The following is a 72089-nucleotide window of genomic DNA, read 5'->3' on the forward strand; positions in this document are numbered from 1 at the left end:
TTTATTTAGATAAAGAGATTAAAAGGTAAAATCTGCAGTTATAAAGTCAATAGGTAATAAAGAGTACGACAAAGGGAGTATAGTCGAAAACAGTGTATGGTGACAAATGGTGACTACAATCGTCAGGTGAGCACTGAGTAATATATAGAATTGGTGAATCAATACAATGTTCACCTGAAACTGGTATGATATTGTATGTTACTTATACCTTAATAAAAATTTTAAAAGTACAATTATAAAACTAAAATCTAATTCAAAAATGAAGTGGATGACCATATGAAAATTTAAAACATGAACTACAAAATTAAAGAAGGAGGAGGAGAAACAAGCAGATTGCATTTAAAGGCTCATCAATTGTTTGGAATTTGTCAACCAAAAAAGCATATTCTTTCCTTTGCCATTTGATTTGTATTTATAGCCTGCAGTTTGATCAGATACGAAAAGTACGGCGACTGTGTACAAAATTTGATTGATGTCCTGTGCAATGGTCGAACTAGAGTGGCTATTGCACAGCACTGTCCAGGACTTTGGGGCTTTAAGAAATCAAAACAAGAAAATATGAATTATTGCAGTTTCCTGGGGCAAAATGCATCAGAGTACAACATAAGTAAGCCACGGTTCAGTGACTTCCACTCTACAGAAAGAGATTTAGGTTGTGATGTATACGAAATAAAGTGCCTCAGATATATCCACCTGCAAAGTCACCCATAGGGTACCATGAGAGGGAGTCAAGTCAGGGAACAATGATGATGGGCTATTTGGGGATGTTTTGATAGGTTCCTAAGTATCACAGTACAGCCTGACTACAAAAACCTGCTGTGGTTTTGCAGGGAAGGAATTTGTAAGACCAGTGTCAGTGTAATCCCTCCCGTGTGTTTCTTAAATATTTTTTTTCCTTTCCTTTCTTTTCTTCTTTCTTTTCATTTATTTTCTGATCCTGGAGTAGGTGGTATTGCCTTTCCACCATTCCTTCACTCTCTGGTTTGTGGAATGATTCATATATCCTACACTGTCTGCCTTCCCACCTTTAGTAACACAAATACACACACACACACAGACACACACACACACACACGTGACTTAATTTTGAAGCCATGGAGCTTCTGGAATCTGGCCTTTATATTAGTATATTTGTAAGGACTCCACAGAGAATTAGAGCCAACACATAGGTAATAAGTAAATATAAATACGTATGCATATATATGTAAAGAAATTTACTTCAGGAAATGACCTCATTCAATTGTAGAGGCTTAGTGAGTTCAGAATCTGATGGGGGAGGCCTTTAGGCTGTTAAATCTGTTTAGGTCCAAGTCAATCTGCTGGAGAATTCCCTCTTGCTAGGGAAGCCAGCCCTTTAGTTCTATTCAGGCCTTCAAATGATTGGAGAAGGTCACTTACATTATGGAGACTTTGCTCAAAGTTTACAGATTTAAATGTGTATCTCACCAAAGACATGCAGCGTCTGTTGACCAAACCTATTTAAGCGTTGTGCCCAGACATGTTGACAAATAGAATTAACCATCAAGTTGTTTAAAAAAAGAATTTAAAATAGTGAAAAAAGACTTTAGTGTGTGCCTGAAGACATTAGATAAAACTGGAAAGATGATACCTCAGAAAAATGGACACCTAAAAAAATAGTAATTAACCTCACAATACTAGTTATTACTCTGTCATGTGTCTTCAACAGACTTCATTTATAATAACTTTATATCATCTTTATATCCATAATATTTAACAGTGTTGATGTACAAAGCATATATGTGTGTGTATTTGCATAATCTCAATAAACTACACCACTCATCCATTCACTTAATTATTGGCTCAAAAGTATTTATTGATTATTTACTTGTGTCAGACATTCTTTTAAATGCTTGGAAAACACACAGTGAACACAATGGAAAAACTATAATCACTCGCCATATTTCTGAAGTTAGAAAACTCAAAATTTTGCAGAATTTTGAACATTTTTATCTTGAGATCCTACCCATTACATATCCCGAATCTTGAATATATCTACTTTCCTATCCTTCAACTTGTCTAACTTGCCTACATCACTGGTCCGTTGCTTTCAGTTTCTTTCCCTTGAACTCAAAAGTGCCACAGCTTGCCAACCATAGTAAATAACTCTACCAGGTACATTTTCTTCTATCTCCTTGCTGCCAAAATCAGATGAGAGCAAACAAACAAACAAAAAAAAAAAAACAAAAAACAAAAAACAAAAAGTGACACAAAACCTCAAAACCAAAAAACATTCACTTTAGGTCACATTTGATGATGACATTTACTTCACTTATGATGCCCAATCTGCAAGCTTGTCTCAACTAGGTGGAGGAAATCACTCTAGTATGCTTCTTCCTACCATTGGTTATGTACAAGAGAGTCCCATATCCACACACCAGAGAGAGTGAGGTTTTTTTTTTAATATTTTATTTATTTATTTGGCAGAGATAGAGAGAGAGAACACAAACAGGAGTGATGGGAAGAGAGAGAAAGAGAAGCAGGCTCCCTGCTGAGTGGTGAGCCCAATGTGGGGCTCAATCCCAGAACCCTGGAATCATGACCTGAGCTGAAGGCAGACCCTTAACCAACTGGGCCACCAGATGTCCCAAGAGTGAGTGTTAAAAGTCAAATTTTAATGTTTGTCACTTGCTTCCTTCAACTAAAATAATGTCTGTTTCTCAGTAGCCTGTACATAGCCTCCATGACCTGGCCCCTTGCAGCTCTCTGGCTGAACCTTATCCCACCTATTAATACAACCTTCTCCAGCCGTATGAACTTATGAATGTGCATCTTCTCTCTTAATATTCTGAATCTTTTTTTTTCAATATTCTGGATCTTAAACATGTGCTTCCAGCCCAGAGATACTGGTTCTTGATGGACAATTCATAAATATACTTCAGGTTGCTGCTTAACCATCAATTTCCTTAACTCCTGAATTATTATAGATATTATTACATGATTCCCTAACTTCACACTTCATTTCATAGCACTGCTAAGTTCATAAGCATGTAACACTTTGTGTTTCTTGGCTCTATTTCCCAAGCGGACAATACGCTTCATAAGGTATGTAACCTGGTTGGCCTTCCTTCTTCCGGTGCTTTAGCAACAAGACTTAGATACAGCCTGTGTGGAATTAATAAAGGAGTAAAAGACTATATACACGCAGACACAAGTACTTACAAAAGAATATTTTGTAATGACCTGTACATTCCCATTTATTCCCTATTCATACTCTACTGCGAATCTACTATCTATTTTATTCTCAGGTAATGCCCTATTCCCTCCATAAATTGTACGGATCAAATTGCAACTTCTCCTGATACTTTTTCTTAGCTTCCTCTGTGTATTCTTATGAGATCATCCCGAACACAATCCCTTGCTTGAGTTTGTCATAAAACCTAGTCAGTTCATGTTTGCCAAATGATTCCATAGCTAAAGCATCTTGCCTTACGTTACCAAACACTTCATTTACCTTTGATTTTCCATGTCCCAAATTTTCTATTACATTTTCCTTTTTTATTATCTAGCACTTATTACTATTTACAATTATTTAGTGTCCTCCAAACCAAAAGAGAAAGTCCTTGAAAGCAACAGTTTTTGTTACTTTATTATCCACTGATTCTGCAATTCTTAGATCAGTGTTTAACATATACTAAAAATCAATAAACAATATTGTTTCATTGATTGACTGTGTTATATGCCATTATATCTCTTTTACAAATATTTTTTGAAGACATATCCATTTAATAACAATAGAGGGGTGCCTGGGTGGCTCAGTTGGTTAGGATCCTGATTCTTGATTCCAGTACAGGTCATGACCTCAGAGTCATGAAATCAAACCCCTCATCAGGCTCTATGCTCAGCATGGAGTCTGCTTGAGATTCTCTCTCTCCCTCTACCTCTGCTCCTCCTCCTACTTTCACTCACTCACTCATTCACTCTCTCTAGAATAAATAAATAAATAAAATATTTAAAAATAACAATAGGGAGAACCTGGGTGGCTCAGTCAATGAAGCATCTGTTTTTCAGCTCAGATCATGATCCCAGGGTCCTGGGATGGAGCCCTGCATTGAGCTCCTGCTCAGCGAGGAGCCTGCTTCTCCCTCTCACTCTGCTACTCTCACTGCTTGCATGCTCTCTCTCTGTCAAATGAAAATAGTAATAATAATAATAATAATAATAATAATAATAATAGAAAGGAATGTGAATAACAATTGTTTTATTTTTTTCAATTAATAAAAAAAAAAAAAAGCTATGGGCAGCCTGGGTGGCTCAGCGGTTTGGTGCTGCCTTCAGCTCTGGATGTGATTCTGGAGACCCGGGATCGAGTCTCACGTTGGGCTCCCTGCATGGGGTCTGCTTCTCCCTCTGCTTGTGTCTTTGCCTCTCTCTTTCTGTGTGTCTCTCATAAATAAATAAAATCTTTATTTAAAAAAATAAAAAAATAAAAAAAAACTGATGATTAAGTGATAAGGTCATTTTTTATGATCTATTCACCTGGAGTTCTAAATAAGGTATTTATCATCAGATAAAATGCATTTTATTTCTGTCTGATAACAGCATGTTTAGGAAATTATAAACTCCTTAAAATAAATTTTCAAGTACACCATCACAGAAATGACCAAAATGTGCTACACTGTGAAGGACAACTGTAAAAATTAACAAAGGCTAGTGGTTCCAAAAATAGAGTGTCAAGTTTATCAGGGCAGAGTGAATGAGGTTTCATGAATGTAATGCTTTGAAGTTTCAGTGACCTCATCAATAATAGAGGGATAATAAATTCTCTCTCATCTGTAGTGATTTTGAAGATTTAAAGAAATATATATGAAAGGCTAAAGATATTTCCTGGTGTGTATTAAATAATAAATTCTACTTAATAAGGTTATGCTCATATTAGTGAATATGAATTTAGGACATCTTGTACTGAATCATTAATATTTAGATATGCAGGCTATCATATAGTTATTCTATATTTGAAGTATGGATATATTTTTAATTCAAGTGTAAAATTGTCTAAATCTTCTACTGAACTGAGAAGGATATATCTGTAGCATGTAGAATGATATTAAACACATTGTGTCAAATATATCTTACTCTCAATTCCAATTTTGAGTTACAAAATAAAGAAACTAAACAAAATACAAATTCATTAGATTACTGGCATGGTATACTGTTCTGGGGAAAAGAGGGAACTGAAACATGTGGTGAGATGGGGATTTCAAATGTCCACTTTTTCTGTTATTTAATAATCTTTATCTCCATATAGTATATATTATTAAGAAATTGATATATTTTCCTATTATCGTTCTAATCAATAATTTATCCCAGTTTAAAACACATAGTTTAACACTGAACCTTTCCAGTGGAAAATAAATTGCAACTGGTAATATAGTAAGAGATTGAGAATAACATTTACAAAAATATCAACATTTGCTCCAGGAATCTTTACCTGCTGGACAATATGCAATATTTCATGACATGCAATTTTACTCATCCCTGGAGAGTATGTGTATACAGAATGCAATGTTCAGACTTCACTGTTTTAAAAGAGACTTGATGTTTTTTCTTCTAATTTACTAAGTATGTGGCCTTGGACTGATTACTTTGGTTGAACCAACTTTGGTTTCCTCATATATCTTTTTTAAGATTTATTTATTTATTCATATGAGAGAAAGAGCATGAGAGGGAGGGTCAAAGGGAGAGGGAGAGAGAATCTCAAGCAGACTCTGGTGAGTACAGAGCCCTACATGGGGCTGGATTACACAACCCTGGGATCATGACCTGAGTCGGATGTTTAACTGACTGTGTCACTCAGGTGCCCCCGGTTTCCTTATTTTTAAGATGTAAATAACAATAGTGCCAGCTTATGTAAATGACATAAGGATTATATGAGATATAAATAAACTAGCACATTAGTAACTGTCAGATCAGTTACTATTGCTCAAATCAGTAATAAAAAAATCTTGAATTCTATTAGTAAGTGCCAAAATCTTCATTCAGTTTTACCTGTTTCATTATATAGCCATCACATTTAATTAATTAAGCAGCACATTTAATTAATTATGCAGCACATATAAATATATTTAACGAGAGACTAACATTAAATAACATCTTGTAAACTATGTTTACTGGAAAATAATAAATGTGGAACTGGAATCAATTCTAAATAATCAGTGGTTTTATTCTAAAAATCTCAAATATCTACAAATAGTACCATCTATTTGAATCAACTGTAAGATGCTGTTGGAAGTAGTCATTTCTATTTCTCTTGCTTCCTTTTTATTCCCCATTTGGCCTGTAATTACTTTAAGGTTGCTATCAGCAGAATACTTCCCACTGTGCATCCCTATGAAATAATTGCACCACACGGCATATAAAAGGTTTATATTCAGACTGTTATTTTGGGTTCTTTAGCAACACAAATGCACCTGTTCTCGACACAATTAGGATAAGCCATATTGAAGATAATCAAAACAAATAATGAAAAATGGTTTGCTTGATTTGGAAAATAAGGCATAATGCCTACTCAGGCATTGGCAAAGCTTTGATAGTGATGCTGTGCAGAATTAACATACTTAATGAAAATTGATTTTGTTTATGTACAGAGGTAATGGATATGCCTGCATAATTTCTGGGCATTGGCTCTTAGTTATTAATTATTATTTTATAATTTACCCAAGACAATTCAAGCCAAAGGTAGCATCTGTTTGGCACTGAGGTTCTACTTAGATTTAATTTTCCAGTTCAAGAGAAATAGCTACAGAGAGTCAAATAAACTATTCAAGGTCACAAAAACAGTAATCTGCCTTGATTAGAGATCTACTGCAGCTCAGATAGTCAATTATAGGAGTTTACCACCAAAATACATTCTTGTCCACGTATTATTACACAGAGAAAAGGTAGAAGAGTAGATAAAGAATCAGACAGATACCTGTTATTTTGTTAAATACAAGTACCTCTTTCCCTCCGACATTTCTAAAAAGATATTCACAATGCTGTCAGTTTTATATTTCCTCGTTATCTTTCCAACTATAGTCAGAAAACAATAAAAAGTACTTTACAATTCCCGTACCATCAAATCATAAACAATCCTTTGAATTAATACTTAGATATCTGAAAAACTTTATCCATGTGACTAAAATTGAATTTAACTTTTAAAATTTTGGTTTAAAATAACTAAGTCTCTAAGCCACTATCCAGATAGGTACACCTTCTAAAAATTAGCCAATTTATGCATCCTTGACATTTGCATAGTGCTTTTGCAGTTTAAAATTCATAGTAACATTTAATTTCATTCCAAATTAATCACAATAGAGATTTTGTTAACATTATTACTTCACAGAAGAAATCTGTAATGAAATTAGATCAAGAAATGGAGATGAAGAGAGAATATTATAAAATTCATATATTTAAGATGTGACATGAAAGGAGTTAGATCTTTAGACTATTGTATTTTAATCCAGAACCAGGTATCTAGCTCATCCACTGCTAACGCTCTAATGTTAATCTCGTTGTGAAGCTTAGAATGTGGCTCGATCAATAGTGGATGAAATAAATTGTACTGAATTCTCCTGCTCTTTCTATTGTACGCTACTTCTTCATTCAGATACATTTTTTTTAATTCAGTGTCATGATTCCAAGTATATTACATGATGAAATTTTGGAATTTATAGAAAATTCTCTTTGGCACCAAGCAGTGTTTGAGTTCCCAGTTTGGCCTGTCATCAAATGGCTCTAAAATTATAGTGCAAATACTATTTTTTAGGAGATATTTGTCTTCCTTTAGATAATTAAGTTATAGGACTAGTTAAAAATAGAATATATCAACATATTATACTACAGGAGAATCCATCTAATCACTGCTTTGTGTCTTACAGTATACCAATATACATACTTAATATACCTCCTAAGAAACCCATGGAGAATTAAAAAGGAATAATCTCTAGCATTAATAACAATTACATATTTTAGTTTGGTATTTTTAAAGTAGTTATCTCTCTCCTTATATGGCATACATTTTGATTTCTTTTAACATTAAGTTTTCAGGGCAGCCCAGTGGCTGAGTGGTTTGGCGCTGCCTTCGACCCAGGATCGAGTCCCACGTCAGGCTTCCTGCATGGATCCTGCTTCTCCCTCTGCCTGTGTCTCTGTCCCTCTCTCTCTCTCTGTGTGTGTGTGTCTCTCATGAATAAACAGAATAAAATCTTAAAAAAATACTTAAAAAGTTTTCAAACAAATTTCTCTAAAGAGTAATATATGATATACTAAATTACATAATTTTAAATATGCAACAACCAGGAAAAGGAGAAGAAAACATATTTTTCCTCCTCGTTGCTGTAGAGTTCATGAAGCAGTATGCTACGCGGCTTTTCATACCCACAGTATAGGTTCATATCACACATACTATGACTTGAGTTTAATAATTTTATCTAAGCATATGTTCTCTTTCTTTCTCTACACACACCCACATCTTCTTATTTATTCATCTTTTGATAGACACTTAGGTTGCTTCCAGATCTTGGCTATTGTAAATAATGCTGCAATAAAAACAGGGGTGCATATGCCTCTTTAAATAGGGGTTTTCTCTAATGAATAAATAAATAAATAAAATCTTTTAAAAAGGGGGGGGGCGGCCTGGGTGGCTCAGTGGTTTAGTGCCGCCTTTGGCCCAGGGTGTGCTCTGGAGACCCAGGATCGAATACCACATCAGGCTCCCTGCAGGGAGCCTGCTTCTCCCTCTGCCTGTGTCTCTGCCTCTCTCTCTCTCTCTCTCTCTCTCTCTCTCTCTCTTTTTCCTCTCTGTGTTTCTCATGAATAAATAAATAAAATCTTTAAAAATAAATAAACATAAACAAACAAACAAATAAATAAATAAGGGTTTTGTTTTCTTTGGATATTCCACCCAGAAGTGGAATTGCTTGATCTCAGTGGCATTTTTCACAGAACTAGAAAAAGGAATTGTAAAATTTTATGAAACACAGAAGATTCTGAATAACCAAAGCAATATTGAGAAGGAACAACAAAGCTGAAGCAGCGCTCAGTCCATTGAGCATATGACTTGATGTCGGTTCAGGTCATGATCTCAGAGTCATGAGATTGAGCCCTGCATTGGACTCCACACTCAGTGTGGAGTCTGCTTGAGATTCTCTCTCTCCCTTTCCTTCTGCCTCTCATCCCACCCATGCTTATTTTCTTTAGATAAATAAATAAATGAAATTAAAAAAAAAAGAACAAAGCCGGAGGTATCACACACCCTGATTTCAAACCATACTACAAAACCATAATAATCAAAACAGTATGGCACTGATAGAAAAACAGAACATAGATCAGTGGAATAAAGAACCCAGGGATAAACCCATGCATATAGGCTCAAATAATCTATGACAAAGGAGGAAAGAATATACAATGTGAAAAAGTCTCTTCAATAGATGGTGTTGAGAAAATGGACAGTTACTTGCAAAAGAGTGAAATGAACTGTTATCTTACATCATATAGAAAATTAGATCTCGGTCATTACCATATTTGTTATAATAAGTTGATCAGAATTATATGTCAGGAGTTATATAACACCATTAAATTCTTCTGAAAATAATGATACGAAGTTGAAAATTAAAGAAAAAGAAGTCATAAGAATGAACAATGCCCACAAAGTAACATTTAATGGAACCTATAACTTTTGTAGGTAAGATGGAAAAATACTGTATTTTTCGAGTAAAATACTCCGCAGTGAAAATGTTGGAGATAAGAAAATGTGGCAGAAAGATGACCAAATCAATACTTTACAATACATCATGGTTAAGCTTCACTTTCTTTTCATCAAATATCTAATTGGAAACACACTATGCAGTCACAAAACTCATCAGAATTTCATGTTCATTCTGTGAGAAATCAGATACCTAAAGATAGAGAAATTATTGAAAAACATGTTTACGCCCTGCTCCCTTATTACAGGAAGTGATTATTTGACTAACAAAGAACTGTAGCTGTAAAAAATGCCAGAATATATTCAGAGATGCAAAATAGCTTGATTACACTCTACTTCAATTGGGAGCCCAAAAACAGCTCATTCAGTGAGTGTTCATTAAAGCCAGCTTCTGGAAAATTGCTGTCAATGATTCAATTTTCTAAGGAAAGAAATTGTTGAAAGGAGATTGAAATGGGTTTAAAGTTGTCACCTTTAGGAAGCAAATAATCCCAAGTACTGAAGGCCTACTCTGGATAACATTTTAAGCAAATATTTTACTTTTCAATTTTAACACATTCTGGACTTTATAAATGGGGGGAAGAGGTAGTGTGACCTGTTTATCCTGAGCATCAAGTTTTCAACTTAACTTTATCAGGATTAAAGTACCAAATATATATATATATATATATATATATATATATATATATATATATATATATATATATAATGCGTGTCTAGAAGGAATACAAAGAAATCTGAAGTTTCTTCCAGAAGCTTTCTGTAGAACTTAAATTTTAAGTCATTTATTAAAGACCCACTCTATGGGACTTTATACATAAATAGCTTTGATAAATATAATGGATATTCTTTGAAATGATGCATTTCTTCTTAGCAACTTTTTTTTTTTTTTCCTTAGTCACTCCAATTTCAGTCCTGCAATTGAACTAATGGTTTTGAAGACTCCTGCCTGAAGCATAGGGCTGCCGGGAAACTGTGCAGTTGAGCGCACAGTGCTCTTATGTACACAATCCAAAGCTGACCATAGAACACCAGAAATTCCAAAATTGTTACATTGTTCTTTGTCTACTTATCAGGTTCCCAGTAAGGTAAAACTACTTAAAACTGGGATCCCTGGGTGGCACAGCGGTTTAGTGCCTGCCTTTGACCCAGGGCGCGATCCTGGAGACCCGGGATCGAATCCCACGTCAGGCTCCCGGTGCATGGAGCCTGCTTCTCTCTCTGCCTGTGTCTCTGCCTCTCTCTCTCTGTGTCTATCATGAATAAATAAATAAAATCTTAAAAAAAAAAAAGAAAACTACTTAAAACTACCCCTAGTAGTTGGGAGAACTTTATCTAAACCTGCTTCTCTGTTTCTTTACCATATGCTAATATGTATACATGTACATGGTTAAAATAAAAAAAAGAAAAAGAAAAAGAAGCCTTGAAAGTTCCCTGAGCAAATAAAACTAATTTAGTCATACAAACAAATTTTAGTTTAGCTTATTTTGCAAGACTAACTTGACCCAGGTCATTTCTTGTTTATGCCTCTGGAAATCATAAGCAAAACAAACTGTCCCCCAAGGTTGATAGGAGGTAACCACTGACCAATTCCCTATCATTTAAGAAAATGGTAATAGCTTAACCAATCCCTATGACAAGTAAATGGTCACGACCTTTTCACTGTATAAGCTGCTTTGTAACAATATACCCCAGAGCCTCATTTAATCTTTGGGTTTGAGTGCTCCCAGTTTCCAAACTGTCATTTTGGTGTATGCACAATAAAATTTTACTAATTACTATTTCAGCAACTCATTGGTTTTACTTCTATTTCTGAACTTTTGACAATATAAAATATGATTAGATATGTAATATTAAATATAAATGTGTATTATATAAATATATATTTAAGATTAATTCTGAAAGTTATCGAAATATTGAGATATGAGCATTAGAATTGCAGGTTTGAGTACAAAAAAAAAAGGAGATACTTTTTTGGTTGTTTGTTTTCAACATGAAACAAAGAATGTCTACAGAATATATTTGAGTAGATAATAAATCAAACTAGGAAAATATCTCTCTGTAGATTCAAAATAATTTCTCCTGGGTGGGGAGTGTGTCAGATGTACAGAGAATAACATTACACGTAATATCCAGGATTATGGTATTAGTACTGGGAACAATTCTGAATTATATATTATTACATAAATATTTCTTATATAGTAAATTTGCTTAAAAACCAAAATGTGATCTTTGAAGATATTTATACAATAATACTGCACTCAAATGTATGCACCCCTATGAAACAATGCTTTTTCGTTATCTGGAAATAAAGATGTATATCTGATCTTTTATTTTAAAATATGACTTTAGAAAAAAAAAAGAAAAAAAATATGACTTTAGAGGCACCTGAGTGATTCCATCCTTTAAGGGTCTGACTCCCAGTTTTGGCTCAGGTCCTATCTCAGGGTCCTGATATTGAGCCCCACATCAGAAGTTTGCCTGACATCCTCTTCCTCTCTCTCCCTCTGCCCCCCCCAAAAGTAAATAAATATTTTAAAAATTAAAATATGACTAACCGAGTATTTGTATATATAGTTATGTTGCAACATTGTCTTTTTTCCTCCTTAGTCTCTGCCAAATAAAAAGATGCAGTGACTGGTTTTAAATTGCTCAGATATAGAGAATTTATGACAGAAACCTTATAAACTCGGATTATGAAGTTGAGGGAAATGTTCTTATAAGGACAGTAACTGTAATTTTGAATTTTTGAAATGTTGGTTATTTCTAAAACTTCACTTTTGCCCATTCTTGCCCTTCTCAGGGAATTATTCTGTAGAAATAATGAAATTTTCAAAGCAATACACATGAGTGAAAATTCCACCTGCGCCGTCTCATGCTCTTCGATTAGGATATGCACAGGGAGGCCTAGAGCACCTGACATTTGCTTAAAGCTACTCTGAGGCACGAGTAAAAATAATAAATGATATGTAATATGCCACCAACTATTGAATTGTGAACGAGGTTCTTCGGTGGCAACAAGCAGCCCCACATGTCAGGGTGCAGGCAGGAGAAGTTTCCATTTGCTCAGGAAGAAGCCGTGTGCTGGGTTGTACTTTGTAACACGTGCACCTGATAGAGACGGACCCTCAGATGCACAATGCATCGATGCAGAGGATGCGCCGATTGCAGATTGTGAAGGCCGCGTTGCATGTAATGTGCAAAATAAGTAGCATGCCCTCAATGTGTGCGGGGTATAGATACGGGCACATACGTGAACTCACGCACATACGTAGCACCGAGTGTGTACACGTATCCGTCACACTAGCATGGACTCGATTTACACTACGCCCCGCGATCGGACGCGTCTGCCAGTGAGTGTGCGCGGACACACACACCGCGCCGCCGGCCGCCTGGTCCCCGAGCGCTCCCGGGACGGCACCTGCCGGGAGGAGCACCTGCCAGGAGGGCACTTGCCTGGAGGAGTATCTGCTAGGAGGAGCACCTGCCGGGAGGAGCACTTGTCGGGAGGAGCACCTGCCGGGAGGAGCATCTGTCGGGAGGAACACCTGCCGGGAGGAGCACCTGCTGGGAGGAGCACCTGCCAAGATGGCATTTGCCTGGAGGAGCACCTGCTGGGAGGGCACTTGCCTGGAGGGCACCTGCTGTAAGGAGTACCTGCCAGGGGGAGCACCGGCCGAGATGGCATTTGCCTGGAGGAGCACCTGCTGGGAGGGCACTTGCCTGGAGGCATTTGCCTCCCACCTGGGGACCTGCTGGGGAGGCACTTCCAGGAGGAGCACCCTATCGGAGGAGCACTTGCTGGGAGGAGCACCTCCTGGGATGGCACCTGCTGGGAGGAGCCCCTACCAGGAGGGCACCTGCTGGAAGGTGCATCTGCTGGAAGGGCACCTGCCGGGAGGAGCTCCTGCTGGGAGGAGCACCTGCTGGAAGGGCACCTGCAGCCCCCCAGTCCATCAGGAGGAGCAGGGCCGCCTCAGCCGGTGAGGGAGTCCCCTGGGGAGCACACACTGGGCGGCCGCCTGACCTGCTCCTGGGAACTTCCAGATGTTCCAGGAGCTGCCAGTTTGGTGCCTCCGCCGGACACAGCTTCGCGGCAGGGGCTACGACGCCCAGGCACAGACCTCCGTGGCCACAGCAGGCATCCAGGCGCTCAGGCCAAGGACAAGCAGCCCCCCCCCCGAGATGCCAGCCCCCCGCAGGCGGGCCCGGTGGCTGTGCCCCCCGAGTAGGGGCATGCGGGCGGCCCCCCAGCAGGTGCATGGTGGAGCCCCCAGCAGGTGCATGGCGGAGCCCCCAGAAGGTGCATGGCGGAGCCCCCCAGCAGGTGCAGGACCCAGATGCTGAGCTTCTCGGGTGAACAGCCGCTTATCTCATGATTCCAGAATGTTCGGGATCAAAAGCGGGCAGGACATCATGCTACATGAGGCTGAATCGTTTTAAGATTCGACACTTGCCTCTGACCCTGTATGTGACAGTTTGTCTTCAACGACATGTATTTTGCAGTCGTGAAAAAGCTAAAGCAAGAGCCCAGGGCATCCTCGATCAGTGCCATTGGGCCTGAGGGGGTAGGAGCGCAGCTGGCAACTCAGTGGCTCCCAGCCCCAGGGTGGAAGCAGCACATCGTGTCCCCTAGAATTAATTCATCAGGGGCGCCTGGGGGGCTCGGCAGTTGAGCATCTGCCTTCAGCCCTCGTGTGATCCCGGGGTCCTGGGATCGAGTCCCGCACCCCGCTCCCCCACAGGGAGCCTGCTTCTCCCTCTCTCTCTGTGTCTCTCATGAATAAATAAATAAAATCTATAAAAATAATAATTTATCAAGTCAAGTCACATGGTCATTTTTCAATTGATCCTACAAAATTTAACTCACCCTTTCCCCCCAAGGTCTTCCCCATCCACTCAGATCATGGAGCTGAGTCTATAATCAGCATAATGTGCATAGTCTCCACCACTGCTGAAACAGAGTGGCCTCTTCATTGTGTCTTGATGTAGCTTTTCTTAACTTGGATGCTTATAAACAAAAAAGACAAGTATCTGCCCCATTTTGATTCTAAGCTGTTCCCAGAGCCAATGGCCACGCTCGTATTACTGGAAGTACTTCCTAGGAATTGGATATCTTATTGCATCATGTCTTAAAAAAGAAAGAAAGAAAGAAAGAAAGAAAGAAAGAAAGAAAGAAAGAAAGAAAGAAAGAAAGAAAGAAAGATTTATTTCTTTATTTGAGAGAGAGAGAGATCACGTGCAAGTAAACGGGGAGGAGCAGAGGAAGAGGGAGGGGGAAAGAGAACAGCAGAGTCCTCGTGGAGAGGAGCCCAGAGTGGGGGGCTAGATCCCACAACCCTGAGATCATGACCTGAGCTGAAATCTAGAGTCAGACACTTAACTGAGTCACCCAGGTGCCCTGCGTCATGTCTTTACATCTTTTGACTTAATTTTGGATAATTTGGGTCTATGGACTCCCCTGAAAGAGCCACACTTTTAATGACTTTTCTCTGAGTCATGTTTTTCACCCGAAAGTACTGAATAGGCACCACCATAAGCAATATGGGCATTTTAGCAGTGGGTGTAAAGGTCAAGTTATGTATTTAATTCTTGCCTTATGAATCAGTTGCTCCAATAATTATTTAATTTTATATTTTACTGATTTTTTTTTTTTTTTTGGTAAGGTACTTGCTGTTTCTGGCTCTAAAATTCCTAAAATGTGTGTATACTTTCTCATCCTATTGAACTCAGCCTGCAGATGACCCAGTTATTTTGAGCACCTATCACTTTCCCGTACCACCTTGCCAAGCTCAGAAACAAGCACACACAAAAAATTTCCTGTTTTCCAGTCTTACTCTGTAAGTTTACCAAGTTTATTAAGCATTTTATCTGCTTTCCTAGTTATCACTAACAACCAAATATAAAAGCTACTGAATTATATAGGTCACCATTCTTCAAGACGTCAAAAGAATTTCTTAGCCAGCTGTTGGTATGTTGTTGTTGTTTGTTGTTGTTATTGTTGTTGTTATGGCAACACCTGACTTCTAGATGCCAATGTCTGTTTCTGTCAAGATGGGGTATGATGCATGTGGTAGCAAACCACTTCCAAAATTCAGGGAGGTAATCGGCAAAATTTATTTCTCTAGCACAGTAGTGTCCCTAACTAAGGTTGGCACCAGGGAGTTGGGCGAGGGGAGTGAGAAGAGCAAGTATCTGATCACCAAAGTCACTCTAGTAACCTAAATAAAAGATGCTTCGTCTTTGCAGTACTTCTGCTATAACATGGTAAGCCAGGCACCACCTATTCTACTTTCAGCCAAGAAGGGACACATATAATTTCTGCTCATGTTTCACTTGGCAGAGCCATTCAAATGACAATTATGAAGAGCCAAGTGCTAGAGAAATGTCGTATGGAGGAAAGCAACAGCACAGAGCATGCTTGGTGCATGATATTAATGCCTTCTATCTGTAGTCCTTTGGGCCATCTAATTTAAATCTAGTAATTTTGTGAGTAGAAAATGCAAATTTTATGAATGGAAATGACTGTATTTATAAGAAAACGCTGAACTCATCTCCAAAGATGAAAGAGAAACTCAGTTATCATATGTGCTGCAACATCCTGGTATTTGATGGTCTAAAAGGCACGGTTAAATGGCAAGATGCTATACCTAAAACCATAGTAGTCAACGTGCTCTGGTCTTTTCTATTCAGATTTTCAAAGGATGAGACATCAGCACGATTGCTCATCATAGTATATAATCTCCTTAATTCCTTTACAATGAAAATATAGTGTATTTCACTCACATTCAGCCAAATCCAAGAATGGTTAGAGGTTTCACTTTTTTTTAACCTCCATTGTCTCTGGAGATTAATCATAAATACCTAAGCTTCTTGTGGTTTATATTTGCCCTGTTTTTTATTTTTATTTTTATTTTTAATTTTAATTTTTATTTTTATTATTTTTATTTAACAGTACAGGGTCCTGTTAGGCTCTTCAACTTTAAAATCAGGGAACTTAGCAAAGGCTCAGGACTTAATCTATTTCCTTTTTTTTTTTTTTTTTCATGGACTCATGCTATAAACAAGCAATTATTGAGAGAAAGCTCTTTCCTGATGGTGAAGAGAATTGCTGATTTTTCTTCCTCTGCATAAACAAAATTATATTCACTTGGAGTGATAAGACATGATCTTTAGGCATTGGTCTCATAAAAACTCAATTTTCTGCTGGTGACAATCAAAGGTCCTTTTTAACTTCTCTATCTTCCCTCTTACCTCAGTCAAATAATTTTATATCTGACTTTCCACTTCCTTCTACAAGTGGCCTCTTTAACTTTTTGGTAGCTTAAATAAAAAATGCTTATAGTTTTTCCCCTCCTACGAAAAGGTGTGATTTTTTTTTCTCCACCTTTCAAGTTTGAATGGCCACACCGAGTTTTGGGCAATGACGAAACATGATCTGATCTTCCTTGTCCAGTGGGACATCATCTCTTGCTATGGTTAGGAAGGCCGGCCACGACCATCCTGTGAAGAGCCACGATAGAGTCTGCAAAATACTGAGAGATATGTGACAGTTCACTCCTGTCATCTCAGCCAAACACTCATAGTCAAGGACTCGGTTCCTTGCCTCTGTCTGCACAGATATAGTCAACACTTTGATCTGTGAGAAAAAAAAAAAAAAGGAATATTGAAGAAGCCAGTACCTTCTCCTTTGGCTTCTTGCTTGCATCTCTACAAGTGACTGAATAAAAAGTCTTGATTGTTCTTTTTAATTTGTCTTATTATCTTGATTGACCACCTCGAAACCTGGCAGCTCAGGGCTCTCTCTGACTCTGTCAAGCTGACATGGCCCAGGTGGTATATGCTGACAGCTTTATCCTGTATTCCTGCAAGTCATATACATTTGATAATAATGTGCAAATCCAATAATGAAAATCAGTGTGAAATCCTAGAAAACAATCCATTTTCAGAACCCTGGGATAGCCTACTTATCAAATCTCTGGTCGTTAAAAGTATAGTAGACCCCACACATATGTATTTTGACAATGTCTTTTCCGCCACCACAGTGATTGATTAATACTTTGGGGATTTAGATATGATATCAAAAATATAAGTCCTTAGTGTGCCATGAATTATTTATGTTTTTGATCAATGCTCTCTTTGTAGCTCTGTTTTGGAAAAAGTAGAATATTACTGAATTCTATCCTAAATTGTTCTTCCAGATGCATACTTCACAATCTGACAAATAGCTTGGAAAATTCTCTATAATTTATTACTTCACTTCATGGTTATTATAAATTTCCAAAAGATTGTCCCGTGTGTTCTATAGCAGGAAGGAAAATGAAAGCTGAAGGCTTGTACCTCTGTTCAGAAGTTATCTTGTGACAGGGGTAGGCATATAGAATGTAAATAAAGAGGAAAAAAGAAAAGAATGTAACTAAAGAGGTCTTCATGGAACCCAATATTTGCCAGAAGCAAACAGTAAAGGGCTAATTGGAATATGTTCTAATGATCATCTCCCAGTGATACGAAAGTAGCAGAATCAGCCCACTTCAAATAATTACATCAGAAATATAAAGCTACATCCTCAAATGTAAAGACTGAGCATTATTTCAGGATAGCTACTCTTGACAATGGGAAGTGGTTCAGACACTTGGCATAATACTAATTCAGTAGAGTGATCACTTGGGTCCTGCCTTCTAGGATGACTACATCAAATCCTCTTTCATTTTGAAGACTTGTCCTCTTGCCTCCTCACTTTAGGAATTTACTTATTTATTTATTTACCCATTCTCCTTTCTTTAAAAAAAAAATTAAGCCTAAAACAACACTCTAGGATCCTACTTTTTTAATCTATTTTAATTATATATATTTAATATATATAATTATATATAATTATATATATAATTATATAATATAATATATAATTTAATATATATAATATATATTTTAATCTATTTTAATTATATTATATATATATATTTTTTTTTTTTTTTAACAAAACCAGTAAAGTCTCCACTACCCTCATTCTCTACTTCCTCTTCTTGTGACACACAGTGGCCCAGAGAGTCTCAGAGGCCCTGGGACTCAAAGCTAGTAGAATGGAGAGGTCCCCCCTCACTCAAAAAACTGTAATAACCCCCTGGATTCTAACACAACTCAACGGCTTTGCTTGTCAAAGCTCCCTTCCCTCCCAGAATCTTCTTTAAGGAAGGCTTTTGGTGTTTTCTTTTATGAGTGAACAGCCCAGGTGAATCTCCAGAACCCACCATGGAGTGAGAAACACTGGAATGGAGTATTATCTTAGATGACAAGATTCGAATACCACCACGGCCTCCCATGAAATTTCCTGGGTGGGGCCAGAAAGTCTTGCGCCCTAGAGTCTTTCATTTTTAATTGACTTAATTACCAAGCCCCCAACTCTCTTTTCCAAGCAACTTGGAGCTTGAGAAAGTATAGTACACCCAGTTGTCGCTTGTTTGGTGAAGCAGTGCCTCAACTATGCTCTGTGTTTTGGAGGGTAGACCTGGCCTGGAGACTATTTCACTTAGTGCTCTGATACCCTGTATACACATAGTTGCGGTGTGTGCCACCTGTTGCCTTGCGACGTGTCAGGCCCCTCACCTTGTCCCATGCCAGGTGTGCCCTCCTTGCTCTCCTATTAGAGGAAGTGGGTGAAAGTGTTCCAATTCTCCTGGTTTAGTTTGGAATAGAATATTTTTATCCTGTTGGCACCGGAATCTAAATATAATTGGCTAATGCTTTTGGCATCAGCGTATCCAACGTCTGTACTTATGTGGACATTTTCTCCGCAGTTGTGTGGTAAATGTTCTAGACAGCAAACATATTGTCCTCAAAGTCAACATTCACCCCTTCACCTCTCTGGACATTTGGGTATTCTATCACAGTCACCGAGAAAGTATTTGTTTCCAAGTTACCCATGCGATTGCATTACATGTATTAAATTTGTAAGTGGTTTGAATCAAACATATTAGGAATCTGCATCATTTAGTAAAAAATAGTTAAAACAAAGAAAACAGTATAACTGTGGGAGGGGGAGCAGTTAAACAATAGGATGTGTTAAAGGATGAAAGTTAAAATAACGCAGTTGAAGGACTGAGTTTGAAGCCCTACAGTAACCTGTGAAAGTTGTGTGAATGTAGGAAAAGGATGTAGCTTCTCTCTGTCAATTTTTTCATCTGCAAAATGGGCATAACAGTAATAACCACCTTCAAGGGCTGTTGTAAGACCTAAACACAAGGCACCTGGGTAGCTCAGTGGTTGAGTGCCTGCCTTGGGCTCAGGTGGTGTGTGATCCCAGGGTCCTGGGATCGAGTCCACATCAGGCTCCCTCCATGGATCCTGCTTCTCCCTCTGCCTGTGTCTCTGTCTCTCTCTGTGTGTCTCTCATAAATAAATAAATAAATAAATAAATAAATAAATAAATAAATAAATAAATAATTTTTTAAAAAGACCTAAACAGAGGGGATTGCGTTTGGCCCATGAAGGTCTACTGCTATTTCCACTTTCTATCTCTGACTCACTATTTTCCTAGGTTTAAAATAGGAATGATAACCTCCAATTTGTATGACTCCTAGGGATGAGCTGTTTCAACATTGAAGTACTGTATAATATGGGAAAGAGAATTATGTCCTGAGGTCTTACAAATAACGTTGTCATGACCCTTGAGCTATAACAACTGCATAAATATGATTTATGTAATGATAGCAATATCGAAAACAACTTACTTTGTAGATGACTTACGTAGTATTGAAGTAATTACTACACATAGGTAATTTATCGCTAATCACTGGACAATTACTGATGTTAATGATGACACCCCTAAAATGTGCTATAACCAGTCACTCTTACATAATAGTAATTATTTCAGAAGTTATTTATTTTATCTAAGTATAAATTTTGATTGTTCACTCACATGAACAAATGTATGCACTATATTTGATCCGTCTGACCTATATCTGAAATGAAAAAAGATAAACAATAAAATAATGCAAATATAAGGGGTTGCCTGGGTGGCCCAGCTGGTTAAGGGCTTGTGTTCTGTTTAGGTCATGATCTCAGGGTCCTGGGGTTGAGCCCTGTATCGGTCTCCCTGCTAGGCAGGGAGTATGCTTCTCCTTGTCTCTCAAATAAATAAATATAATATTTAAAAAATGCAAATATAAGACAAAAAGATTTCTAAAAATAGTACAGGAAATCTTTATCTAAGAAAATGTAGGCGATCCCTGGGTGGCTCAGCGGTTGAGCACCTGCCTTTGGCCCAGGTTGTGATCCTGGAGACCCGGGATCGAGTCCCATGTCGGGCTCCCTGCATGGAGCCTGCTTCTCTCTCTGCTGTGTCTCTGCCTCTCTCTCTCTCTCCCTGTGTCTCTTATGAATAAATAAAAGAAAATCTAAATAAATAAATAAATAAAATCTAATTCAAGTCCCATTTAGAGAAGTTAGTTATCTCAAAATAAAATACGCATTTATTATGTGTCTAATATTGGTCATTATATTAGTCAAAAATCAAACATTATTACGTTTAATCTAAACACTGACTTTATGAAGTAGGAGCTAGTAACTTTTCTTTTTTCCTCCCTTCTCTTAGATAAGAAGAGATTTACATTCAAGACTCAGGATTGTTGTGAGTATATCTGGTCAGAACCAAATCTGTCTTGGGCTTCTATAACATAATAGAAATACTTAATTTATAGTATAGGCATTATATTAAAATGTTTCAATAGAATCATTATTCTTGATTTTCATAGATTCTTATTCTTATAGTACATAGTAACTGTGCATAGTAATATAAAAAAAATCGAAAATAAGAATTTCACCCATAATGTGAAAAAACTAGGAGCACCTGGGTGGCTCAGTTGGTTACTTGTCCAACTCTTTATTTCGGCTCAAGTCATGGTCTCAGGGTCCAGGGATGGAGTCCTCTTCTGGCTCTGGACTCAGCAGAGGGTCTGCTTGGGATTCTCTCTCTCTCTACCCCTACCCCCATCCTCTGTGTTCAGTCACATGGACTCTCTCTCTCTCAAAAACAAAACAAAACAAAACAAAACAAAAAACAAAAAGCAACTTTCTCTTAGTAGGACTCTTATGTGTTAACCTTTATATATTTGTTAAAACAACTGTCAGCGATCGCACTTCTTTTTATTTCAAGGTTAAACATGCTTAGCTCTAAAGAACTAGGAATATTGATATATCCACGTATTTATATAACAAAAACTCCAAATAAAAATTTGGGGTTTTATTGGTTTGATTTCTCTAAGTAGATCAGTTTGGTGCCTGAGAATAGACAATACAAATAACCTTTGTGCCATGTAATTCCCTCAGTAGCGTTATTCTAGAATAGGACCTAATGGCTTTTACAATGTAAATGCTTTACTTATTTTATTTGTTGGTCGGTAGTGCTTTTCGAAATGTTTTGCATTGCCCTGTATTCATATATAATTTCGGTTCCACTTTTATCCATTATATATGGTGATTTTGTGTGTGTGTGTGTGTGTGTGTGTGTGTGCGTAAAAACTCTGTGCCTATTTTAGTCACTTGGCTTTTCCTCAGGTAGTGGCATATGTATGTGGGAGGATACTTGCTATGTAAAATGAATACAATCAATCATACCACGTTCCCTAAAAGCAATCTCACGATCACATGGGAGGGACCAGGGCAAAGAGACCAGAACATCAAATAAGGATGCAAACTTTAATTTAAAACTGTTCTGCAGGTGAAGAATCGAGTTGAATTCTTTTGAGAATATGCAAGATTGCTAAACTCTCTAAAGAAAATAGCAAAAATGTCATAAGTAGAAATAGAAGTGGGATATAGAGGTAAGAGGCCCTTAGATTCTAAGATATCTTTTCCAGATTCCCTCATCCATTTGTTCATTCATTCTTTAACACACCCATAATTCACTCTTTATTGAGCTGCAACTCTACTCAATTAACTCTAGTAGGTCCTGAATATTCAGAGATTAAAATGATTTTTTTTCACTTCATCAGGGGTTCAGATACAAAATAGATTTGTATTGCAAAATAGATTTGCCCTATGAAACTATTCTCTAGCATGTCAAGGGGGCCATAATAAAATGGAGGTTAGTATGAGACTGCGTGTAAGAATGCAACAAAAATCTATCATATTTCTACCTCGAGAGGTCTTGGGTGATGTGGAAAAGAAGAAGGTGGAGGGAGAAGTTAAGGAGCCTTCGAATGGAAATGGTATTTATGCTATATTTCAAGGAATAAAGCAGGAGTTTGCAGAGATGGGTAGGAAGAGTTTGATCTCAAGTGCAGAAACCAGCGATATCTGATGAGACCTATGTACTGGGCATTATCGTTGGAGCTGGGAATATAATGGTCCGCGATGGTTTCATGGTTCCATGGTTATGAAGCCTACAGTCAAGAGTAATTGTGCCCGATAATCTCCATTGTGCCAGAACCACCATCCCTCTCTTCTGCTCCGTTATGTGGCCTGAAAAGCTTATTTCTGTGGGTTTCATCATTCTGGCACCCCTGCCCTCTGGCTTGTAGTTTTACTTGATTAAAGGGAAACCCTGAGAGAAGATGAGAATGTGGATTAAAAGGAAGATCAAGGCATTCCTAGCCCACATCCCAACCTGTGATCCTTCTGTACCAGGTGGAATTTTTTTGTCCGAGACCCCATGGCTCAAGTGGCAGCCATGGCAACCATAGCTTCTGTCTCAACTTTGCCTGGATTGCAGTCCTAGAGCCAGGAACAGGCCCCAGAATTTGTAGGATTTCAGATACTTTTGCTGCCAGAAAACAAAATGAATCTTTTCACATAAATCAGATCATAGTAATTTTGATCAAAGTGTTCAATTACTATCTATTTCATTCAGAGTAAAGCTCAAAATCTTTATCATGATCAATAGGCCCCACAGTGTCCCTCCTTCTCCTCTCCCAGCTTCTACAACATATATCACTGCAGCCCCCCACTACACCCTGTTCACCTCTCCTCTTCTGTCTCCAGTCTTTCTGTTTTCCATTTGCTACACAGTTCATGCTTTAGGATCTTCCCATTTAGTGTTCCCTTTTCTTGAAAAGCTCATCTTATTTCTCCAAAGCTTAATCCTACTCTTCCTTCAGGTGTCCCCCCACTCTTCCAATCTCTCCAGAGAAGCTTCCCTTGACCATTATATGCTTGTGTTTTCCTTAATCATTACTCATCTCAATTCTTCTCTGCAGCACTTACCAACAAATTATTTCTTTTCTTTTCCCCCAACACATTATTTTTTATCTCCATACTAGTTTTTTTAGAATTAATTCTATCTTCTCTGGCTAAATTTCTCTGGAGGAGAAATATTTGCTTTTGTTTTCCCATTACATAATCATATGAATATTTATTGAAAGAAAAAATGAGTGAATAAAATTTCCATTATTTCTTGAGAAGAGTAGTGGATTAGAATTGATGCATTACTTGTTTTCTAAATAGTATTATTTGTTCTAATATTATAATAAGGGAATATTTCTGTAGACCCAAAACATACTTTTTTGTTAAGCCATACATCTTAAATACAACTTTTACCTTTCAAGATCAATTTTCTTTTTATTATAGCATATTTTTAGTACTTCTACAAATGAGATACCATGTTGATAGATTGTCTTCTTTTATATTTCCTAAAGAGTTCTCTATTTTATATTAGCACTGAAATAATGACATAGCTAGTAGAATTCTAAGGAACAGTTGTCTTTCCTCCTTGACTGTTTATCTTTTAAAAAGATGGAAACAGGGTAGCCCAGGTGGCTCAGCAGTTTAGTGCTGCCTTCAGCCAAGGGCCTGATCCTGAAGACCCAGGATCAAGTCCCACATCGGGCTCTCTGCATGGAGCCTCCTTCTCCCTCTGCCTGTGTTTCTGCGTCTCTCTCTCTCTCTCTCTCTCTCTCTGTGTGTGTGTCTCATGAATAAATAAATAAAATATTTAAAAAAATAAAAAGATGGAAACAATAGGATAAAATATATTTTTTAAGATACAATATCTCTTATAGTTGCCTACATATCTACAATTTCCAGCATTCCTAATATTGTATGTAGATTAACATTTCTATCATTTTCCCTCTGCCTTCAGTAATTCCTTTGATGTTTCGTTTAGTGCAGGTCTGCTGATGATGATCTATTTTACCTTTGTTTTTTGAATGATATTTGCATAAGCATTCTAAGCTGGGAACTTTTTGTCTTTCGGTATTTTAAGAAGCACTTCTACTCTCTTCTGTCTTATATCACTTCCAAATTCTACTTCATCCCTATGTCTTCCCTCGATCTGTATCTAATGTGTCCCTTTTTCCCTCTGTCTGCTGTAAGATTTTCTTGCCATCACTAGTTTTTAGCAATTTGATAATGACAAAAAGGAATGTCATGATAATGACATTCCTTGTTGACATTTTCTTCATGTTTCTTTGCTTCGGGTTGGTTGAAATCTTTAATAGGTGAGCATATAGTTTCATTAAAGTTTAAAATTACTCCTATTTCAAATATTTTTCTCTCACCCCTTTCTTTCAGATTTCCATTACACAGATCATTGACCACTTAAATGTGTCTCACAGTTAACTGATCATTCATTAATTTACTTTTCTTTTTCTTTTTTTTTTTTTCTCTGTGGTTGATTTCAGACAGCTTCTACAGGCAGGTCTTCAGTTCAGTATCTGGCGATAATCCCATCCAACATATTTTTCAGCTCACTAAGTATATTATTTATTTTCAGGTGTCCAATTTGGGTATCTTTTATATCTTCCATAGCTCTTCTTAGCTTACTTTTTCTCTTACTTTTTTGCATATATGAAATGTGTTGAATAATATTATCTAATAATTCCTTCTGTCATTTCTAGGTCTGCTTCTATGGATTGATTTTTCTCATTAGTATGTGTCGCATCTTCCAAATTCTTTGCATGCCTCAAAATTTTGATGGGATACTAAACATTGGAAATTTCAACTTTCGGATGCAGAATATTTTCATTTTCCTACAAATCCTATGGTTTGGTTCTGTGAGGCAAAAAATCACATGGAAACACTCTGATTTTCAAGATTTGCTTTTAAGCTTTTTAAGTGTGAGAGTAAAACGAACTTTTTATCTAAGTCTTTGTCTCACCTCTGCAAGTGATAGATACCACTTCTCCCTTTCCACCCTGATTCATAATTCCATCTTCTTAATATAGGGAGACAATGAAGGTTGGCTTCAAAAGTCCTTATATTGACCTCGCCTGAAAACTCCTTTTTGAAAAATAGGTTGAAACAATCATACACCTCACTGTGTTGTTTCCACCATCTCAGGGATCACTGTTCTGTACTGCTTAGTATGCAATGTCCAGTGACTGCTATTTCATGTGTCATTCACTTTCTTTATTTCAATGATGGTGTATATTTATTACCTATTACTCTATCTTGGATGGAATTGGAAAAGTTGAAGAATAAAAAATATAATTACATGAGCAAAAATGATTTAATCATAAAAGGGAAAATTTCACAACTATTGAAGTCTTAACATGGAATCTCATAAATGTGTACTCTTAAAAAGTATGACACACATATATAGAGAGAGGATTTAGAATCTCAGAAATCAATAAATTTAGTTCACAAAATTTAGTAGTGGTTACGTAAGCTTTGAGCAAATAAAAATAAGTATGCTCTATTAGGGATCACATACTTTTCCAGTCACCAGATTGGGAATAGACATTTTCTAGCTTTCAAACAATATTTACCAATTAAATCCAGTTAAATTAGTAGGCTACAAAGGAAACCTCAAAAAATCAAATATGTATAAATATATAGACTATTTATATATGTATATAGACTACACATCTACAAAACTATAACAAAAAAGAATGAATAACAAATGGAATCTTAGGGGCATCTGAGTGGCTCACTTAGTTAAGTGGTCAGGTCTTGACTTTGGCTCAGGTCATGATCTCAGGATTCTGGGATCCAGCCCTGCATGGGGCTCCATGCTTGGCAGGGAGTCTATTTCAGGATTGTCTCTCTCTCTCTCTCTGCATCCCTCCAAATCTCTAAAATAAATAAATAAATATATGTTTAATAAAAATTGGGACAATTTTAGAAAAAAAAATTACATTACCAATCACTGATAGAAAAAAAGGAAGAAAAAATATTTTTAGGTAGGAAATTTGGCCGTAATAGAATGACAGAAAAAAAAAAATTCCTAAAAACCAAAGCATGTGATATTTTTCTTGTTTCTTTTTAATTTTATTTGATATTTTGTTCTTTAATCAATATGAGTTGATTTTAAAATTATATTTACTTTCAGAATATACATTTCTTTATTTTTAAAAATATAGCTACCTGTCATAGAACCACTTCAATGATAAGTTGTATTACTACTGGCATAAAATTGCTCATTTTTAAAAAAATCCAAAACAAGTAAACAAGTACCCAGATACAAGAACATGGTTAAAAGTGACCTGAGTAAAATAGAGATTTATTTAAATTTTTAAGTCTTACTTAATGAGCCTATTCATCATACCAATTGCTGCTTCCAATGTATTTCCATTTCAAAAAAAGTGAGATGTGAAATTAAGCTTTTTCATATATATTTGAAATATGAATTTCACTGAATGTGGAGTCTTCATAAAATAATTATAATTTTGCAGGCCATTTAGATTATTTCCATTTGTTTGGTTTTGATTTTCTGAAAGCATATTAGCAATTAAACTGATTTTACACTTGGACAAAACCATAAGTACAAGATAAGTAGGATATCACTGCATTTCTTTAAAAACACTGAATAATAATTATGTTGTAAGCTTTACTAACTTCTTAGTTTAATTATGCTGTATTTTCTATAATAGGATAATGCTAAACAACCATCAGTAGGAAATGTGCTTTGAGCTGTTTTCTTCCAGCAATTAGTAAGGTGATTGAATATCCACTAAATAAAGTGGGAGAATTTGTAAAGACCACTTGGGAGAATGTGTGCATTAAACAAGCATAGTCTTTCTATAATCACTATGCTTTAAACCTAATTAAACTCCAGAGAATCCAATTAAATGAAGGGGAAACAATAAAGCAATAAAATGATTTGAGGATAAGTTTGATACTTGTAATCCAAAATTCTTTAAGAGTTAAACCCTATGATTAAAGTTTTAGGAAAAGGTAAATGGACTACTTGTAAAATGGCAAACTCTGAATTTCAAATTGAACTGCAAATTCGACTACTATATTAAACCATTAAACACAACTTGAAAAAGAATACTTATTTAAACACTGGTTTCAGTAATTGAAAGATAATTTGATTTTTTGTCTTCTTGCATGAATGTATAAAATATATATTTTATAAAAAATTTTGATCTCTGATATAGTAGTTTAAAAAAATCAAACAAAATAATACTTGGTGAGACCATTGGGGCATATATAATAACATTTAATTACTTAAATTAGACAAGATATGGGGAAGATGGCAGTGAAGCAGGACCCTAGACTTACCTCATCTTACGAATACAGCTAGGTTACTATCAAATCATCCTAAACATTCAGAAATTGATCTGAACGCTGGCAGATCTCCATAATTAAAGGTAAAGAAGAGGCCACATCAAAAAAGGTAGGAAGTGTAGAGACTCAGTTTGGAGAGAAGGATTTTGGCAACTGCAGGGGGGATGGAGTGGGGGTCACAGAGAAAGGTGAGAGACAGACTAGCACACAGGGGAGCCTGTGGGGAAAATGAATCCCCATAGCAATGGCTTGGAGAGCAGGAAGGGCCACATATAGTGAGTTCTTGCAACCAGCAGGGCTTAAAGCCTGATGTTTTAAAGGTCAATGAGTTTGGCTGGGATAGAGCCCAGAGGGCATTGTACTGTTCTTGGAGAGAAGATGGGCAAACAATCTGTGATCTTGCAGCAAGGACTCAGCTATCTGAAGAGTGTCTGGGGCAATACACTGGGAGGCTATTCACTCATCTGGAGGAGCATCCAGAAAGAGAGCATAACAGAGAGACCCCTCTGGAAGCAAAGGAACGTCTGACACCATTTCCCACCCTCCCTCCTCCTCCACATAAGCACAGGGCTATCTGTAGGACCCAGCTCAACACTAACACTTGCTACCTAACTTGCTTATGCCATGCCCCACTCCCATGCTCCTGTGAAACCACCTCTTCCAGTAATGCTTGCCTCAGTCCCAGTGATGTGTGCCCCGTCTCCCACTAGACTGGCCAAACCCCTGCTCACCCCACATCTCCTGACAGGAGAATTTTGGTGGCAGTTATGGCAGGTCTCATTCACAAATAGACCAGAACACACCTTCTTAAAATGTCTCACAATCAAGCAAGGGACCAAACACTGCCCACAAAAGGCAAAGAGAGTCTCTTCAGACGACTGACCTGAAAGATAAAATAGCCAGGACAAAAGAGCAGTGCACAAAACACACATTGGAGACACTCCTAGAAGTGCCAGGCTCTGGGGCACAGAGGATACTACATGGCAGGACAGTATAGGACCTCTTCTTTATAAAGTCATTACCCTCAAGAATAGGAGATACAGCTGATTTTACTAACAAAGAGAAATAAGCACAGAGGCTTAGGCAAAATGAGAAGACAGAGAACTGTTTCCCCAATGAAAGGACAGAACAAGGCTATGGCCAGAGAGCTATGTGAAAGTTATAAGTAACATACCTGATGGAGAATTTAAAGTAATGATCATAAGGGTACTCATTGGACTTGAGAAAAGAGTAGAAAACATGATTGAGATCCTTAACACAGAGATAAGAAATAACATAGCAGAGAGAAAGGGCTCAGTAAGTGAAACAAAAAACATGCCTGACAGAATGAACAGCAGGCAGGAAGAAGCAGAGGAAGGAATTCGTGATCTAGAAGACAGAGTAATGGAAAGTAATCAAGCTTAAAGACAATGAAAGAAAGAAGAAAGAAAGAAAGAAAGAGAAAGAAAGAAAGAAAGAAGAAAGAAAGAAAGAAAGAAGAAAGAAAGAAAGAAAGAAAGAAAGAAAGAAAGAAAGAAAGAAAAAGAAAGAAAAATTTATGCAAAATGAGAATAGACTTAGAGAACTCAGTGACTCCATCAAACATAATAACATTCATATTATTGGAATCCCAGAAGAAGAGAGAGAAAAGAAGGCAGAAATATTATAGCTGAGGTAATAGCTGAAAACTTTCCCAATCTGGGGAAGGAAACAGATCTCCAGATTTATGAGGCACAGAGAATTCCCATCAAAATCAACAAAAACAGATCCACACCAAGACATATTGTAATTAAACTGGTAAAATATAATGAAAAAGAAAAGCAGTAAGACGAAAGACAGTAACTTACAAGGGAAAACCCCCAAGGCTAGTAGGGGATTTTTCAGCAGAAACTTTCCAAACCGTAGAGAGATGCATTCAATGTGCTGATGTATTCAAAGTGCTGAGTAGGAAAAGTCTGCAGCCAACAATACTCTATCCAGCAAGGCCATCATTCAGAACAGAAGGAGAGATAAAGGGATCCCTGGGTGGCTTGGTGGTTTGGCGCCTGCCTTTGGCCCAGGGTGTGATCCTGGAGTCCCGGAATCGAGCCCCGCATTGGGCTCCCTGCATGGAGCCTGTTTCTCCCTCTGCCTGTGTCTCTGCCTCTCTTTCTCTCTCTATGTCTATCATGAATAAATAAATAAAATCTTAAAAAAAAAAGAAATAAAGAGTTCCCCAGACAAACAAACTTTAAATGAGTTCATGCCCATTATACAAGCCCTGCAAGAAATATTAAGGGAGACTCCGAGTGGAAAGGAGAGACCAAAAGTGACACTATAAAGATAGAAAACACAAAAGCAGTAAAAATAAATATTTCTGTAAAAATCAGTTAAGGAAATCACAAAATAAAAGGATGTAAAATATGACAACATATACTAAAATGTGGGGAGGGACAGAGGAAAGAATGGCATCAAATTCAAATCACCATCAACCTAATAAAGATCGCTATATTCATAAGAGGTTATATACAATCCTAATGATAATCATAGATCAAAAAACACTAATAAATATGCAAAACTAAAGGGAATGAAATTCAAACATATCACTAAACAAAATCAGCCAACCATCAAAGAGAGAAAGACAAGAATGGATTAGAGAAAATTTTCAGGAAAACCACCAAACAAGTAGTAAAATGGCAATAAGTACGTATCTATTAATAATTACTCTGGGGGATCCCTGGGTGGTGCAGCGGTTTGGCGCCTGCCTTTGGCCCAGGGCGCGATCCTGGAGACCCGGGATCAAATCCCACATCGGGCTCTCGGTGCATGGAGCCTGCTTCTCCCTCTGCCTGTGTCTCTGCCTCTCTCTCTCTCTCTCTCTGTGTGACTATCATAAATAAATAAAAATTAAAAAAAATTAAAAAAAAAATAATTACTCTGAATGTTAATGGACTAAATGTTCCAATCAAAAGGCTAGGGTGACATAAGGATAAAAAAAGAGACTCCTCCCTATTCTGCCTACATGTTTCTAAATTAGTCTCCTGAGCCAAGGGGAACAAAAGCAAAAACAAACTACTGGGATCCCATCAAAATAAAAAGTTCTGTACAGCAAAGGAAACAATTAGCAAAACTAAAAGACAACCTAATTAATGGGAGGAGATATTTGCAAATGACATTCAATAAAGAGTGGTATACAAAACATATGAAGAGTTTATAAAACTCAACACCCAAAAACCAAGTAATCCAATTAAAAATGGGTAGAAGACTTATAAACCAGACATTTTTACAAAAAAAGATATGCAAATGGCTAACAGACACATGAAAAGATGTTCCTCATTACTTCCTACCAGGGAAATGCAAATCAAAACTACGATGAGATATCACCGCATGCCTGTCAGAATGGCTAACATCAACTCAAGAAACAGCAGGAAGGATGTGGAAAAAGGGGAACAGTCTTGCATTATTTGTAGCAATGCAAACTGGCATAGTCCTGTGGAAAACAGTGTGGAGGTTCCTGATAAAGTTAAAAATAGGTCTATCCTATGATCGAGCAATCTCACTATTGGATATTTACCCAAAGAATACAAAGACACTAATTCAAAGGGATATAGGCACACCTATGTTTACAGTAGCATTAGTTATAGTAGCTAAGATATGGAAGCAGCCCAAGTGTCCGCCGATTTATAAGTGGATTAAGATGCGGTCTATATTTATAATGAAATATTACTCAGCCATAAAAATGAATGAAATCTTGTCATTTGCAATGACATGGATGGAGCTAGAGAGCATAGCGCTAAGTGAAATAAGTCAAAGACAAAAAAGAATATGCTATCACTCATGTGGAATTTAAGAAACAAAATAAAGGGGCAAAAGGGAAAGAGAGAGAGAGACGTATTAAGAAACAGACTCTTAAAAATAGAAAACAAACTGATGGTTACCAGAGAAGAAGTCAGTGGGGGGATGGACGAAATAGGTGATGAGGGTTAAGGAGTGCATGTCCCCTGATGAACACCAGGTGATGTACGAAATTGTTGAATCACTATATTGTAAACCTGAAACTAATAAAACACTGTATGTCAATTAACTGAAATTAAAAACTTAAAAAGCCAAAAAATTAAAAATAATCATCTTAATTATTAATTATTTAAATTAATTTGCTAAGACTTAAAAATCTATCAAATATTTCAGAAAAATTGGGGCATCTGGGTGGCTCAGTGGTTGAGCATCTGCCTTTGGCTCAGGTCGTGATCCTGGGGTCCAGGGACTGAGTCCCGCATCGGCCTCCCCACAGGGAGCCTGCTTCTCCCTCCGCCTGTATCTGTGCCTCTCTCTGTGTCTCTGATGAATAAATAAATAAAATATTTTAAAAATAAGTAAAATAAAAATAAATAAAATTAAAATATTTCAGAAAAATCAAGAGAAAACTAACCTTTTCCTGAGATTATCATTTAGAAATTTAAAAGTATAATGTGTTCTTTTTATAATTCTCATATTTATTTATTTATTTGTTTCCATAATTACTGGTATTTAGTGTCTCTGCCTCTCTCTCTCTCTGTGACTATCATAAATTAATTAATTAATTTAAAAAAATACTGGTATTTAAATGTGCATGTCGAATATAGAAACACATCATGATATTTCAGGCACATATCAATAACAAAAGTAAATAATATCTTATTAAAAATTGCACTATTAAACTTGTTCAAATTAATGTTCCTTTCCTTTATTAAAGATATGATTAACTTACTGTGAGTGAAAGTCACAACCTAACTGATTTTACACGTGTATGTGGATTACTTCTACCTGATATTCTTCATCTGGACTACTAATTCACTTGGCAATTTCATATAATGACAATTTTATCAAGACAAAAATTTTTGAAGCTTTTTGAGTTCAATGTGACAACATAGAAGTTGTATACAGCTTTTTCCTCATCATCCTAAAACAAAGCATAAAAAAGGAACATTTGTTCCATATTTGATGACAATTAGAGATGTCTCTTTCCCCAGATCATAAAAAAATGGAGGAAGGGAGAAAGAACAAGTAACAATGAGATGATGAATGTAAAACTGGTGTGTGTGTGCGTGTGTGTGTGTGTGTGTGTGTAAACTGGTTTATATCATGGAACTAAGTAATATTTCAGGAATTGGAGGCATCATGCACAAAACAGAAGGAAGATATGGAGCGTGTAGTGGTGGAAAAGTTTTTAAGAGCATAAAATCTGACCTTTATATTCACACTTACATCTTGCACGACTCAGTAAGGAAAAGCTCCTATATTAAGCCGGCAAGAAGGCTCCAAGGATGATAGTGGTAATGCCCCACGATGAAAACAGGAAAGTAGTTCCTTTGACAGGTGAGGAAACAAGTTCTTTCATCCACACAGGGCCCAACCTTCACAGGCAGCCTACTGGAGGCTATTTTTATGGATGATCTAAATTGCTCGAGAGAAAAAAACTAATACGTAATGATACTTGACTTTAATGATTTCTGTATAAAATGCAATACACTGGCTCTCTTTTCCTAGAATTATGAGCCACATTCCTCAGATTCCCTTATAAATAAGTTTCTGGAATAGGATTTAACCTCACAATTTACTAAATTTTGAAAAAGCAGAAATGGGGTAGAAATTATCTTTCGGATGTTGATGCTATATAGACAACGCTAGTTGTGAAATATGATTGTTGAGAAAGTTCAGGGCATCTTGATCCAGGGGCGCCGTGTCTACTGATCATCACCAGGGATGTGCAAATTTCCTTGTAATAGCAGCAGTGACTTCCTGCCCTGTGTTGGAGGTTTCATCGTGTGTCCTGGAACTAACAGCCCAAATCATCAGGCTGCCTTTTCCTCCTCCAGACCTTCAACCAAAATTTCAACTACCTAATTCCTTCTGAAATCCCTTCCTACTTATAAAGGGGTTTATATAACCTGCAGTGAATCCAAGGGATAGAATCATTAAATTCATTAAATAGCTTACTTTGAAGAACTGTCGGTAATACCCTTAGCTCACTCTCTCTCTCTCTCTCTCTCTCTCTCTCTCTCTCTCATACACACACACACACACACACACACACACATACACACACGATACACACAGGCAGAGATTGTAATCAGTTCTTTTGTGCTTCACAATTTGATATGAATGAAAAAGCAGAGGACTCATTTTATATGAGCCACAGTTCTCACCATCGTAATAGTCAGAAAATGTTCTCTATAAAACTAGAGTCCAGAGAAACAAAAGTATTTAGAAATATGGAGGTAAATACCCCTGAAAATACCTGTATTTACCAGTGAAAGTATTTGACTCTGGAAGCAGGTGAAATAACAGGGGCATTGGGAGTTTTATATGGAACTTTCGCCAGTAGTTGAATTTTAAGATTATTTACCTTAAGTATTAGATTAAAAAAAAAATAAAAAGGAAAGAGAGTAGTGTTAAAATGAGTATGTCTCAATATATTTTAAACACAGAGATGTTATATGTAATTTCACTTACAGTATGTATATCGTCATAGGGTGGTTACTTTCTAATCTATTACTATTTGGATAAAATTATAGTAATTAGTTTGGTAACAATAATTACAGTGTTACATTTTTAGACTTAATATGATAATGGATTTCATATAAAATAGAAGTCAAATATACAACGTGTTGCCAGCAAACAACTTTTTAAAGAACACACCCTTTTATATTTCCCACAATGTGGATTTGACACTCCATACTGATTTAGAAACTAAAGGAATCAAAATGAAAGGGCTTAAAATTGAAAGGAGAGGAGGAGTCGTTTATTGATTTCATTTTAAATAAAAACCTTGATCCCTAAAGACATCAGCAAATTCCCTTATTCCATCTCCTTTTGAATTTTAGATACAGTAATTGGAAAACGTTTGTGTCTATTTGGGATAGTAACAAAAAGATATCTATTTCCCAATTTTTAAAATAGACCTTCCTCTACTCCTCATGACGTGGGTCTACAGGTAAGAAAAATGCCATTAATCTAACTATATGACTCCAATCACAATTGATTAAAGTTATTACTTATCTATTGTCAGTTACATAAAATATCACTTATCTGAGATTTCTTTGTTCTAGGCTATAAAAGGCATTGATTTGTTTTATGTTTACTTATTTTTCTAAATTGACAGTTTATTGCTTAAATATAGGACATGTATTATTTTTGAAGTATGTAATATTCTGTGCTGATAAGTAGAATAAGTGACTTACATGAACCACATTAATTTCCACAGACACTAGAAGCTCATGAAATACAGCTTTAGGACTATTAACATCTCCTCATTCTTCAAGGCATTCAGGATGCCACAGCATGAACATTTTTGAATTAACAGTAGGAAAGTTAAAAAAGTATGCTGTGTGTTTAGATGTGAAGAAGATAAATATAATCATGGCATCTGGATGCTAGTGGGAAGTCATCCCACTGTGACTCTTGCCTGAGAATAATTGACTGAATGAGTAGATCTGGGGACATGCAATAGATTAAATTCCTGGGGTTGAATGAACTTTGTAACCTTATTATTGGTGACTATTTTTTTGTAAAGAAAGTCTAAATGTTGGAAAAAGTAGTTGTAAAATTTACAATGGTGTAAAATAATAAAATTTTAATATTGTTTTTGTTGGCCAAACTATTAGTTTTTTAATTCATTTATGTTTATATATATCTATTATACATAATAAATATTATATATATAGAACGAAATTAGACATAGAAAGAGAATGGGGGGAGGGGCAGAGTGAGGGAGAGACAATCTAAAACAGCCTCCATGCCTAGTGTAGAGCTCAACCTTGATCTCACAACCCTGAGATCATGACCTGAGACAAAACTCAAGAGTCAGGTGTTTGACTGAGCCACCCAGGCACCCCTTTTATTAATGTTTCTATTTAAAACATATTTAAAATAAGTTTCTTTTTACAAAATAAAATATTAAAGAGTATGTTTATAAATTTTATACTGGTAATTAATTTGCATCAATTGTTAAATACGTTAATAATCTTATATACATAAAATGTCTAAATTCTTTTTTTTAAAGATATTTATTTATTCATGAGATACACACAGAGAGAGGCAGAGACACAGGCAAAGGGGGAAGCAGGCTCCATGCAAGGAGCCTGTGGGAGACTCAGTCCCAGGTCCCCAGGACCAGCCCTGAGCCACCCACGTGTCCCTGGATGCTTTTTCTCAGTCACTTTTTCAAATTCCTCATTCACATGACCTCTAAATATTGTTTTTCCAGGCTTTAAACATACTATTACTTTTATCTATTTATATATATTTTTTCTCCTGTGTTGATCCCATCACTTTTCATAGTTTACATATTCACTTGCATGTTGATGGCTTCTAATTAATAGATATATTTTTTAAAGATTTTATTTATTCATGAAAGACAGAGAGGGAGAGAGAAAGAGAGAGACAGAGGGGGGCAGAGACACAGGCAGAGGGAGAAGCAGGTTCCAGGCAGGGAGCCCGATGTGGGACTCAATCCTGGGACCGCAGATCATGCTCTGAGCCAGGACAGGTGCTCAACAGGAGTCCCTTAATAGAAATTTTTAGACCTAAACTTGTGGCTCTTTTTACACCAAATCATTTACTCTTTCTCTTGACTGGTTGTTCATAAACACTTTAAATTTAATATTTCCAGAAGGGTGGTACCTCTTGTTTTTAACAACTAAACATGTCCCTATCCTATTTTCCCCATTTCAACACATGCCATTGTCCTTCACAGTTGTTCAAATAGAGATATTTTGTTTGCTCACTATGCGTCAGGTATTTTGAGTATTTCACTATTCTTCAAAACATACAACTTTTGAGTTACAGATAATCATTCTGATTTTAAAAACTAGGAGCTTGTTGTTCAGAAGGCTTTAGATGGATGCCTGGTGACTCAGTGGTTGAGCGTCTGCCTTTGGCTCAGGTCATGGTCCCAGAGTCCTGCGATTGAGTCCTTGAGTCCCGCATCAGCTCCCTGCAGGGAGCCTGCTCCTCCCTCTGCCTGTGTCTCTGCCACTTTCTCTGTGTCTTTCATGAATAAATAAATAAAATATTTTTAAAAAGGCTTTAGAAAACTTTCCAAAAAAAAAAAAAGAAAGAAAACTTTCCAAAGTCACATACATTTTATACCAAAACAACCCCTCCCGTGTTACTTTCCACTGATAATTATATAAAAAATTTTGGTGTAACACATTTTAAAAGAAACATAATATGATTCATGATTTCAAATTCATTTTTCCCTTCAAGTGAGGCATCTGGGTTTCTGGGCATTTATTCTAGCAATTATTTCATTGCTCAAAATATTCTAAGCTCCTCATTGCATAAGGGTACATTTTGCATTTTTTTTTAAAGGATCAAAATTTTAGTGAGTATATTTTTTTCAGAATTATTCTGTTATGAGAAAGATCTAAAAGCATTTAAAAACTATTACAATTATGGAGTCTAATTAAAAATGCAAAAATAAGAACTAAAGATACAATTTAAAGTATTGAAGAATTTGGATGTGTTTGTGTATGTTTGTATTCAACTATGTTTTCTTTCAATGTAGTCATTTGAGAGATTGCGCATTACAATAATGCTCCTTTGCTTAAGTATTTTTGCTAATTATTTTTGAGAATTGTCTAATCTGACAATTTATTAGCTGTAAAAATTATTAATAAATTTGCATTCACTTCTCATATTTGGATATAAAGTCATATATTCTAAGTTATAAAAAAGCACCTCTCTGTTTAATCATTCATTTTTATCTACTTGTTCATTCATAAAACTGTACAGGGCAAAATACAATGCAATTGGGTGTAAGAAACTATTTGGTTTTCATTACTAATATAGAGCCAGTAAGGTGCTAGCTATCTACCCTCCTGCATACCGTTAGGTAAATGAGTTCCTATCTGGCTGACGTTTTAGAAAGAATAGTTGCAGGCTTTTTTTTGGTGATTGTACAACTTCTGTTGAGATGCTACCTATAGACTTGGAGCTTGAAGGAAAGAAAATCTCACATGTTCTCAGGAATCTGTTCTTGCTTTTTATTTTTATTTTTTAACAATTTTATTCATTTATTTATTTGAGGGAGGAGCAGAGGGAGAGGAACCAGCATGTTCCATGCTTAGCTTGGAGCCCAACACAGGGTTTGATGTGAGGCTCAATCCGAAGACACTCAACCTCATGACCTTCAACCTCAAGACACTGAGGCCATGATCTGAGCTAAAATCAAGAGTTGGACATTCAGCTGACAGAGCCACCCAGGTGCCCCTGTTCTTGATTTTTAAAAAGCTGCCTAATCCATAAGAACCTGGGTGACCCAGTCAGTTGAATATTTATTTGACTCTTGATTTTGGCTCAGGTCGCCCCCTACTAATTCTCTCTCTCCTCATTCTCTCTCTCTCTCTCTCAACAACAACAACAAAAAAAAAGCTGTATAATTCATTCTGGAAAGGAAGAGGGAAAATAAATCTTAATATTATATACCTTTGAAAAGTCTAGTTTAATTAAAATAGTAATAATAACAACTGCCCTTTTATTATGATCTAGCCATTCTGTGCACTTTAGAGATTTTACCTAATACTTTCCTTTCTATACAACATTTTTTAGTTATTCTTTCTTTTCTATTACAAAGATAATCAAAGTGAAATTACATTAAGAAAGTTAGACAAGTTTATATGGTTAATAAGGGGGAATCATTTTTTAAGATGTTATTTAGTTATTCATGAGAGACACAGAGAGAGGCAGAGAGAGAAGCAGAGATAGAAGAAGCAGGCTCCATGCAAGAAGCCTGATGTGGGACTCGATCCCAGGACTCTGTGATCACGCCCTGCGCCGAAGGCAGATGCTCAACCGCTGAGCCACCCCCAGGTGTCCCAAGAGGGAATCACTAATACAATTAGGTCTATCCACATCCAAATCCAAGGGAAATATAAAAGAGAAAGAAAGAAAGAAGAAAGAGAGACAGAAGAAAGAAAAAAGAAAGAAGAAAGAAAGAAAGAAAAGAAAGAAGAAAGAAGAAAGAAAGAAGAAAGAAAAGAAAGAAAGAAAGAAAGAAAGAAAGAAAGAAAGAAAGAAAAGAAGAAAGAAAAAGAAAGAAAGAGAAAGAAAGAAGAAAGAAAGAAAGAAAAGAAAGAAAAAGAAAGAAAGAAGAAGAAGAAGAAGAAGAAGAAAAAGAAAGAAAGAAAGAAAGAAAGAAGAAAGAAAGAAAGAAAGAAAGAAAGAAAGAAAGAAAGAAAGAAAGAAAGAAAGAAGAAAAATAAAACAATGCTTAACTTGGATTAATGTATCATTCCTCAAATTACTTAACTATAGAAAACTTTTTCACCCCAATAATCTTTATTAACATCCTGTAGAGGTGTCCATGGGATGTTCTTTGGGAGATGAGAGATTCTTAACTTACTCATTTTGAAGACAAATAAACTTAACTGGCTATATTAAGTTTTTGTCCAAGGTCATAGAGAAAGGTAGAACCAGAAAAGCATTGCACAATGCTTAGAACATAGTAGACATTTGGAATATTTGCTTTTATCCCTATATTTAAAATATTACTGATCCTCAATGTAATACCTTCCCACTATAGCATAACTTCTTTAATGAACCACTAGTAATGAAGAAAGACTAATGAGTTAATTCCATAAAAAAATAAAGGGATTTAAACTATCACATGGGATTATTTTATGTCCTGGATTACTTCCTGGCATCCCTTTATAGGTATTACCTCATATAGTTTTTTAAATGATTCTATGAAATAGGCATTATTTCCTTTCCTTTCACAGATAAGAAGACTGAGGCAAAACTATGTCATTTTTCAAAATAAATTATTTATAAATGACATGTTGCCTTATTTGCAGCCAGATTTGACTAAGTTTATAATCAAAGAGGGATAGGAAGACAGTTTGAGAGCAAGAGCAAAGTAAGAGAGAGGAACAGCAGGGTTTTCCCTCTAAATAGGTGATTTCATGTCTCAGCTAAAGCAAGAAAGTAAACAATTAACCTCTCAGCAGATACAGACAATTGCAAGAGTTGTTAACCCAGAGTGCACACTGCGCCATTATAGGGAAAACTCATGAGGTTTTAGATCCTCAGGGAGAGTCAGGTAAACTTAAAATTAAGAAAGTGAATAATAACATCAAAAAAGAATATGAAAAAGGATTATTATTTACTCTTCAGCAGAGTGTGAAGTACTAATGGGAAGTACGCAGTGTATCTTACTCATTTACATTTCCTCACTTTTTAATACAATCCCTAAGACTTATTAGTCTTTCAATGTGTTTGTTTGTCTGGACTTTTGTTTTTCCTAATGCATGAAAAATTTTCTTGTTTTCACTCATACACATAATTTTCAGTACACTTGAGTAATATGAGAGGAACAGTAATATCCTAAAACACTCCCAGTAATCATGTGATTTATAGCTTTATTCTGTGTTGGTTGCTGATTAAGACCCCTATATGAAATCTGATATCTTAGAATTCTGTGATTCAAAGAAAAATATATATGTGCATAGTAAATGACTGTCCTCTGATTTAGATTTTCATACCAAAGGAAGAAATAATCTTTCCAGAAAACTCAACAAATGGACACTGCATTACAGCTAGGATTCTGAATGGACAGGTAAGGTTCACTCAACCAGATTTCCATTAAAAAGCTGATTAGCAAAATTAAATTACCCAAACAAGAATGTAATTCACATTCACATGTTATTTTTATGTCAAAAGTAATTTAAAAATTCATTTGGGGGCAGGGGCACTTGGCTAATTTACTCTGTAGAGTATGCAACTATTTTTTGTAAGATTTATTTATTTATTTGACAGAGAGAGAGAGAGAGAGAAGGATTGAGAACACAGGGAGAGAGTCAGAGAGAGTCTGAAGCATACATTGCACTGGGCACAGAGTCAGAGGATAAGCTTGAACCCATGACCCTGAGATCATGACCCCCTCCAAAACCGAAAGTCAGATGCTTTACCTACCCAGACACCCCAAAGAACAGGCACTCTTGATCTCAGGATCATGAGTTCAAGTACCACCCTGGGCATGGAGCCTAGTTTTAAAAAATTAATTTTTGGAGAGCTCAAAAACATAATTCATAATGATATTCTATATGATGTGCCAGATGTGCTCCTGGGCCAAACTTGAGTCAGGCTCCTCTAAGCCCTCTTCTCACCTAGGCCAGGACCTTAGCCCCACGCCTTACCAAGTCTGCGTAGCTCGCTTTTAGCAAAAATTATGTTAAGTCAGTTTAGAAAGAATCTTCATATCTGATCACTCTAGTGTGTCCTTAGCAAGAAGCCTGTTAGGCCCCTTTAGTAAGAACTCTAATTTTCCATCCACTGACCCCTTCAACATGGTCCTTACACAAAAATCCCCTCTTTTTCTTATTGGGTCTAGAGTGGAGCACAGTCTCCTCCCATTTTGCAACAGTCATGCATGGTTCTCACTGCAATGCTTTTAACATATCCTCTTTCTGACTTAACTCCAATTTTTTCTAATACAACATAAAATTTTTACTCTTTTTTTTCCCTTAGAGTAATAACTAAAATCATGTCTTCTTCATTTCTCCTTTAGAGCAATTTGAACATTTCCCTTCTCAGCAATTTTGAAAATTTATTATAATTATTTATATAATTATTTGTGTGAATAAAATGTGACTATTCTGTTCAATACTTATCCCATTGGAACTACCAGTATCTTGCAGATTGTATGGGCACTCAATAAATATTTTTAAAACATTAATAGAAGTACATTTAATGGCTGTCTTGGACCAAGAAGATGTCATATCAGAAAATGTAATTATCCTTTAACAGTGGAGTAGTCATAAATGTTTATATCGATTTATTTTTTATATAGTTAGGAATTATTTATCAATATATGACATATTTATAACAGTCTAATACAGGGTCTTAGGGCTTACCTTTCTTTCTTTCCTACCTTTAAGGTAAAGTTATGAAAACTGACAAAATTTGACAAAGAATTACCTGTAACTGCTTTAGCCCCATTGTCTTCCTGGCTCTTTTTAAAGCCACTCTGGACTTTCAGACAAGTTGTCACAAGTGTCAGAAACTTTTTTTCTTTATAGATGTGAAAATCTATAAACTACAAGCTTGAAGGCTGAATGTTTCTGGAAAAACTATTAGACACATTTTTACAATGATAATACAATACAGATGAGAGTAAAAATATTAACCTTACTGGCTACTCAAGTGCACACAAAACTTATGTATAAATGTTTATAATATTTTTATTTATGATTGTCAATGCCTTCAACTGGTAACCAGACAGTGATTCACACAATTGAATACTACTCAGTGATACTAAAGAATTAACTATCGTGTGAGGTACACAAAGATGGATGACTCTCCAATGGATTTTACTAAGAAAAGGATCTCAGCATGAAATACTGCATATTACATGATTCCATTCTTATGAATTCCTGGCAAAGCAAAACTGCAAAAACACATAACTGATCAGTGGTTGAGAGGGGTTGAGGATGGGACAAGTGATTGCCTGCAAAGGAGCACAAGTGAGTTTTTTGAGATGATTCAGAGTACATTGTGATTGTAAAAATCATAAAAATGCACAGTGAAAATGATGAATTTTACTGTATGTAAATTATTTTTAACCCCCTCCCCAAAAAGACCACAAAGTAAAGTATCTGAAAGTGATAAAGTCCTCACTAAGAATTGGCTGAGAATATAGTGCAAGCAATGTATGATTATTTCTAACTACAATCTAAGACGAAATAAGGTAATATGGTAAAGATTAACAATTTATCAAAATTAGTTTTCTTTTCGACTTGGAGACAAGTTAAACTACATTTTCTGGGTTCCCTCCGGATTTGATCAGGATTTGATCTGGCCATGTTGCACTGTAGCCAACAGAATGAGAGTTGGGGAAGTGTGTGGAGTTCGCAGGTTTGACACTCTTCCATGCTCATTCTCTTTCCGCCACTTTGACAGAGAGCACTGGTTGACTCTGAAAGTTATGTGTTGTTGAAGATATTGCAGCCAAACAATGGAATGAATTCTGTATTTATTTTGAAAAATTTAAAAAAAAGTGTCTCAGAATTGGAATTTTCTGCAAAGAGGAAAATTTGCAAGGATGTGTGAAGACAAGCTATACAAATACAAATGGAAAAAAAAATACAAATGGAGGGGCAGCCCGGGTGGCTCAGCGGTTTAGCGCCGCCTTCAGACCAGGGCCTGATCCTGGAGATCTGGGATCAAGTCCTACATCAGGCTCCTGCAGGAGCCTGCTTCTCCCTCTGCCTGTGTCTCTGCCTCTTTCTCTCTCTCCTCTCTGTGTATTCTCATGAATAAATAAATAAAATCTTCAAAAAAATACAAATGGAAAATATATTTTCCAGTGAAACTTTAGTCCCATTAAATAATTTATTTTCTGAAATCATGAATGATGACCATTCATTTTTGAGAGGGAGAAAAATTAAGAAAAAAATTTAAACTGATTGCATACTCGATATAATGAGATCACTTAAGGTAATTTTGATCTTTCATCTATTTTTGTTTATTTGAAAAAAAACTGCAACTTCCTGTACATATTAAATTTGTGAATAAATTGTGAGGCAGAAACATAGAAATTCTAGTCACTAGACTATTTTTAGCCTATTATTTTATCAGTAGTAAAGAAATAATTAGCCAAGTCACATTCAGAATCTAAATCTTGTTTTTTATTAGAACATATATTATATGTATATAATATATATGACATAATATATTGTATGGTAACAAGCAACTACTAGAGATGTAAGACTATGTTTTGGGATCAAAGAGCTCATTTATGGCAAGAATGAAGCTCAAAATTAAGTGATATTAATAAGAAAGCCATGAATTAGCATAATCAATTAATATTTAGTTAAGGAATAGTGTAAATAAGCAGCAATTAGATTATTCAGAAGTTGTCTCCATGTGTTAATTATCTTTGTTTAGTCAAGGCTTAGAAGACTCTTTCAGATGTTATGGATGCTCAAAAAGCATCTCCAGATGAGACGATTTTCTAAGGATCAAGGTAAAAGTACACAGGATACCAACTCAATGAAAGTAGAAAGGATAGGCCAGAAGAAATCATGTCAGGAACAGAGAGGAGGCACATCTAGTCGTGCACAAGAAAGGATCTTCCTGTTCCAGCTTCCAAACTTCTTAGATTATTTTGAGGTTGGTGCTCTCCTTGAAGCACCTGGTGTCCTATAGATGTGATTCAGCATTTGGTGACACGTGGCTAAAATGAGTAACACAAGAAAGAGAATCAGCAACAGGTGCTGGTAAGCAACTGCAGATTTGATGTACAAAAATGAAAAATTCTTTTCTTCCTACTTATCATGCTGTCACTTATATTCAGATTTTTCCACTCTGTAATAATTTTATGAGATACCTAATAGACGTTTACATGATTTTTCTCTATTTTTCTCCATTTATTTTTCTTCTGAAGATTCAAACCACTGTAATTTTAAACATTAGTAGCATTGGTTCACAGATGAGGTAAAAACTCAGTGAAATTAGGTGATTTTCTCAAAGTCATAGATTTAGTAATAGTAAAGTCTGTATTTAAACAAGATGGGTGTGTGGAGTGGAGGGGAGATGGCCGATTGTGGCAAGAGCCTTTTGTGCTGAGTTTTTTCTGTAGCTTTACTTGCTGTCTTGGTCCACTTCCCCCGAGAAGCAGAAGCTGAAGCTAAGACATAGTTTATTTGGAGAGGTCAATATCCACTGGCAGGTGACAAGGAAAGTGACCCAGGAAAGGGAATGCATCCAAGAGGAATACATTCTGTAGCCTGCGACATGGAGCTTTCCTACAGGGCCAGTCTGGGAAATGATGAAGGATACATACTGTAGATGTAGCGTGGCCAAGAAGAATGAGAAGAAGAATACTGGAAACCCCATACCTGCCTGGTATTGCTGAAGGTCTGCTCTCTGCACTACAGTATTTTCCAGTCATTTCCATCCTTCTTGTAGATTCACAGTGTGGGTTTCAACAACCCAGGATATTTGTCATATGTGATGTGGTACTGACTATTGGAAGTATGATAGAAAATAGTAAGAAAATTCCAACAGGTATAGATTTAATACTGACAGGTCTACCCCCCAAATCCATATATTATATAATACTTTGTAAACACTTGGTGAAGGGACTCCTAGGTGGCTCTGCAGTTGAGCATCTGCCTTTGGCTCAGGATCTGACCCCGGAGTCCCAGGATAGAGTCTCGCATCCGGCTCCCCACGGGGAGCCTGCTTCTCCCTCTGCCTGTGTTTCTGCCTCTCTCTCTCTGTGTTTCTCATGAATAAATAAATAAAATCTTAAAAAAAGAAAACACTTGGTGACATTGGTACTATTATTATTCACCCGGCACACAGGAAAATAAAAAAAAATCTGGGAATGCTTAATAATGTTCCCAAGGTCACACAATCCAGAAGTGGAGTAGACCTAGAATTCCAAATGAATATCTGAGTTTCAAATCTGTGGTCTAATCACTTTTTAAACATTTTTTTCAAAGATGCTAATTTATTTTAGTTTTTTATTATTATTTAATTAATTTTGAAGGCTAGTCTATTAATTTTAACTGTAATGTGAAATAAAAACATGATATGTTTCTTTTTTTCTAGGATTTTTTTTTGTCCCACAGGTGGAAACTGTGCCTATGAAATTGGAATCAATACATTTTTTACTTAATTGGCTAAATTCACCAATTAAATCAAATTGTACAACAACTTGACATTCAGAAATGTCAACCGTATGCGTCCAGACTATTCAGGTCCCCTCCGAATATTCCATGGAAAATCACTACATCCAAACCATATGCTCTGATGTTTTAGACAGTTCACCTATAATGAGTACAGAAGACAGGAGTAAAGTAGAATGTAAATCTAAGACTAAATTAGAACTTTAATAATTTGAGAGAAGTAGGTAAATCTAAAGCAACCATGCTATACAGGAAACAATATCTGTTTTGAAATTAAAAAAAAATACTTATTATAATTTCAGCATGACAATCACAAGTTGTATATTCTTGTGCATCTGTATTCTTCTGGCCTTGTTTTTATTTCATTTAGAAAAATTAATTCAATAATCACTTGTTGAAAACAAATGAACAATCTTTTTGCTTTTTCTTAGAGTTACGATCAAAGATACAGGGTTTCTAGCTCAGGAAGTATAAAGACAAGTGACAAGCAAATAAATAGATAACAGGTGATGATAGGGGCTGTAATGAAAATAAAAACGTGAGCTACCAGGAAGAGCGAGAACTCCTTGATCTTGAGAGTTCAAAGAAGGGATCTCTGAGAAGGTGAGATTTAAGGAAAATGAAAGAATAAGTCAGCCATGTGAAGCCCATCAGACAGGAAAAATAGTGTGAAGATCCATGGCAGAGGTGTGCTCCGTGTGCTTAAGGGACAAGAAAAACCCACGTGGCTGAATAATTCTAAACAAAGGGTCGGGAGAAGTAGATGAAGTTGTAAAGTTAAGCAGGGACCTGATGTGGTACTGTGTAGAGCTGGGTAAGCCATATCAAAGACGTTGACTTCATTCTGAACAACAACAAAGAAAGCTAATGAAGATTTTTAAAAAGAGCGATACATAATACAGGGTCTATCTATCTACCTATCTACCCATCTATCTACCTTCTAACTCAGAATTCAGTTCTGTCCAGGATAGGAGTGGAGATAACTACAAGCAAATTTGGAAAATTGTTTTGAGGAAGGATGAATAGGAATGAATTTTACTTTGCTAACATTTTAAGAAAGATGAAACATACTAGGAAGAAGGAGAGAGCAAGAGTGAAAGCTGGAGTGGGATTGGGAGAGGGAAAGGAAAGGAAGGAGGAGGAGATAGAAGAAGAAGGCAAGGAAAGAAGGAAGACAATGACAAAGGAAGAAAACATTTTTAGGTTATTGATGGCATAAGGTTATTGGCATGTACTTTGTTGGTTGCAAGCTATAAAAACTTTATTTGAATAAATTTAATTTTTCCGGGACCCTGTACAGAAATAAATGCAGAATTGAAAGGAACAGAAGAATTGGGGAATTGGATACTGTTTCTCTTGATTGATCTTGACTTTACTAACTTTTTCCATTTTCTTGTGAAGCTTTCCAAGAGGCCTGTTTTGGGTCAACTGTCTGTTTTGGATTAATGAATCAGTATGTCCGGGGGAAGGGAACTATGGTTTGATCAATCCAATCATATGTGTATGTCTGTGTATAGGTGAGAAATCTTCATCTTTAAAAGGCCAGTTCACAGTCAAAAGTCAATCCTTAGTATAGCATGGGGAGTAATCAGTTCTGGATGGAGGACTCAGGAAAGTCTTACCTAAGAAGTGATTTTTGAAGGAGCAAATAACCAGTTCAACTCAATATGTATTGAAAATTTATTAAATTCAAGTTACTCTGCTATGGTGCCGTGAAGCATGCAGAAGTGAATAAAATACAGTTTCTTCAATACAGGGATTTGCAATCTAATGAAGGAGACTAACACATACACATAAGCCGCTGTGGACGTTCTCTTGACATCATTAAGTTTAATCCTGAGATATACTGGGATGTCAGACATTCTTAAAAGGCTTAGCCATTATAACGTATGCAGCAAAGGCTTGGGACAAGTCAGCTGGATAAAAATTAGCCTATTGAGGATGGACTTAGCTTTGATAATATGTCTATTCACAGTTATTGACTACATATGTGGCCAGGAAAAGACAAGGCCCAAAGGATACAGAGATAAAAATTTGATGCAACTTCATCAGGGAATTTGTAATCTATTGAAGGCTGTAGACTAATTTTAATTCAGTTATATCCATATTTTGCAAGCCTGCTAACTCAAGAGTGCAATACATCACGGACAGTTTGTAAAAAGAGTCTTCAGTTGCATAGTGCTCCTGTGGTTGGCTTATCTTCCTTACGATAACCCTCTTAGGTAGGTCCTATAGTCATCACCATTTGCAAATGAGAGAATGCCTGTGCAATGAAGTTAATGAATTTGCTCCACAGGGTAAGTAGGAAATCAGTATTTAAACTCAAGCAGTGTGGCTCCCGAGTCTATGCTATCAAGAGAAAACAGGAAGACCCTAATAAACGTGCAAAGCATAGAAAAGACCTGGTCTGGAATTTTCAGAAATATATTTAGTGAAACATTTCAGGTAGAAACCAGTCTGATGGGAGTAACTGAGTAGAAAATTTGGCAAAGGAGAGAGTTGAGATCAGATCAAACAATTGTGGATTTCTAAATTGGAATATTTTTCAGTGAACAAGTGACTCTGAACTATCTATTTTAGTGAACTATCTGGCTCCGAAAGTTGGTTGTTGGAGAGATGTTATTTATTTATTTTTTTTTGAGAGAGAGGGGCTTGAGTGGGTGGGGTGGGTGGGGTGGGAGGAGTACAGGCAGATAGAGAGAGAGAATCCCAAGCAGGCTCCATACACAGTGCCGGAGCCAGACTCCCGGGGCTCGATCTCACAACCTTGAGATCAAGACCTGAGCCAAAATCAAGAATTAGACAGTCAACTGAGCCGCCCAGGAGCCCCAAGAGATGACATTTAAATAAGAGTTAATGTTATTTTTTTATTTTTCTGTTTTGATTAGAATTATCCAAGATATTGTCTGGGTGCTTGGGGTAAAGAATTTTGCTTGCTACCATCCAAAAATCACTTCTGATGTGTGCGGTCTTTATCTTTACGCCATTCCAGCTAACTGAGTGCAACGAACCCTAGCACAATTGCCATATCTTTGACTCATCCTTCTCATGAACCCTATGCCAGATGTCCACTGGCTCAACTTCAAAATATCTTTTTTAGTCCATCTCCTTATCTCCAGTCCAAGTGTTGGTGTGACAGTAAACTAGATCAAACCAGCAATATATTCTATCCCAGAATCTAAGTGATCTTGTTGATCCAGAATGATCTACTTTTAATGATCTCAAGAAACTCATGTATTACAGTTTCCAAATAAAACCTATGTTAAAAGTCCTATGTTAATCCCAGCAAATAAAGTCTGACTTCTCAAATTGGATTAAATGGACCTATAGGACTGTGCTGCTGACCATCTTTCCTTCCTAAACCCCCTCCACTCAACTTCAGCTCATTTTACCCATTTTGCTTTCCTCAAATTATCCTTATCTCTCACTTTCAGGATTTTGCTTATGCTTCTCTAATTAATGTATTTCCTTTACAACCAGCCTTCATCTAATTTAAGCCTGAGCTTACATATCAATTCCTTAGGTAAGCCTCTCCTTCTACCTCTCAGGCTGATCTCTAATCGCTTCCAGGATTATTCCTACTTTAGCCATTTTTAAAATTTTTTTATTATTATTATTATTTATTTTTTACACCTACAGAGAAGTTTCATATATACTGTATTCTTTATCCAGATTTGGGTATTATTGACATTTTACCTCAAATGTTTTATCATTTGTTCTTTCTCTCTCAATCTACATATACCTACAATATGTGTGTGTGTGTGCGTATGTGTGTGTGTGTGTGTGTATCATTGAAGTCATTGAAGGGCTGGTGCCATGAAAGGTTATGTTCAGGACTTTATATATAATAAACACATATATTAGATATATAAATCTAATATATCATAGTATATCTAATAATATATTATATATTATATCTAGATATAAAATATACTATTATGCATATGCATACTATTAATTGCAGTATATGCAGTATATATACATACATAATATATACAATTTAATAGTGTATATTATAATGGATATACCATTATATATTATATATATGATTACATATTATACATATATACACAGTGCCACGCTACATGTAGAGTGTCTATATATATGGCATAAATATTGATATATATGTTTATACACATATAATTGGTCTCATTTCTCTAGAGAATGCTAACACATCAGAGAACCATCCAACACACATAGACACACATGATGTCACTATGCTTCCTTAATCATTAATCCTGGTGTTAATCATCAGAGTGTACTTTCATGCAAATCATGTACATCTTTCTTTTCATTTGTTTTTGCAAAATCCTTTCAGAATTGTATCCATTTGTCCCAGAAGTCCGATTTGAACCTATCACTCTTCCATGAAGAGATATTTTTGATTTTCCTTCACCAGCTATGATGCACATGAATTCGATTAATCTGAAACTGCAAAATCATACCTCCTGAAAACTTTTCTACATGCGTATGCTTAAAAATATTTTTTTTCCTTGCTGTCGACAGGAAGGTAAATTTTTCTTGCTTTGAGGATAAAGGTAAATAATAATTTTCGGCAATTGCTTTAGCTTTTGCTATCATATTTATTTACTCCTTTCGCCTCAACGTAAATTCCTTAGGTTAGCATAGGTGGCTCACTTCCATACACACCCTGACACACTTGTCATCTGAGTAGCCTGGAGAATACTACAATTAATTTGTGTATCTCAAACTTCTTGGAAATGGGAGACATATACTATGAAAGTACTGGTGCCACGAAAGGTTATGTTCAGGACTTCTTCCTTTATCCTTTATTTCAATGGAACTTTAAAATCTGTCCCTTAGGCTAATTTCTATTGCACTAACAGACATTCAGTGTGCTTTTGTGCATCCTACAGGTCACATAGAAAATGAATGTGCAAATACTGCTAAAAAAAATATGGTAAGTAGGATAATGAGCCTTGAGCTAAACTGTGAAGTGTAAGTAAGAATTTGATTCATGGAACATGGGTCATGGGAGGTCATTGAAGGCAAAAGGAAAAGGTTGTTTTCATTCAAATTCACTAAAGTGAGGGAAGAAGCTACACATGTAGAACAGCATATTAAGCCTTATTACCACCCACAATGTTGACCTTGCACTTTGCAAACTATTTTAATTTGACGATTCAAATAAGTGTTGGTTTTTGTGTTTCTCTATAACTTACTTCATTATGCCTGACTGTGGGCACTTTTAACCTCCTGTTTCTTTGCATTCATGATCTTTACCTTTGTAGAAAAATCCTCCCACCACATCTTTGGAAAAGGAAAGAAGTGCAATACTATGAAAGAAAGATGTACTTTCTATTCTGTACTTTGACACTGCATGCTTATTAAAAAGATAAAAGGATACAAGATTCCCAGGGAGTTTTTATCTTCTTAACTTATTTTATTTAAAGTCAATTAGTTAACATATAGTGTATCATTAGTTTCAGATATAGAGTTCAGTGATTCATCCATTGCATATAACACGCAGCGCGCATTACATCATGTGCCCTCTAATCTTTTAAAAACAATTTTATTTATTTATTTGACAAAGAGAGATTGAGAGAGAGAGAGAGAGGGAGAGAGAGGGAGAGAGAACACAAGCAGAGGAAGCAGCAGGGAGAGACAGAGGAAGAAGCAGATTCCCCACTGAGAAGGGAACCCGATGTGGGGCTCAATCCCAGGATCCTGGGATCCTGACCCAAGCCAAAGGCAGATGCTTAACTGACTGAGCCACCCAGGAGCCCCTCATGCCCTCCTTAATGCCCGTCACCCAGTTACCCCCATCCTCCCACCCACCACACCTCCAGCAAATTTTCATTCCCCAGTAATTACTCTCTCCATGCTTAATCCAGGACAATGTTTTTCTTATACATAGTCTCCTATGGTTTTTGTCTACCTTAGATATTTTATGAAGTTATCCACCCCAGAAGAGCCCAGCTACTTCCTTCCCACAAACTTTGGTATCCATCTTTCCCTATTCCCTAATTTTAACCTTTTGTTGTTTCGTTTTTTTCAAAGCCACATTTCCAATAGTCATGATTTATATTGAAAAAGGGCATTTGGAAATCCTCCTCAACATAGCAAGGTGGTCTCCAACAGTTTTGCCACTCCTGAAGATAATTTATTGCATGGATGATGCTTTAATTATAAATAACTGTCTAAATGTAGCTCAGATATATTCCCTGAAATTCCATAGCATATTTTTATCACGGGGCCAAAAAAAGCAGGAAAAAAACACAAATTATCACACTTACTAGGAATGAATTTATATATAAATATATTTTTAAAGGATTCATATATTCACATGAGAAAAAGTGTCAAATGACAGTGAGCTAGTATATTGAGCTTGAATCATCTTAACTCTTTCCAGTTCCAATGTGGTTTCCTTCATTTCCCCTTGCAAGTTTATAAAACCTTACATTATATTTTTCACTTGGTAATGTGTTTTTGTAAGGATAGCACAAGTTTCCTGATCTCCATCTCTAGAGAGGAAGTTGGTTAACCAATTAAATTGTAAAAAGGCTGTGTTGGGTCAAAATAAGAGTAGATTTTATCATTGAAAATCTGGTTATTATAACAAAGATGGAGGATTTTTGTCTCTAGGCAGACAATTGAAAAAAAAATTCTTTAATTTTTGAAAAGAAATAGATATTCTATTGCTTTCCTTTAAGAATTTGGATTTTTCAACTATCTAAACCTATTTATCTGAATCCATAAGAGAGACAGGGGGCCGTAGTAGAGAATATATAATTTAGAACAAGAATTCCTGGGTTCAATTCTTGGTTCTACCACTTAATAATTTTGTTATCTTAGTAAGGCTCCTACCATGGCTTCTTCAAATATGATCCTCATATAAACTGTGGACAATTACTGTACCTGCCATCTACTATTTTAAGATCATTTAGTTATATTTGTAAAGAATGTAAAATAGTACTGACGAATACTAAGCATTTCATAAGTTATTAAACATTACAATTCTGGTATAGTCTTCAAACGGGAGCCTCAGAAACGATGAACATGGCCATGGTTCTAAGAACAAAAACTTAAAAGTGCTTTGGGTGTAAAAATTGATAGATGTTTTATTTTTGAAGTCTTTCATATTTGAGAATGCTCTAATTTTAAGAAGATGTGCTATAGTCACATATATTTAAGCTACAATTTTTTCTCTAAGAAAATTGTAGGTGTTGCTCCATTAATATTTGGTTTTGAAAGTTGCTGCAGAAAAACCTACAGATACCTGTGGTTTTCTGCTGGTACACATGACTTAACTGAGTCCACCAAGATGTCCTAAATGTAAATATCTCCAATCAAATTCAATGACATGGAGTAAAAGAAATCTACTCTCCTGTAGATATTAAGTAAGTAGTCACAAATATTAGTGTTGAAGAAGAGGATTCCAAGGAGTTTTACGTGCATATAGCCAGAAAAAAATAACCTATGTAGTGCTAATTCCAATGTCTCATTTTTTAATTTCACAATACACTTAATGACAACAATTGACTTTAAGTTTTGTGAAAGCATTGTGTTTAACTTGGTTTCATTTCTTCTTTGGTAACTAATGTGGTGCATGGTACATAGACATCATTCCATGAATATTTGTTGAATTAATGAAAAAAATATGGTTACTCTATCTTTCTCAAAACTCCTTTATCCTTTGGCCTATTTTTAAAATTAATAAATTCTATTTTTAGAGTCACTTTGGGTTTACTGAAATATTGAGTGGAAAGTGTAGAGTTCTCATATAACCCCCCTGTCTCTGTGCATGTGTGCGTGTGTTCTCCTATTATTAACTCCTTGCATTATTGTAGTATATTTGTTGCAGTTGATGAGTCAATATAGGCATACTATTATTATCTAGAATTTGTAGATTATTTTAGAATTTCCTCTTGGCACTGTACATTTTATGGGTTTAATAAATGCTTGATGACCTGTACGCAGAATAGTTTCACTGCCCTAAGAATCCTCTGTGGTTCACCTACTAATTCATACCTATCTCTTACTCCATTCCTTCCAACTCATGGCAATAATTGATCTTTTAACAGTCTCCATAGTTTTGATTTTTCCAGAATGTCATATAATTTGAATTATAGCAATGCAGCTTCTTCAGATTGGCTTCTCTTACTCAGCAATATGTATTCAAGATTCCTACATGTTTTTTCATGGCTTGATATCTCATTTCATTTTATCATTGCTTAATATTCCATTCTGTGGACATATCACAGTTTATTTATCTATTCCCCTATTGAGGCATAACTTGATGGCTTCTGAATTCCTAGGTTATTTCTCAGCTCACTTTTCCAGTTATTTGGTTCTTAGTGATATCACTGTTTCTACCAGCAACTTAGAGGTGTAGGGACAACTCACTTGGTTGGGGAGACTCCTAACATTCTATTTATCATCAGTAGCAATTTAAAGCATTTCAATAGGATTCACATCTCACTTGAATTATTGTAATTCACTTATAACTTATTCTTCACAATTATTAACAATATGAAGCTTCAAATATATATTTTCAACTTCTTTTCTAGATATATGAGCAATTATATAAAGCTGAATATACACATTAATATTTTTCTGAGAATTGTCTAGAAGTTTTCAAATTTCATTAATGGTTAATCATTATTCTGCTCTTCAGATTGAAAAACTCATTGCATCATTAATATCTCCTAATATCTCCCTATTTCCAATATTTATAACTCTATTACTAATTTCATGGATCCAACTCTGCATGCACATTATGTTATTGTTTATTTTATATGTTTACAAGTTAATTTTTCCCACAATACTCAAATTTTTCAAAAGTAGAAAATACAACTACATTAGAATTTCTAGCATGGAGTAGGCATTTAATAAAAGCATAGTTATAAATTTAGACATTTATGTTCAAACTGTATTTTTACCCTAAAATTAGCACTTCATAATGAATTTACTAATCGATTTGTTTTGATGAGGGACAGTTAGTTACTCTCCTCAATGTTCATAGTTGTGTCATCTGTGGATTCTTACTGGAATTTGTTCTCAAATACCCTACTAACAATTTATCTAATTTTTGAATTACATAATAAGAATTAATCATGTATGTTGTAAATTTTATAAAATAATGATATTAAAAATAACTTAGCACTGAAAAAAAGGCTTAAGAGAAAAGAAAAATAGTTTGATAATCATACTGAAAGACCACCAACTTCCAGAAAGAATGAAAGGGAGGAAGGGAGCTCTAACATTAGAGCTGTTAATTTTGTCAGATTTTCTTTATCCAACTTTTAAGAGCAGATGAGGGTTGAGAAAGTATAAAAAAGCTTCCCAGCATAATAAAATTTGGCAGATAATTCTATTTTCTGACAACTGTATTTCAGGACCATGTGCCAAGAATAAGTATCTGTTAGGCCTGCCGCCTGTCAGACTAAGCAGGAACTTTCTGTCATTTTCTGTGTCCCTAAGTTTACTTCGTGTCCCAAAGCAGATCTGTAGCCTGGCTTTAGTATTTTCAAGGCAAATTTTTTTAGGTTTAATATTCTAAGAGGAGTGAGCACTGCCATTTAGACACTCTGCCTTGTAGTCATACTAGGAAAATTGGTCTATGTCACTTAGACAGTCATAAATGTTTCCCTCAAAATGTCACCATCTTATTTTTGGTTGCTCATAAATTTTTTGTGAGATCATTTTACGGTAGCACTCATTAAAACCATTTCATGTTTTAAGATTATGTTAATTTAGTCAGTGTTATTTTTCAAAGGCAAGAACTTACATGATTATTAACAGAGAAAGTTAGCTTATGCTGTCAAAGACTTTAGCAAGAGCTAGTGTGTTTTCCACAATCGAAATTTCTATGCTTCTGGTTTTAAGGTTATCAAAAAGGAATGAAATGTAAATGAAAAAAAAAAGATGATTCTTAGAAAAGAAGGATTGCCAGGCCTTTCCTTATTTCAAAAGTACTATGCTGGGCTGCCCTGGTGGCTCAGCCGTTTGGCGCTGCCTTCAGTCCAGGGCATGATCCTGGAGACCCGGGATCGAGTCCCACATCGGGCTCCCTTCATGGAGCCTGCTTCTCCCTCTGCCTATGTCTCTGCCTCTCTCTCTCTGTGCCTCCCATGAGTAAATAAATAAAATCTTTTAAAAAAGTACTATGCTTTAGAATGATCTCTATATTTTGAAATATAAGAAGAATCAAGAAAACACAGAAGGTAGGTTAAAAAATAATAACATGAACCTCAGTATGCTCAATCCATTATGATATGATGGAGTATAATATAACAAACATAACGTATTGCCATCTATACTCTATTTGGTCTTTGTGACCTCCCCAAATAGAGTAGCAGAAAGCTGTAGCCAGTGTACTGGGTTAAGTATTAACTTTTCCCTTACATTTTGAAATAGCTGCCATGTATGTCTGCGTCCATAACTTACTAAACTGTATAGATTCACCTGTTATTTTTTTTTAAATCTGTGAGAATATAGATTGAAGCTTAAATACTAATAGTTCAAATTATTTCATATAATCTTGTGTTTTTAACGTGGGTGTGTGATTGCTGAACAGAGATTCCCCTAAACAAAATGTTCATGTAGATTAAATAATAGACTGCTGTTTACATTTTTCTTCGTGCTTCCATGTGACTTTATTTATACTCTGTAATAAAACTTAAACCATCTGACTGCTAGCTACTTGAGTCGTCAGTTCATTCTTCAAAAAATTTTCAGTTCCTTGACCTCTGAAATTATAGTTCATTTAAAGTTTTATGTATGTAGCTAATACTTATTAAGCTAATATTAATATATTATTTATGCTGTTTCATATGCTTCATGTATATTAAGACATTCAATTGTAGAGGAAGAAAAAACAAGCTATGAGATACTGAATATTTTGTTCACATTTTTCAAGGAAAGAAATCAGACTCAGTGAAGTCACATATGAGGTCAATTAAACGGGGATTCCAACCCAAGGATGCTGAAACAAACCCTATGCCAGAGTTCCAAAATGTTCATGGTTTACTATGTTCTTAGCACATTGCTCCTTTGCCAATAGATATTTAAGTTCTCCAAACTAAAATTTAGAGAATGCCCTGAAGACAAGATTTAATAAATACTTTGATGAATGTACACTCCCATCAGGACAAATATCTTTTTATTGTATTCAGTCAGTCTTGCTGTTGAATTATAGTCTCTTTATATCTAAGACTAGGACAGTAGAATGTACATGCCAGGTTTTTCTGTGGAGTTAAATAATAACTTATATAGAGGTCTTCATATATAATAGTCCTTGGAAATATTTGTTTCCTTCTATCTGAAAGCAAGAATATTTGACAGACATTTTAAAAATATAACAAAAATTATGCATTAAAATTTGTTAAATGTATGTAAATCAATTATGGACTATATGTATAAATTACCCTCAGAGTAAGAATAACGCGGGATCCCTGGGTGGCACAGCGGTTTCGTGCCACCTTCAGCCCAGGGCATGATCCTGGAGACCCGGGATCGAGTCCCTCATCGGGCTCCCTGCATGGGGCCTGCTTCTCCCTCTGCCTGTGTCTCTGCCTCTCTCTCTCTCTCTCTGTGACTATCATAAAAAAAAAGTAGGAATAAAGCTGTAATATATCTTGATTTCAAAATATTAAAGTAAAAGGAACAAAGGATTTCTAAGGGCTGAAGACCATGGCAGCACCCAGGACTCAATCTCCCGTATTTTCCCTAAAAGTAATGCTGAGGAAAAAAGAAAAGCACATAAAACCATGCCTTCAACATAACTTGAAGGAAGATAATGCCTAAACTTTAAAATAATATAAGTAGGGGCACTTGGGTGACATAGTCATTTGAGCACTAACTCTTGGTTTCAACTCAGGTCATGATCTCCGGGCCCTGAGATGGAGTCCTACATCGGGGCTCGGCATTGAGCATAGAGCCTGCTTGGGATTCTCTCTCTCTCTCTATGCTTCTCCTGCTGGCCTCCCTCTCTCTCTTAAATAAATAAATCTTTAAAATGAGTTAAGCAAAAACAGAAAAAAAGAACAAGTCACAGCATGGAATAACTCACAGACCTATACCAATCCCACCCTAAAGCAGGGCAAGTGGCAAACAAAGACAGACATAGAAACAAATGAATGAAAGAGAGAATCAACAGGGGATCCTAAGAGTGATCTCAAATTATCACCAGGAAGGCTTTGCCAGTAGGTTTTCAGTCTAAAATTCTAACTGCATCTGGTGGTTCAGTGCATGGACAAAACGCATCTCCAATGAAGGGACTAAACCAACCATGTGATTTGAAATGACACCTACTAAAGCTCATATGGAAAAAAAATGTCAAATAGAAAAGTAGTGTGGGATCCCTGGGTGTGCAGTGGTTTAGCGCCTGCCTTTGGCCCAGGGCGCGATCCTGGAGACCCGGGATCGAATCCCACGTCAGGCTCCCGGTGCATGGAGCCTGCTTCTCCTTCTGCCTATCTTTCTCTCTCTCTCTCTCTCTCTCTCTCTATCATAAATAAATAAAAATTAAAAAAAATAAAGATAGACATGTTATTTAAAAAAAAAAAAAAAGAAAAGTAAAGTGCTCTTTGACCATTACATATTTTAGGGGAAAGAAGCAAAAGTGAAAAGTTTAGATCCTGCACATCATAGGAGACCTAAAGTTTTAGAGGGCACATAACCCCATTCCACCACCAAAGCAAACAAAATAAACAAAAACAAAATAAACACTAAATAACTACCTTTTTCATGCTCAGATATAAGGATGCCCAAATTAAGAAGCCTCCAAACAGCCCAATAACATAAACACAAACAATAATAACAAAAAAATTAACATATCTCTTGCAAAAGCAAGAAAACAAAGTGAATCACTTATCAATTGAGTAAAATGTTCCCTAGAAATGCAAACAGAAAACATAAGGAAACTTGACGACACTACTCCCAATGGACTTAAATTTGCTCAAGCAAAAAATCAAGTGTAAAACAGTCATCAAAATAAGAAATTAAAAAACCAGACACCTCAGTGGCTCAATGGTTGAGGGTATGCCTTAGACTCAGGGCATGGTTCCAGGGTTCTGGGATCAGTCCCACATGAGGCTCCCTGTGGAGAGCCTGCTTCTCCCTCTGCCTGTGTTTCTGCCCCTCTCTCTCTCTGTCTCTGTCTCTCACAAATAAATACATATCTTAAAAAGAGATTCAAAAACCAAGAATTATAAGTAGACAAAAAAATAAAGAAAAAAAATAATTGATGAAACTCAAGTAAGAAGTGGAAGAGAATATGCCATTTTATTATAAATAAAGACTATAATTCAGGTGCCTAAAAGAATATAGAATAAAAATATTTATATAGGACATTGAAGAAAGGGAAATAACAAAAGGAGTGACGATGATATAGAGAAAGAAAACATTTCAAGAGAAAGTAGGGGAAGTGGAAGATGGGCAAGAAGGAGGAACATTTGTGTTTTTGGTTCTTCTGAAGAACAAAAATAAAATAATACAACAGGATTAATATTTAAAATTATTATCTATGAAGACTCTCTGGAAAGCAAGGGACCTGAGTTTATATATTAAAATGTTCCACTGGATACTTGGGAAAATTAAACAGGACAATCAACTACAAGGTATATATTAACAAAGCTATTTCATTTTAAAGATAAAAAATCCTAAAGGCCCAAGCAAAGTGAACTTATAAAGACAAAATATTGTTTTCTCATCATACTTTTCAAAACTCACATATGAACAAAGGACATGTAAATATGCATTTTTTTTTTGAAATTCAATGAAACAAAGACATTCATTTAACCAAATAAGTTTATACTAGTCCACCTATACTTTAAGGATAAAGGCCCTTAAAAAAATCATTTTCTATACACAAAATTATAGGGAATTCTGTTGCCAAGAGGACATTTTGAGGAATCTAATACTTGATTTTGCAATTTTTTTGTGTCTCAAATTATTTCACAGTAAAAAATTAAAAATAAGAAAGCTTCATTAAAATACTAGAACAATCATTCTATGAACCAACAAACATGTTTTGAATGTAAAAATCTTCTCAGTGTTAATCATCATATGTAAGGATGTTTTTCTTTACCATATAATGGGATTCAAGTTAGGTGGAGTGAGAAAAGAGAAGAAAAAGCTATAAATACCATGTAAATACATTGTCACTGTTTTGTTTGAAATTTAGAAAATATATCCAAGTCCAAATAAAATATATATTTCAGGGGCACCTGGGTGGCTCACTGGTTGAGCATCTGCCTTTGGCTCAGGTCATGATCCTGGGGTCCTGGGGTTGAGTTCCCCTTCAGGTTTACCACAGGGAGCCTGCTTCTCCCTCTGCCTTTATCTCTGCCTCCTTCTGTATCTCTCATGATTAAATAAATAAAACATTTAAAATAAATAAATAAATAAATAAATAAATAAATAAATAAATAAATAAATAAAAAGTTTCAAAGGCCATTGTGAACAAAAATTTTGGGGTACTTTGACTTAATGAGGAAAGAATTAAAATTTGATCACAAATACAGGAGAAAATAGGAATAAAATGTATTGAAATAAATAAGCTGCAATTTATCACTGTTACCACTCTAGAAATATGCATATACTTGAAACCTAAATTTTAATCCATAGCTATGTTTTCAATAACAATCAACAAAATATTTTACAGCAATTATTTGTCTATGTAAACAGTTTTTTTTCTTTTATTTAGTGATAATGTGTTCATATAAACTCAATGTTTGATATTAAAGAAAATGCATAAAACACACTTTCCATTGTATTCTTAAATAAGAATATAACCAACAGAATTATCTAAAATTTTCCAGTTTTCAAACTAAGCATTTTATGATTATCTTCCAATGTTACAGTTTTCAGCCAACCCTAGCAGCTGAATTTCTAAAATTGGCTCTTCTCCATGTAGCATGCTTCATGCAAATGAACTCAGATGAAAAGAATTGAAAATAGCTAGTATATGTGGTTAACATTTGGATAACTGCATAAGCAAACAACACATGATCCTCATTTCCCAAAACACAATTGGTAACTACGGTATCTTTACAGAACAATATTAAAATGAGTGTTTTTATTACTCTTTACCAATAGGATTTTATTCTTAATATCCAAATTACAAACCCAATATTAATGTTATTAATGTATGAATATATCAGAAATTCAGTTTTCAAACACTTTAAAATCTGTGTTAACACATAGATAACTGGAGTAAAGGAAATAAAATCAAGTGCTTGATTTAAATCCCATCCTCTTGCAAATTGATTCAGAAATAGTGCTTAGCTAATTACACATCATGTGTGAAATAACCAAAGAGTAGAATGTGTAACAAAAAAAAATGCAAGTTACTGAAGAATCGATTTATACCAAATGACCAAGAGGCTATTCTTGAATATTAAATGACTATTAGAGCTCTTCCTTTATACTCTAACAATCAATGCCAAATATGAACACATTCAATACGAAAATATTTTATGATTTAATCATTCTTATAAGCAAAGCTTGCATAAACATGTGGGGAAAATATTACTTTACGTTTTCTTAGGAATGACAGACACACAATTTCACCCTTAATGGAAACCTGTGAATACAGGATTGCATTCACCTCCAAGCAATATGTTCTTGTAAATAGAATAGAAATAAAGCGAAAACCAAATTTCAACCATTCTTATATAGGAGTTAAGATGAGAAAAAGGGTGGACTTCAGTATTAGTGATTTGTTCTCTCCTCCAGCTTGAATACAGACAATCTCAGTACACTGTGTGCAACCTTTTCATGACAGATCTCTTTCTTTAGCTGCAACCAGTGTGCAAAACGCCCTATTGTAATTTATGCTGAATTCACCAGAATCAGAAGCCAAGGCATATGTTTATAACTCTGCAACGAAACAGAGATCATCCAAACATTTTACATACCATAAGCCCTTAAGATATTTACAAAAAATAATATTTACCTTTGATGTAATAGGCTTGCTTTCAGGAAGCAAGAGTATAGTTGAGTTTAACTGTAGCAAAACTATAAATTTAAATAACAAAGTGAAGAACACTCACTGTAAGATAAGACACACATTCCCTCATGAAAAAATAAATATATTTTTAAAAAGGATAAGACACACATTGCTTCTAAGTCACCTATCTCTATCTTTTAAAAATCATTATCTCTAAAGAGTTTGAACATACAAAGCTTATTCCTCAAAGATGAGCTCTTGCTCTTAGTAAACAAACAACTGTCAGCACTGATATTATTTAGCATTGGATATTTTGCACCATTGTGTTAAGCTACAATTATAGAATGTAGATTATAGGATACATGTGATTTTTTTTTTTTTTGCCTTGTAAAGAGATGCATGATCTCTTTCTACCTATTTTTTCATTGGGTTGAATGGATATTCTGAGGGCACAAAAAAAGTTCATATACTTCGACTTCAATGTACAACATGAATAATTGTGTGGATATTTTAAAAGTTTAGGAAAAATTATTAAAAAGAATAACAGTTTATGACAAATCATATTTATGAAACATCTAAGGCAATGTTTTAATTTTTCTCACTGTATATCAGGGCTGAATATTATTTTTTATAAGTAAGATGATTTATTAAACAGACTTTCTAAACCACTCATCTAGAACAAACTAAAGTGTGTGTCTTTCCAACTGATATTGATTACATATACCACATGAAGATTTCATCAATGAAACAGAGTTTAGAACTACAAGACATTTAGCATAAAAATATTCTTAATAATGAGCATGTTGGAATTATGATACAGCACTTTAAACTTGTCTAGAGAAGTTACTTTATCCAGCATTCAGATTCAGATTAATTTCTTCAGCATCATGGAGAAGCACACATTGTCTAGAAAATTACTTTTTTTTTTTTTTTAATACCTGTCTTCCTTTTCTAGAAGCAAGCACCAGTTTAACAGTGACTTTATTTTTTGTTTGTTTGTTCTTTCATACTCAGGACTGAGGAAAACATTGGCATGTAAAAAGTATCCAGTAAACATAAAAATAATCTTGAATTGAATGAGACTTAATAATTAATCATATCTCATGTCATATATTATTTTTAATTCCTTTTTATTCATTATACATTGTTGAAAATGACAGAGAAACAATCATGAACCTAAAAGTGCTATAAAAACAAAAAGCCTCAATAAAAAATAATTTTAAAAAGGAGAAATAACATTCTGGTACAATGTCCACATATTGTAAGTGATACACTTTTCAGATCTCTTCATGTGCCAGGTATATTAGAGTACCTGCATGCGTGGAACTGGTAGTCTAACAGATTTAGCATAATCCGAAATTCAGTGAGTGCAGCATATTTGAACATTAGAAACAGCCCCAAGTAGCTGTAGCTAGAGATGGTGTGCATTTATCTTATATAGGAACTGTCATAGATTTTGTTTCTATCCAACAAGGATATCACTTTATATCACTTCATATAAAGCTGAGTGGTGAATAAAATAAAACCAACATACATTTCATATCAGAGGGGTGAAGCAAGATCCCAGAACACACAGACCAAAGGCAAAGAAAAACAAAACTTTGATATCTGTATTGCAGTGAGCACTTTTCAGAGTATGATTGAAGGAAACAGTTTGTTGTACATGCAGTCAGTAATGATTCTGTACTTCCGGTGAATTATCAGCAATTAAAAATGAAAGAAGAGTGATATTGTGGAGATAGTATTCAGGTATCTGATAAGGAAATAGCATCTTGCCATTGACCAATGTGATTCAAGCACAAAGTGAGACTCCTGTGCTGAAAATATGAGAAAATCAGTAATGAAAGAAGAAAATTATAAAATGGAATTCTTGGTTTATTACCTTGAGTCCTCCCCTTGGTAAAATACCAAACGCCCTGTAAGCAGAGGGAAAGCAGAAACCAAAAAAGAGGCAGGCTGCTCCGGGTTGGTGGGTGGTAGGCTTACTAAGGGAAAAGACATTCCGAGGAGGCCGGTACTCAGCCCCTGCAAGGCGAGTAGCTATCCACACTTGCCCACCAGGATGCTAAAAATTTATTTAGAAGCCTTAGTAGGGTTCACTTATATACATATCTAGACGGTCTCAACAACAGCTCGCTGCAGGTTTGGAATGACTTTACATCTGGGAACGGTGAGCGAAACCTGCATCCCAAGGACAGGAGAGGTGGTGAGGAGACTCCACTGGGAGGGTCCAGCTTGTGGGTCAATCGCAAGTCACATCTCTTTGGAGACTTCCTTCACAGGAACACAAGAATGACTTTGTGTCCTTAAAGATGTAAAACTTGTCCTTGTCTTCAGTAAGATATGAGAAGAAAAGAAAATGAGTATCAGAATTCTACTGCTGAATAGTAGTAAATAAGTTGGCAACTTACAAAATTACTTTAGATCAATAAAATAGTATTAGTTCTACATGATGCCCTCAGTTATTTTTCAAATAAATAATGTGTCAAGGTCTTAGCATCATGTTTCAAGAAATGGAGCATGTTAGGAACCCGTGTAGACAGGCGTTATCTGACTGGTTGTGCATTTCCCAGAGCTTCCTCTACAGCGTCCTCAGGACCCTTCTACCACAGTGTGCGTTATGTGTGGGTCTACTGATTAAAACTCCATCTTAATGTTAGCAGCATAATTGGTAAACACTTTTTACAGCCTATCATCTATCATTTCTTCCCCAAATCCACTAAATCAGCTTCGAAAGTGACCACTAAAGATGACAGAAGATGACAAAAGTGAAGTTGACTGTATTTATTTCACCAAAATAATTGTTTCTATCATGGATAGTTAAGCATATAAGGGAACAAAATCAAATCTGTTTTTGCCCAGAGAAGTTTCAGAATCAGATTAGTCCAAAAGAAGTGACTTTGTTTATTTCAATTATCTTAACAATTCAATCCCGGGTATATTGTAATTTAACTCTATTATGGTTTGATTCAACCCTATAAACCTAAATAATTAGATTCAGTTTTCTGAATTGGCTCATGTTGTCTCAGAAACACAGTATCATGAAATTGGCAGGGATAAATAACACAATTTATTTATTTTTGTTAAAGATTTTATTTATTTATTCATGAGAAACACACGGAGAGGCAGAGACACAGGCAGAGGGAGAAGCAGACCCCATGCAGGGAGCCTGACGTGGGACTCGATTCCGGGTCTCCAGGATCACACCCTGGACTGAAGGCGGCTCTAAACCACCGAGCCACCCGGGCTGCCCAAGAATACAATTTAAAATATGCCATAAACAATTCTAGGATAGCTTAACATGAACACATATATGATATATTCTTTACAAATATATGAAATAAATAAGAGGCACTCAATTTAAACTCTAAAAGAAGGACATGGAAGAGGACAATTACATATATTTAAGTATTTAAATTCCAAAATACAGGAATGGACACATCACTGAGGGTCTTTTCATTTGGATTAGAAAGTAGAAAGTTGCAAAGATCAATATTTTGATTCTAAAGAAGAATAAGAGCGATGCAAATGATAAATCTTATTTTTTTAAGTATGCATGTGTATTGTTTCTGTTTATTTTTACCATCAGAGTGCTGCGGACTCAGAGAACCTCACATACATAAATTCTAAAATGGAATGTACAGATTCTTAGAGAGAGGAGATCTGTGGGAGTTTCCATTCCTGTGGCTACTGGATGCACTGAAGGGCAAGCACACCATGGACAGGGGTGAGTCATAACAGCCAAGCTTTAATGTCCTTTTATTTTATTTATTTTATTTTTTCCTTTTATTTAAAAAAATTACAAAAAAATAAACAAAATAAAATAAAATAATAAAATTAAAAAAAAAGACTTTACTTATTTATTCGAGTGAGAGAGTGAGTGAGAGAGTGCAGAGCAACAGGCCAGGGGAGGGGCAGAGGGAGAAGGAGAGGCAGACTCCCTGCTGGGCAGGGAGCCCACTTGGGACTTGATCTCAGAACACTGGGGTCATGACCTGAGGTCAAGGCCAACGCTTAACCAACTGAGCCACCCAGGCACCCATTATATCCTTTTAATAGCCACCCAAAGTCTACTATGACCAGTGGGATTCTGAGAACCTCCAGTTACAAAGCGCATCCACATCTCTGTGCCAATTCTTTCCCAGGACCTTCAGCAGGTATATGGCATTAGGGCATCAAAGCCCTAAAGCAGGCTAGGAGGGCTTGCAGAAACCTCACCCATGGGTGACCGGGCCTTCACCTCTATGGGCAAGAGATAGGGCAGGGTAGGGAAGCTGAGAAAGATCTCGTCCAGGGATTCAGGACCCTTGCCACAGCTCAAGAGCCCATAGAGGACTGGGGCCCAGCAGGAGAACAAGAAGGGACCCACACAGGCCCACGGGCTTCCATCCAGACAGGCAATGCAGCTGGTTCACCCATTCTCTTCCCTAGCCCACCCGTGTGGATTCTACAACTAAGAAACCCACAGCACTTGGCAGGCACGACAGTCTCCACGCAGGCAAAAAGAAATCCCACCTCCACTCTCCTGCCCCCTCTCATCATAGAACAGGGTGGTGGTGTACCCCAAGCACTCTCCCTTCCACGAATTATGGTTGGCAGCACAGGCTGTGACTGGACACCCTTGGAACACGTTGTGATCATCGCTAGGCAGTTTTTGTTTTTACTAATGAAGTCAAGGCATCACTTAGTAAACGTAAGGGGCCTTCCAGCGTGCCATGCAACCCTAGCCCAGGAGCAAGGCTGGGGATTTTAGCAGGCTTTTCACAGCTGCTTTATATGAACCATCCCAAATTTTCTTTAACACAACCAGTAGAACATAGCTAATTATATACATGCGGTCCTCAGATGAATTAATTGGAAATGGATCCTGATTATTAAGGTTTCACCTATGTTATTTGGTTTAATGAGGCCAAAACTGACAACACTAAAATGGGTAATTCAGCATCTATTTCACTTGCTCACTACACAGAATTCCAAATAAGCTTGCTAGGATTTTGACTGGTATTGCATTAAATTTACAGATTTAGACTATTAATATCTTGTTTATATTTATTCCGTTATTTCATGGCATATATATGCATGTGTGTGTGTGTGTGTGTATATATATATATATATATAGAGAGAGAGAGAGAGAGAATGTGTATATTTACTATATTGAGCAAAAAGTGCAAATTCTTCACATATTTTGCACCTATGCCCTTAAGTACTTCATTTTTCAGATGTTTCTCTAAATGGCATTGTTTTAATTTTATTTTCTAAGCTTGTTATAGAGAAATACAGTTAATTTTCTATAGTAACATGGTAACCTGCAACTTTACTACAATTATTAATCCTGCCCCCTTCTTCCCCATTCTTTAGGATTTTCTGCATACACCATCATATCATCTTGCTTTGCGATATGTACATCATGTATTCATTTTATTTGTCTTATTGCTATGGTCAAGATCTTTAGTAAAATATAGACACTTTTGTTCTTCTGTGTTTGCTTGATTAATCAAGCTAGAAGGTCAATTTAGTTTATTATTATTATTTTTTTAATGAGTTTTGGGGGCTCAGTTGGTAAGCGTCCAACTCTTGGTTTTGGCTCAGGTCACGATCTCATGCGTCATGAGACAGAGTCCTGTGATAGGCTCTGTGCTCAGCAAGGAGTCTGCTTGAAGATTCTCTCCCTCTGCACCTCTCCCCACTTTCTCTCTCTCTGTCTCTCTCTTCCACAAATAAATAAATAATCTTTAAAAGTGAGCTTTGCATCGATTGATTTTTTTAAAGTTCTATTTTTTAATATGTTCTCTTGATTTGCTTTTTTTCCTTATGAATGTGTCTTCATTTCTTTTTCTAAGAGCACTAGCCATGTTGGGGTAGGACACACCATGATGATCCCATTTAAGTGCATCTTTAAAGACCCTACATCCAAATATGCTGTGCTCTGAGGTACTAGGGATTAGAACTTCAACATGAGTTTTGGAGGGCGCAAAATACAGCTCATAAGAGGTATATATATTTTAGAATTCCAATTTATTTTGACTCTTGTTATATTACTAAGACATTTATTGCCTTTGTTACCCTACAATTTAAAATATTTCTTTATCTTATCATTTTATACCTTCAAATAATATTATACTAATTCAGTTTAATATGGGAAACTTATAACAGTGTCCTTTTATTTTTCTTCCCTGATCACTTGTCTTAGTAACGCCAAACACACTGCTGTTATTCGTGCTTTAAAATTTGAATTGGCTTTAAAAAAAAATTTAAAGTAATAGAATTTCTCCTCACTTTCTATTTGGTACTCTAACAAAAATATGTTAGAACTCTCCATATTATCTCACGGGTTACTGAGGTTCTATTCATTTTTTCAGTCTTGTTTTTCTTCTCTCTCTCTCTCTCTCTCTCTGTTCTTTATTTGTATAATTTTGATTGCTACAAGTTCACTGATTATTACTTTTGTAATGTTTACACTGCTGTTAATTCTAGCTAGCATATTTTAAAATTTCATATAGTATATATTTTCTCTCCTAAAATTCTATTTTTGTTTTTTAACACTTTTCATTAATTTCTTATTTACATCCATGCAAATATTGTGTATTTCTCTTGCATATTCAGCCTAATAGCCATGTTTATAATAGCATTTTATGAACTTTTTTCTGCTAATTCCACCATTTCTGTCATTGATTGTTTTCTCCTAACCACATCAGATATTATTGCTTTGCATGTCTAGACCCTAGATACTGTGACTTTCACATTATTGAGTCTAGATTTTTTTTTTTACCTCCTAATTGAGTATTACACATAATGCTTAACAGTAGTTCTATCACATCTGGCAGTCTGTTCAATTTGTGCACGTTATAAAAAAATTAGAAAGCTTTTTAAGTGGCCTTTATTCTAGAACTTATTTAATATTCTTATTAATGCATGGCCATTCTTGGGTCTTCTGCTTTCTACTGCTATCTTACCCTGGATGATAAATGAGGACTGTCCACTATGGATGAAAAAACTGAAATGTCTTCAAGCTCTGTGTGAGATTTATAAATTGTTCAGTCTACAGCTATCTGTTGTTCTTTGCTAGCTTTGTGGAGTCTCACCATACTTCAAAAATTAGTAAGAGATTCAAGGGGGATATTATACTGATTTCTGGAGCTCTTTCATTGCATGGCACTCTACTCAGTGATGTGCATGCAAAAAAAATATAGTCATTCTCCATTGAAATTTGGTCTTTATTATATCAAATGTATAAGACTATTGTGCTTTGCTTTGGATATCACTTCCTTGCTATGGCGCAAAAAAGTGTTTCTAGGCAAAAAGGTCACCATGAAGCTCACTTTGATCGTTTCTCTCTTGTTGGTGATCACAATTTTGTACTATACTTTTTTCCAGAGTCTGAATATTATTCTTTTATATCTTATGTGGCAAATTTTCTAGCTGGTAATTGTGGTAGGTTAATTCCAGGTCATTATGTCTGATTCATAATGATTAATAATAGTCATTGAAAATAAGTTTTCAAGAATCTTAATAATTAAATTGAGTCACTACACTGTTTTCCCCAAAATAATGAATTCAAAGGTCTTCTATTTCATATATTCCATAATTAATGGAATTAGAAATTGCTAACTAGGGATGCCTGGCTGGCATCTGCCTTCAGCTCAGGGCATGATCCTGTGGTCCTGGGATTGAGTCCCACATCATGCTCCCTCTGCCTATGTCTCTGCCCCTCTCTCCGTGTCTCTCATAAATAAATAAATAAATAAATAAATAAATAAATAAATAAATCTTTTTTAAAAAGCTTAGAACATACCAACTATATGAGAAATGAACTTCTGTAGATTCAAGAAATAAGAAAATATCTGATATTTGAAGCAAAATTGAGCTGATTTTATGGTAGTTAATATAAGGATAAGGTCACTAAATATTAATAAACGAAATCCCTTGATAATTTGACAGCCCTCGAAATAAAATTATAACAGATTTAGTCAATAATTGCAAGCTGGGGTTAATATAAAATATAAATTTAATGTATAAAATTTAATTTAAAATATAATTATTGGTTTTGTTTGTTTTTATAAAGATTTTTATTTATGTATTCATGAAAGACACACAAATAGAAGCAGAGACAGAGGAAGAGGGAGGAGAAGCAAGCTCCACGCAGAGAGCCTGATACAGGACTCGATCCTGGGAGTGGGAGCCAAAGGCAGACGCTCAACCGCTGAGCCACTCAGGCATCCCTAAATTGTTGTTTTTAAGTGTTTGCCCATCTTTCATGATAAATATAAACAGTAAGAAAATTTTGTACATCTTATTCTAAAAGTATGAAGGGTAAATCATACAACTTCCTGATGAGAGATCAATAAGTAAATGATGAATAAAAATAAAATATTCAGAGAGCTGGCAATTATTTTTAAGAAGTACAAATAAAATAAGGAATCATATGGAAAACTGGATAATAAACAGATGATAACTTTCTCAATATATGGTTGTAAGTTTCAATTATGAAGTATAGTTGTCAATCCAAATTCAAAATAAGAAAAACGGGCTTAAAATCAATGATAGAAGCATCTATCTGAAAAAAGTGTGGATTGTATTAAACACAAAGAGAATCAATATAATAGCAACAAGGAGCAGAAGTTAATGTAATAGCTATATATTAGAAATAAGATACATATTACAAAATACATCAGAAAAAATATATTAGAAAAAAAATCAACAAAACCAATATTTGAATCTCTGTAAAAGCTTATAGAATTGATAAACATCCAGCAATACTTATTATTAAGAGTAAAATCCAATTTAGAAATAATTAGAAAGAAAAAAGAAAAACATCACCTTTATCCTAGATATAAATATACATTTAAACTTGATTATGAAATATCAGTATCTATATTTTAAAATTTAGATGGAATGATAGAATTGCTAGACAAAGATAACTCATCAAGGATTGCACAAAAATAGTGGAAGATTTTGAAATTTGCATATTATTAAATAATTTGAATCTATATGTATACAACTTCCAAGGATCTTATGTTTTGGGGTTTTAAAATATTTATTTATTTATTTATTCATGAGAGACACAGGGAGAGGCAGAGACACAGGCAGAGGGAGAAGCAGGCTCCCTGTGAGACCCTGGGATCATGACCTGAGCGGAAGGCAGATGCTCAACCACTGAGCCACCCAGGTGTCCCAGTATCTTATGGTTTTTCAAATTCTTTTAAACATCAGAGAAAGACAAGACAATCACAAACAAATTATTAATGGAAAGAGTATTAGAGAAAATACCTTAATTCGTTTTATGAGGCCGACACCAAAGCCTGACTAGGATTTTCAAAGAAAAGAAAATTATACCTTTCCTAATCAAGAATTATATAATTATAAGAGAATGTTAGCAATCAAGCTACTAATTGTGGAGCAGAACAGAGAGAGTGAAAACAATCGCATACAATAGAGAAATTTGATTAATAATAAAATGTATAATACATGGTAAATGTCTTTTCAATTAATGATGCTGGAAAAATTGATTATCCATAAGAAAAAATAATAATCCAGAACCCCACAATCTACCACAGAAACAAAATTTTATACAGAGGGTGGTTGGAAATAGAAATAGAGAAACACAAAGCATTTGAAGAAACCATAGGAGACTTTCTTGATTACCTGGAGTAGGAGTACAATTCTTAAACAGGACACAAACCTCATAAAATATCTACACAGCAGGAAGAGACTGCTAATTTGAACTACTTCTCAATTAAGGACTTTGCTCATCAAAATTTATCATTAAAAGAGCAAAATATCAAACCACTTAATGAGAATACAACTGATGTTTATACATATAGACAGAAATGTGTGTGTGTGTGTGTGTGTGTGTGTGTGTCTATTACAGGATTCATCTTTATCTATCTATCATCTATCTATCTATCATCTATCTATCTATCTATCTATCTTTTGAAGAATGACTTCTTCTATAGAAATAAGAAAGTGATTATAAAGAATTCTTACAAACTCTGAGAAAATGGTATCTATTGATCTTATGAGAAAAGGACATTTCTAAATTATTTACAATAAAGTTTATTTTCATTGATATCTCATTTGACAATACTTCAAACTAGGTCTGTGCTTTAAGATGGGTCAAACAGCAGAAATCCTAAATCTCATAAAATATTTTTTCACACTTTTCTGGGTAGAGGATGGGGTTCAGGGTTCAATGTTGATACCTAACATTTTACTCCTTGAAATTTTATTTATGGATACAGAAAGCAGCGATAACAGCAACCTATAAGAATCAAACTGTATGAGATTATAATAATATACTCTTGGGTTATATACCACCCACCTCTTTAGGATTGTAATGATAATGACTGTTCCCCCTATATCAGGAAGTTCAATGTCATTTTTTTGGTTTGGTTTTGTT

General features: G+C 35.6%; 1 long non-coding RNA gene across 1 annotated transcript; it reads left to right on the forward strand.

Moving 5' to 3' along the window:
- Positions 1-15741: 15741 nt before the first annotated feature.
- LOC140631638 (uncharacterized) lies at positions 15742-41824 on the forward strand. Its single transcript, XR_012029170.1, has 4 exons — positions 15742-15805; positions 21294-21329; positions 40617-40700; positions 41652-41824. It is a non-coding gene; the product is annotated as an uncharacterized lncRNA (long non-coding RNA).
- The last annotated feature ends 30265 nt before the right edge of the window (positions 41825-72089 follow it).

Source organism: Canis lupus, chromosome 4 (genome assembly GCF_048164855.1).
Source record: "Canis lupus baileyi chromosome 4, mCanLup2.hap1, whole genome shotgun sequence".
Classification (NCBI taxonomy): domain Eukaryota; kingdom Metazoa; phylum Chordata; class Mammalia; order Carnivora; family Canidae; genus Canis; species Canis lupus.